We start from the raw sequence: 72,089 nt of genomic DNA, 5'->3' as shown, positions 1-72,089 counted from the left end.
AATCAAAAAAATATCTTTTCCTTATCTCCCTCCAAAATTTTGAAATTTTGGGATTGACTTGGTCAAAAATTTTCAAAGTTAGTTGTTTCTTACAAGTCAAGTCAAAATTTCAAATTTAAAAATCTTATCTTTTTAAAATCTTCTTCAAATATCATATCTTTTTCAATTTTTTTTTATTTTCGAAAATTTTAAAAATTATTTTTCAAAAATCTTTTTCATATCTTTTATATCAAATTTTCGAAAATAAGCTAACAATTAATGTGACTGGTTCAAAAATTTGAATTTTGTTACTTTCTTGTTAAGAAAGGTTCAATCTTTAAATTCTAGAATCTTATCTTGCAGTTTCTTGTTAGTTAAGTCATTTTAAAAATTAAATCTTTTTCAAAATATCTTTTTATTAAAATTTTTATCTTATCTTTCTATCTTATCCTTCTCAAAAATTTTATCTTTTTCAAATTTGATTTCAAACCTTATTCAATCAACTAACTAACTTCTTGTTTGTTTCTTATCTTTTTCAAAACCACCTAACTAATTCTCCCTCTTCTATTTTCGAAAAATATCTCTCTCTTTTCAAAAATTCTTTTTAATTAATTAATTATTTCAAATTTTAAATTCAATTACATTTATCTCTAATTTTCGAAAATCACTAACTCTTTTTCAAAAATTATTTTCGAAATATCCCTTCTCTTTTCTTCTTCTATTTAATTATTTAATTACTAACACTTCTCTCCACCTCTCTTCATCCAAAAATCCGAATCTCCCTCTTCATTCTTCTACCCCTTCTTTTTCTACTAACATAAAGGAATCTCTATACTGTGACATATAGGATTCCTCTTTCTTTTCTTGTTTTCTTCTCTTTCATATGAGCAGGAACAGGGAAAAAGGCACTCTTGTTGAAATAGATCCAGAACCTGAAAGGACTCTGAAGAGGAAATTAAGAGAAGGTAAATTACAACAATCCAGAAACAACCTTTCAGAAATTTTCGAACAAGAGAAGGAGATGGCAGCCGAAAATAATAATAATAATGCAAGGAGAATACTTGTTGACTTCACAAAGGCCACGTCCAAGTTTGATGGAAGAAGCATCTCCATTCCTGCCATTGGAGCCAATAACTTTGAGCTGAAACCTCAGCTAGTTGCCTTGATGCAACAAAACTGCAAGTTTTATGGACTTCCATCTGAAGATCCTTATCAGTTTTTAACTAAGTTCTTGCAGATCTGTGAGACTGTAAAGACGAATGGGGTTGATCCGGAAGTCTACAGACTCATGCTTTTCCCTTTTGCTGTAAGAGACAGAGCTAGAATATGGTTGGATTCACAACCCAAGGATAGCCTGGACTCCTAGGATAAGCTGGTCACTGCCTTCTTGGATAAATTCTTTCCTCCTCAAAAGCTGAGCAAGCTGAGAGTGGATGTTCAAACCTTCAAACAAAAAGATGGTGAATCCCTCTATGAAGCTTGGGAAAGATACAAGCAGCTGACCAAAAGATGTCCATCTGACATGTTTTCAGAATGGACCATATTAGATATATTCTATTATGTCTCTCTGAATTTTCGAAATGTCATTCGACCATTCTGCAGGTGGATCTATTCACCTGAAGAAAACGCCTGAAGAGGCTCAAGAACTCATTGACATGGTTGTAAACAACCAATTCATGTACACTTCTGAGAGGAATTCCGTGAATAATGGGATACCTCAAAAGAAAGGAGTTCTTGAAATTGATACTCTGAATGCCATATTGGCTCAGACAAAGTGTTGACTCAACAGGTCAACATGATCTCTCAAAATCTGAATGGATGGCAACATGCATCCAACAGTACCAGAGAGGCAGCTTCTGAAGAAGCTTATGATCCTGAGAACCCTGCCATGGCAGAGGTTAATTACATGGGTGAACCTTATGGAAACACCTATAACTCTCATGGAGAAATCATCCAAATTTCTCATGGAAGGATCAACAAAAGCCTCAACAAGGCTTTAACAATGGTGGACGCAACAGGCTGGCATAGCAAGCCATATCCATCATCTTCTCAGCAACAGACAGAGAATTCTGAACAAAACACTTCTAATTTAGCCAATGTAGTCTCTGATCTGTCAAAAGCCACTTTCATTTTCATGAGTGAAACAAGATCCTCCATCAGAAATCGGAGGCACAAGTGGGCCAACTGAGTAAGAAAGTCATTGAAACTCCTCCCAGTACTCTCCCAAGCAATACAGAAGAGAATCCAAAGGAGAGTGCAAAGCCTTGACATAGTCAATATGGTCGAATGCACAAGGAGGAGGAGGACGAAAATTCTAGTGAGGAAGACCTCCTGGGACGTTCCTCAAGCAAGAAGGAGTTTCCTATTAAGGATCCAAAGGAATCTGAGGCTCATATAGAGACCATAGAGATTCCATTGAATCTCCTTCTGCCATTCATGAGCTCTGAAGACTATTCATCCTCTGAAGAGGATGAAGATGTAACTGGAGAGCAAGTTGCTCAATATTTAGGAGCTATCATGAAGCTGAATGCCAAGTTATTTTGGTAATGAGACTTGGGAAAGTGAACCTCCCTTGCTCATTAATGAACTGGATACTTGGATTCAGAAAATTCTACCTCAAAAGAAACAAGATCCTGGCAAGTTCTTAATACCTTGTACCATAGGCACTATGATCTTTGAAAAGGCTCTGTGTGATCTGGGGTCAGGGATAAATCTAATGCCACTCTCTGTAATGGAAAAGCTGGGGATCATTGAGGTACAACCTGCCTTGTTCTCACTACAACTGGCAGACAAGTCATTGAGACAAGCTTATGGGTTAGTAGAGGACGTTCTAGTAAAGGTTGAAGGCCTTTACATCCCTGCTGATTTCATAATCTTAGACACTAGGAAGGAAGAGGATGACTGTATCATCCTTGGAAGACCTTTCCTAGCCACAGCAGGAGCTGTGATAGATGTCAACAGAGGGTGAATTAGTCCTTCAATTGAATGGGGACTACCTTGTGTTTAAGGCACATGGCCATCCCTCTGTGGCAGAAGAGAGTAAGCATGAAGAGCTTCTCTCAGTTCAGAGTCAAAAAGAGCCCACACAGTCAAACTCTAAGTTTGGTGTTGTGAGGCCACAACCAAACTCAAAGTTTGGTGTTAAGATCCCATATCCAAACTCTAAGTTTGGTGTGGACAACTATACAACATTGACCTGATCACCTTGTGGCTCCATGAGAGCCACTGTCAAGCTATTGACATTAAAGAAGTGCTTGTTGGGAGGCAACCCAATTTTATTTATCTAATTTCTATTTTATACTATTTTATTGTTGTTTTGTGTTTTATTAGGTACATGATCATGAAGAGTCACGAAAAAATCATAAAAATTAAAAACAGAATCAAAAACAGCAGAAGAAAAAAATTTTCACCCTGGAGGACGCACAGGCTGGCGTTCAACGCCAGTAAGGTGCATCTGGCTGGCGTTCAACGCCAGAACAGAGCACCATTCTGGCGCTGAACGCCAGAAACAAGCAACATTCTGGCGCTGAACGCCAGGAATGTGCCCAGAGAGGAAAAACTGGCGCTGAACGCCAGTAACAAGCATGAAACTGGCGTTCAACGCCAGAAACATGCTTTACATGGGAGTTGAATGCCCAGAATGTGCACCAATGGGCGTTTAAACGCCAGAATGATGCACAAAGGCATTTTACATGCCTATTTGGTGCAGGGATGGAATTCCTTGACACCTCAGGATCTGTGGACCCCACAGGATCACCTCAGGATCTGTGGACCCCACAGGATCCCCACCTACCATATTCCCACCTTCCCTCTTAATCCTAATCACACTCTCCTAATCTAATTTCACTCTTCCCCATGTCACACTTCCCAACAACTTTCACCAATCACCTCAATTCCTCTTCCCAATTACCCCATTCACCACTCACATCCATCCACTCTTCCCCATAAACCCCACCTACCTTCAAAAATTCAAAACCAATTTCCCACCCATTCCCACCCAAAATGGCCGAACTTACCTCCTCCATCTCCCTATAAATACCCTTCCTTTCTACTTCATTTTCACACAACACAAACCCCTTCTTCTTCACCTAAACCGAACCTACCACTCCCCCTTCTCTACCATATTTTCGTCTTCTTCTTCTTCTCTTCTTTCTTCTCTTGCTCGAGGGCGAGCAATATTTTAAGTTTGGTGTGGTAAAAGCATAAGCTTTTTGTTTTTCCATTACCAATTGCACCTAAGGCCAGAGTATCCTCTAGAAAAGGAAAAAGGGAAGACAAAAGCTTCCACCTCCGAGTCATGGGAGATGGAAAGATTCATCTCCAAGAGCCATCAAGACCACTTCTATGATGTTGTGGCAAAGAAAAAGGTGATCCCTGAGGTCCCTTTCAAGCTCAAGAAAAATGAGTATCCGGAGATCCGACATGAAGTCCGAAGAAGAGGTTGGGAAGTCTTAACCAACCCCATGCAACAAGTCGGAATCTTAATGGTTCAAGAGTTCTATGCCAATGCATGGATCACTAGGAACCATGATCTAGGTATGAACCCGAGTCCAAAGAATTATCTCACAATGGTTCGGGGGAAATACTTGGATTTCAGTCCGGAAAATGTAAGGTTGGCATTCCACTTGCCCATAATGCAAGGTGATGAACGCCCCTACACTAGAAGGGTCAACTTTGATCAAAGGTTGGACCAAGTCCTCATGGACATTTGTGTGGAAGGAGCTCAATGGAAGAGAGACTCCAAAGGCAAGCCAGTCCAACTAAGAAGACTGGACCTCAAGCCTATAGCTAGAGGATGGTTGGAGTTCATTCAACGCTCCATCATTCCTACTAGCAACCGATCTGAAGTTACTGTGGATCGGGCCATCATGATTCATGGCATCATGATTGGAGAGGAAGTAGAAGTTCATGAGGTCATCTTCAATGAAATCTACAAAATAGCCGACAAGCCTTCACCCATGGCACGGCTAGCTTTTCCTCACCTTATTTGCCATCTATGTTACTCAGCTGGAGTCATCATAGAAGGAGACATCTTCATTGAAGAGGATAAGCCCATCACCAAGAAGAGGATGGAGCAAGCAAGAGAGACCCCTCACGGTTCTCAAGAGATGCATGAGGAAGCTCATCATCAAGAACTCCCTGAGATGCCTCAAGGAATGCACTTTCCTCCAAACAACTATTGGGAGCAACTCAACACTTCTTTAGAAGGTTTGAGCCACAATGTGGAACAATTAAGGGTGGAACATCATGAGCACTCCATCATTCTCCAAGAAATAAGAAGATCAAAGAGCAATGAGGGAGGAGCAACAAAGGCAAGGAAGGGACATAGAAGAGCTTAAGGACATTGTTGGACCTTCAAGAAGAAGACGCCACTAGAGGTGGATTCATTCCTTGTTCTTTATTTCTTTCTGTTTTTCGGTTTTTAATATTGTGTTCATCTATGTTTTGTGTCTTTATTTCATGATCATTAGTATGTAACCATGCCTTAAAGCTATGAATAAAATCCATTAATCCTTCACCTCTCCTAAATGAAAAATGTTTTAATTCAAAAGAACAAGAAGTACATGAATTTCGAATTTATCCTTGAATTTAATTTAATTATATTGATGTGGTGACAACACTTTTTGTTTTCTGAATGAATGCTTGAACAGTGCATAATTTTGATCTTGTTGTTTATGAATGTTAAAACTATTGGCTCTTGAAAGAATGATGAACAAAGAGAAATGTTATTGATGATCTGAAAAACTATGAAATTGATTCTTGAAGCAAGAAAAAGCAGTGAAAAAGAAGAAGCTTGCGAAAAAAAAAAAAAAAGTGGCGAAAGAAAAAGAAGGAGCAGTAGAAAAAGCCAATAGCCCTTAAAACCAAAAGGCAAGGGTAAAAAGGATCCAAAGCAAAAGAGTGTGCTTAAGAGCTCTGGACACCATTAACTGGGGACTCTAGCAAAGCTGAGTCACAATCTGAAAAGGTTCACCCAGTTATGTGTCTGTGGCATTTATGTATCCGGTGGTAATACTGGAAAACAAAGTGCTTAGGGCCACAGCCAAGACTCAAAAGTAGCTGTGTTCAAGAATCAACATGCTTAACTAGGAAAGTTAATAACACCATCCAAAATTCTAAGTTCCTAGAGAAGCCAATCATTCTAAACTTCAAAGGAAAAAGTGAGATGCCAAAACTGTTCAGAAGCAAAAAGCTACAAGTCCCGCTCATTTAATTATAATTAATATTCATTGATATTTTGGAATTCATAGTATATTCTACTCTTTTTATCCTATTTGATTTTCAGTTGCTTGGGGACAAGCAACAATTTAAGTTTGGTGTTGTGATGAGCGGATAATTTATACGCTTTTTGGCATTGTTTTTAGGTAGTTTTTAGTAAGTTCAAGCTACTTTTAGGGATGTTTTCATTAGTTTTTATGTTAAATTCACATTTCTGGACTTTACTATGAGTTTGTGTGTTTTTCTGTGATTTTAGGTAATTTCTGGCTGAAATTGAGGGACTTGAGCAAAACTCTGAAAAAAAGGCTGACAAAAGGACTGCTGATGCTGTTGGAATCTGACCTCCCTACACTCAAAATGGATTTTCTGGAGCTACAGAATTCCAATTGGCGCGCTCTCAATGGCGTTGGAAAGTAGACATCCAGGGCTTTCTAGCAATATATAATAGTCCATACTTTATTCGGAAATTGATGACGTAACTTGGCGTTGAACGCCAAGTACATGCTGCTGTCTGGAGTTAAACGCCAGAAAAACGTCATGATCCGGAGTTGAACGCCCAAAACACGTTATAACTTGGAGTTCAACTCCAAGAAAAACCTCAGCTCGTGGATTGATCAAGCTCAGCCCAAGCATACACCAAGTGGGCCCCGGAAGTGGATTTATGCATCAATTACTTACTCATGTAAACCCTAGGAGCTAGTTTATTATAAATAGAACATTTAACTAATGTATTAGACATCTTGGGATGCATAGTTCTCAGATCATGGGGGCTGGCCATTCGGCCATGCCTGAACCTTTAACTTATGTACTTTCAACGGTGGAGTTTTTGCACACCATAGATTAAGGGTGTGGAGCTCTATTGTACCTCAAGTATTAATGCAATTCTATTTTCTTTTATTCAATTCTATCTTATTCTTATTCCAAGATATTCATTCGCACCCAAGAACATGATGAATGTGATGATTATGTAACGCTCATCATCATTCTCACCTATGAACGTGCGTGATTGACAACCACTTCCGTTCTACATGCAACCGAGCTTGAATGTGTATCTCTTAGATTCCCTAACAGAATCTTCGTGGTATAAGCTAGATAGATGGCGGCATTCATGAGGATCCGGAAAGTCTCACCTTGTCTGTGGTATTCCGAGTAGGATCCTGGGAATCCAGAAAGTCTAACCTTGTCTGTGGTATTCCGAGTAGGATTCCGGTAATGAATGACTGTGACGTGCTTCAGACTTGCAAGTGCTGGGCGTTAGTGACAGACGTAAAAGAATCAAGGGATTCTATTCCAGCAGGAGCGGGAACCAACCAATGATTAGCCGTGCTGTGACAGAGTGCGTGAGCGTAGTTTTCACTGCAAGGATGGGATGTAGCCTTCGGCCAGGTGATGCCTCTAGACGATTAGCCATGCGAGTGACAGCCGCAGAGGACCATTTTCCCGAGAGGATTCAAAGTAGCCATCGTCGAACGGTGAACCCCTATACACAGCTTGCCATGCAAAGGAGTAAGAAGGATTGAGTTGAAGCAGTAGGAAAGTAGGCGTTCTTGAGCCATACAGTCTCTCCATTCGCTTATCTGAAATTCCCACCAATGAATCTGCATAAGTATTCTATCCCTTTTATTATTTCTTCTTTTTATTAGTATTAATTTTCGAAACCATAAACAAACTTAATCTGCCTAACTGAGATTTACAAGGTGACCATAGCTTGCTTCATACCAACAATCTCTGTGGGATCGACCCTTACTCACGTAAGGTTTATTACTTGGACGACCCAGTACACTTGCTGATTAGTTGAACGGAGTTGTGTTCACTCGTGCCAATTTCAAATTCCATAATTTTACAAGGAGTGCAACTTAAAGAATAAGGATCACAATTTCGTCCACCACAAGTGTAATGTCAAAAATGTCCTGCTTAGAATGGCAAATAGGCCGTGGCTAAAATAGAATGGCATAGGAAGACTTCGGCTTGGAGAGTTGTGTTGGATAATGGGCACTCACACTTCCACCCTTATGCTGTGTGAAAGTGAAAGGAATTAACAATTGAAGCCCTAAGCACTCGGTGACGCAGCCCTGCCGCCGGCAATCACGTCAACTACCGTAGCCCCATCAACCCCGCAGCCCCGTCGCGTGTGAAAGTCCGGCACCATCGCAGGAGCGTGAGGTCGTCTCATCTGTTGGAGCGCGCTCTCACTGTGTTCACCGTGCCTCTGTCACTGCCACCGTGCCCCCGTCACCGTCTCTTGTGTTCGGGCTTCCCTCCCCTACGTGAGGTAGGTCTTTGGTGCACGAAATTATGATCAATACATTTCACAACTCAAATAATCCCCGGTAATGAATCCAAAAACTTGGTGTTCAATACCATGGCATAAACACAACTTCGCACAACTAACCAGCAAGTGCACTGGGTCGTCCAAGTAATAAACCTTACGCGAGTAAGGGTCGATCCCACGGAGATTGTTGGTATGAAGCAAGCTATGGTCACCTTGTAAATCTTAGTCAGGCAGACTCAAATGGGTATAGATGATGAACGAAACATAAAGATAAAGATAGAGATACTTATGCAATTCATTGGTGAGAACTTCAGATAAGCGAATGGAGATGCTTGGTCCCTTCCGTCTCTCTGCTTTCCTACTGTCTTCATCCAATCCTTCTCACTCCTTTCCATGGCAAGCTTATGCAAGGGTTTCACCGTTGTCAGTGGCTACCTCCCATCCTCTCAGTGGAAATGTTCAACGCACCCTGTCACGGCACGGCTATCCATCTGTCGGTTCTCGATCAGCCGGAATAGAATCCAGTGATTCTTTTGCGTCTGTCACTAACGCCCCGCCTTCAGGAGTTTGAAGCACGTCACAGTCATTCAATCATTGAATCCTACTCAGAATACCACAGACAAGGTTAGACCTTCCGGATTCTCTTGAATGCCGCCATCAGTTCTTGCCTATACCACGAAGACTCTGATCTCACGGAATGGCTGGCTCGTTTGTCAGGCGAGCACTCGGTTGTCAGGCGATCAACCATGCATCGTGTATCAGGAATCCAAGAGATATTCACCCATCTAAGGTAGAACGGAGGTGGTTGTCAGTCACACGTTCATAGGTGAGAATGATGATGAGTGTCACGGATCATCACATTCATCAAGTTGAAGAACAAGTGATATCTTGGACAAAGAACAAGCGGAATTGAATAGAAGAACAATAGTAATTGCATTAATACTCGAGGTACAGCAGAGTTCCACACCTTAATCTATGGTGTGTAGAAACTCCACCGTTGAAAATACATAAGAACAAAGGTCTAGGCATGGCCAAATGGCCAGCCTCCCAAAGTGATCAAAAGATCTAAAGAACAAAAGATTCCAAAGATCAGAAGATGATAATACAATAGTAAAAGGTCCTATATATAGAGAACTAGTAGCCTAAGGTGTACAGAGATGAGTAAATGACATAAAAATCCACTTCCGGGCCCACTTGGTGTGTGCTTGGGCTGAGCAATGAAGCATTTTCGTGTAGAGACTCTTCTTGGAGTTAAACGCCAGCTTTTGTGCCAGTTTGGGCGTTTAACTCCCATTTTGGTGCCAGTTCCGGCGTTTAACGCTGGGAATTCTGAGGGTGACCTTGAACGCCGGTTTGGGCCATCAAATCGTGGACAAAGTATGGACTATCATATATTGCTGGAAAGCCCAGGATGTCTACTTTCCAACGCCGTTGAGAGCGCGCCAATTGGGCTTCTGTAGCTCCAGAAAATCCACTTCGAGTGCAGGGAGGTCAGAATCCAACAGCATCTGCAGTCCTTTTCAGTCTCTGAATCAGATTTTTGCTCAGGTCCCTCAATTTCAGCCAGAAAATACCTGAAATCACAGAAAAACACACAAACTCATAGTAAAGTCCAGAAAAGTGAATTTTAACTAAAAACTAATAAAAATATACTAAAAACTAACTAGATCATACTAAAAACATACTAAAAACAATGCCAAAAAGCGTACAAATTATCCGCTCATCACAACACCAAACTTAAATTGTTGCTTGTCCCCAAGCAACTAAAAATCAAATAAGATAAAAAGAAGAGAATATGCAATGAACTCCAAAAACATCTATGAAGATCAGTATTAATTAGATGAGCGGGGCTTTTAGCTTTTTACCTCTGAACAGTTTTGGCAACTCACTTTATCCTTTGAAATTCAGAATGATTGGCTTCTTTAGGAACTCAGAATCCAGATAGTGTTATTGATTCTCCTAGTTAAGTATGATGATTCTTGAACACAGCTACTTATTGAGTCTTGGCTGTGGCCCAAAGCACTCTGTCTTCCAGTATTACCACCGGATACATACATGCCACAGACACATAATTGGGTGAACCTTTTCAGATTGTGACTCAGCTTTGCTAGAGTCCCCAACTAGAGGTGTCCAGGGTTCTTAAGCACACTCTTTTTGCCTTGGATCACAACTTTATTTCTCCCTTTTTTTCCGTTTTTTTTTCTTTCTCTTTTTTTTCGTTTTTTTTTTTTGTATTCACTGCTTTTTCTTGCTTCAAGAATCATTTTGGTGATTTTTCAGATCCTCAGTAACATGTCTCCTTTTTCATCATTCTTTCAAGAGCCAACATTCATGAACCACAAATTCAAAAGACATATGCACTGTTTAAGCATACATTCAGAGAATAAAAGTGTTGCCACCACATCAAAATAATCAAACTGTTATAAAATTCAAAATTCATGCAATTCTTTTTCTTTTTCAATTAAGAACACATTTTTTATTCAAGAAAGGTGATGGATTCATAGGACATTCATAACTTTAAGGCATAGACACTTAAGACACTAATGATCATAAGACACAAACATGGATAAACATAAGCATGAAAATTCGAAAAACAAGAAAATAAAGAACAAGGAGATTAAAGAACGGGTCCACCTTAGTGATGGCGGCTTGTTCTTCCTCTTGAAGATCTTATGGAGTGCTTGAGCTCCTCAATGTCTCTTCCTTGTCTTTGTTGCTCCTCTCTCATGATTCTTTGATCTTCTCTAATTTCATGGAGGAGAATGGAGTGTTCTTGGTGCTCCACCCTTAGTTGTCCCATGTTGGAACTCAGTTCTCCTAGGGAGGTGTTTAGTTGCTCCCAATAGTCTTGTGGAGGAAAGTGCATCCCTTGAGGCATCTCAGGGATCTCATGATGAGAGGGGTCTCTTGTTTGCTCCATCCTTTTCTTAGTGATGGGCTTGAGGTCATGCCTTCTCAGTTGAACTGGCTTCCCTCTTGAGTTTCTCTTCCATTGAGTGCCCTTTTCACAAATGTCTGTGAGGACTTGGTCCAACCTTTGATCAAAGTTGACCCTTTTTGAGTTTGAAAGGGACCTCAGGGATCACCTTTTTCAAGGCCACAACTTCATAGAAGTGGTCTTGATGCACCCTTGAGATGAATCTCTTCATCTCCCATGACTCGGAGGTGGAAGCTTTTGCCTTCCCTTTCCTCTTTCTAGAGGTTTCTCCGGCCTTGGATGCCATAAATGGTTATGGAAAAATGAAAAAGCAACGCTTTTACCACACCAAACTTAAAAGGTTTGCTCGTCCTCGAGCAAAAGAAGAAAGAAAAGAGTAGAAGAAGAAGAAATGAGGAAGAAGGGAATGGCTTTTGTGTTCGGCCAAAGAGGGGGAGAAGTGGTGTTTAGGTTGTGTGAAAATGAAGGAGTGAAGAAAGGTTTATATAGGAGAGGGGGGGCTCATGGTTCGGTCATGTATGGGTGGGTTTGGGAGGGAAAGTGGTTTGAATTTGAAGGGTGAGGTAGGTGGGGTTTTGTGAAGGATGGATGTGAGTGGTGAAGAGAAGATGGGATTTGATAGGTGAAGGGATTTTTTGGGGAAGAGGTATTGAGGTGATTGGTGAATGGGGAAGAAGAGAGAGAGTGGTGGGGTTGGTGGGGATCCTGTGGGGTCCACAGATCCTGAGGTGTCAAGGAAAAGTCATCCCTGCACCAAATGGCATGCAAAATCACGTTTTGAGCCAATTCTGGCGTTAAACGCCGGGCTGGTGCCCATTTCTGGCGTTTAACGCCAGGTTCTTGCCCTTTCCTGGCGTTTAACGCCAGTCTGGTGCCCCTTTCTGGCGTTAAACGCCCAGAATGGTGCCAGACTGGGCGTTAAACACCCATCTGCTAGCCTTACTGGCGTTTAAACGCCAGTAGGTTCTTCCTCCAGGGTGTGCTATTTTTCTTCCTGTTTTTCATACTGTTTTTGCTTCTTCAATTGATTTTGTGACTTCTCATGATCATCAACCTACAAAATAAAATAGAATAACAAAGAAAATATATAAAATATAACATTGGGTTGCCTCCCAACAAGCGCTTCTTTAATGTCATTAGCTTGACAGATGGCTCTCATGGAGCCTCACATTTTCTCAAAGCAATGTTGGAACCTCCCAACACCAAACTTAGAGTTTGAATGTGGGGGTTCAACACCAAACTTAGAGTTTGGTTGTGGCCTCCCAACACCAAACTTAGAGTTTGACTGTGGGAGCTCTGTTTGACTCTGATTTGAGAGAAGCTCTTCATGCTTCCTCTCCATGGTGACAGAGGGATATCCTTGAGCCTTAAACACAAAGGATTCTTCATTCACTTGAATGATCAGTTCACCTCCATCAACATCAATCACAGCCTTTGCTGTGGCTAGGAAGGGTCTGCCAAGGATGATAGATTCATCCATGCATTTCCCAGTCTCTAGGACTATGAAATCAGTAGGGATGTAATGGTCTTCAACTTTTACCAGAACATCCTCTACAAGTCCATAAGCTTGTTTTCTTGAGTTGTCTGCCATCTCTAGGGAGATTCTTGCAGCTTGTACCTCAAAGATCTCTAGTTTCTCCATTACAGAGAGAGGCATGAGGTTTACACTTGACCCTAAGTCACACAGAGCCTTGTTGAAGGTCATGGTGCCTATGGTACAAGGTATGGAGAACTTCCCAAGGTCCTGCCTCTTTTGAGGTAATTTCTGCCTAAACAAGTCATCCAATTCTTTGGTGAGCAAAAGGGGTTCATCCTCCCAAGTCTCATTTCCAAATAACTTGTCATTTAGCTTCATGATTGCTCCAAGGTATTTAGCAACTTGCTCTTCAGTGACATACTCATCCTCTTTAGAGGAAGAATACTCATCAGAGCTCATGAAAGGCAGAAGTAAGTCCAATGGAATCTCTATGGTCTCATTTTGAGCCTCAGATTTCCATGGTTCCTTATTGGGGAACTCAGTGGAGGCTAGTGCACGCCCATTGAGGTCTTCCTCAGTGGCGTTCACTTCCTCTCCTCCCTCTCCAGATTCGGCCATGTTGATGGCCTTGCACTCTCCTTTTGGATTTTCTTCTGTATTGCTTGGAAGAGTACTATGAGGGAGTTCAGTAACTTTCTTGCTCAGCTGTCCCACTTGTGCCTCCAAGTTTCTAATGGAGGACCTTGTTTCAGTCATGAAACTTTGAGTGGTTTTGATTAGATCAGAGACCATAGTTGCTAAGTCAGAGGGGTTCTGCTTAGAATTCTCTGTCTGTTGCTGAGAAGATGATGGAAAAGGCTTGCCATTGCTAAACCTGTTTCTTCCACCATTATTGTTGTTGAAACCTTGTTGAGGTCTCTGTTGATCCTTCCATGAGAAATTTGGATGATTTCTCCATGAAGAATTATAGGTGTTTCCATAGGGTTCTCCTAGGTAATTCACCTCTTCCATTGAAGGGTTCTCAGGATCATAGGCTTCTTCTTCAGATGAAGCATCCTTAGTACTGCTTGGTGCATTTTGCATTCCAGACAGACTTTGAGAAATCAAATTGACTTGTTGAGTCAATATTTTATTCTGAGCCAATATGGCATTCAGAGTATCAATCTCAAGAACTCATTTCTTCTGATTTGTCCCATTGTTCACAGGATTCCTTTCAGAAGTGTACATGAATTGGTTATTTGCAACCATTTCAATTAGTTCTTGAGCTTCTGTAGGCGTCTTCTTCAGATGAAGAGATCCTCGAGCAGAGCTATCCAAAGACATCTTGGATAGTTCAGAGAGACCATCATAGAAAATACCTATGATGCTCCATTCAGAAAGCATGTCAGAAGGACATTTTCTGATCAATTGTTTGTATCTTTCCCAAGCTTCATAGAGGGATTCTCCATCCTTCTGTCTGAAGGTTTGGACTTCCACTCTAAGCTTGCTCAATTTTTAAGGTGGAAAGAACTTTGCCAAGAAGGCATTGACTAGCTTTTCCCATGAGTCCAGGCTTTCTTTAGGTTGTGAGTCCAACCATGTCCTAGCTCTGTCTCTTACAGCAAAAGGGAATAGCATAAGTCTGTAGACCTCAGGGTCAACCCCATTAGTCTTGACAGTGTCACAGATTTGCAAGAACTCAGCCAAAAACTGATGAGGATCTTCCAATGGAAGTCCATGGAACTTGCAATTCTGTTGCATTAGAGAAACTAATTGAGGCTTAAGCTCAAAGTTGTTTGCTCCAATGGCAGGGATAGAGATGCTTCTCCCATAGAAGTCAGGAGTAGGTGCAGTAAAGTCACCCAGCACCTTCCTTGCATTGTTTGCATTGTTGTTGTTTTCGGCTGCCATGTCTTCTTCTTTGAAGATTTCTGTTAGGTCCTCTACAGAGAGTTGTGCCTTAGCTTCTCTTAGCTTTCGCTTCAAGGTCCTTTCAGGTTCAGGATCAGCTTCAACAAGAATGCCTTTGTCTTTGTTCCTGCTCATATGAAAGAGAAGAGAACAAGAAAATATGGAATCCTCTATGTCACAGTATAGAGATTCCTTGAGGTTTCAGAGGAAAAGAAAAAATAGAAGGAAGAAGGAGAAGAATTCGAACTTAGTCAGATAGAGTTCGAATTGTGCATTGAGGAGGAGTGGTACTCCATAAATAGAAGGATGTGAGAAGAGAGGAAGAAATTTTCGAAAATTAATTAAAAAGATTTTAAAAACATTTTGAAAAACTTTAATTTGATTTTCGAAAATCAAGAGTGAGAAAAAGATCAAGTAATTTTTTTGAAAGAGATTTGAAATTAGAAATTAAAAAGATATGATTGAGAATTGTTTTGAAAAAGATGTGATTAAAAAATTTGATTGAAAAGTTATGGTTTTAAAAAGATATGATTGAAAAACAATTTTAAAAAAAAGATTTGATTTTAAAAATTAATGACTTGCCTAACAAGAAAAGATATGATTCAAACATTAAACCTTTCTCAACAGAAAAGGCAACATACTTGAAATGTTCAATCAAATCATTAATTGTTAGCAAGTATCTTTGAAAAAGGAAAGAAATTGATTTTGAAAACATTTGATTGAAAAGATATGATTTGAAAAAGATTTGATTTTGAAAAACTTTGAAAACTTGAAAAAAATTGATTTGAAAACAAAATCCTCCCCCTTGTGCCATCCTGGCGTTTAAACGCCCAGAATGGTGCACATTCTGGCGTTTAACGCCCAATGCACTACCTTTTTGGGCGTTAAACGCCCAACCAGGCACCCTGGCTGGCGTTTAAACGCCAGTCTGTCCTTCTTCACTGGGCGTTTTGAACGCCCAGCTTTTTCTGTGTAATTCCTCTGCTGCATGTTCTGAATCTTCAGTTCCCTGTACTATTGACTTGAAAATAGAACCAAGATCGAATAAATAATGCATGCAAGACACCAAACTTAAAATTAGACACTAGACTCAAACAAGAAACATAAAATATTTTTGGTTTTTTTTATGATTTTGAAAATTTTTTTTGGATTTTTTCGAAAATTATATGGAAATAGAAAATAAAAGTTTCAGAATTCTTAATTTGAATTCCAGGAATCATTGCAATGCTAGTCTAAGACTCCGGTCCAGGAATTAGACATGGCTTCACAGCCATCCAAGCTTTCAAAGAAAGCTTCGGTCCAAAACACTAGACATGGCCAATGGCCAGCCAAGCCTTAGCAGATCATTGCTCCAATAGCAAGATTGATAGAGTCAATAAGCTCTTGTGATGATCAGTTGAAACCTCGGTCCAATAAGATTAGACATGGCTTCTCAGCCAGCCAGATTTCAACAGATCAGCATGAAACTCTAGAATTCATTCTTAAGTACTCTGAAGAAAAATACCTAATCTAAGCAACAAGATGAACCGTCAGTTGTCCATACACGAAACAATCCCCAGCAACGGCGCCAAAAACTTGGTGCACGAAATTGTGATCAATACTTTTCACAACTCAAATAATCCCCGGTAATGAATCCAAAAACTTGGTGTTCAATACCATGGCATAAACACAACTTCGCACAACTAACCAGCAAGTGCACTGGGTCGTCCAAGTAATAAACCTTACGCGAGTAAGGGTCGATCCCACGGAGATTGTTGGTATGAAGCAAGCTATGGTCACCTTGTAAATCTTAGTCAGGCAGACTCAAATGGGTATAGATGATGAACGAAACATAAAGATAAAGATAGAGATACTTATGCAATTCATTGGTGAGAACTTCAGATAAGCGAATGGAGATGCTTGGTCCCTTCCGTCTCTCTGCTTTCCTACTGTCTTCATCCAATCCTTCTCACTCCTTTCCATGGCAAGCTTATGCAAGGGTTTCACCGTTGTCAGTGGCTACCTCCCATCCTCTCAGTGGAAATGTTCAACGCACCCTGTCACGGCACGGCTATCCATCTGTCGGTTCTCGATCAGGCCGGAATAGAATCCAGTGATTCTTTTGCGTCTGTCACTAACGCCCCGCCTTCAGGAGTTTGAAGCACGTCACAGTCATTCAATCATTGAATCCTACTCAGAATACCACAGACAAGGTTAGACCTTCCGGAATCTCTTGAATGCCGCCATCAGTTCTTGCCTATACCACGAAGACTCTGATCTCATGGAATGGCTGGCTCGTTTGTCAGGCGAGCACTCGGTTGTCAGGCGATCAACCATGCATCGTGTATCAGGAATCCAAGAGATATTCACCCAATCTAAGGTAGAACGGAGGTGGTTGTCAGTCACACGTTCATAGGTGAGAATGATGATGAGTGTCACGGATCATCACATTCATCAAGTTGAAGAACAAGTGATATCTTGGACAAAGAACAAGCGGAATTGAATAGAAGAACAATAGTAATTGCATTAATACTCGAGGTACAGCAGAGTTCCACACCTTAATCTATGGTGTGTAGAAACTCCACCGTTGAAAATACATAAGAACAAAGGTCTAGGCATGGCCGAATGGCCAGCCTCCCAAAGTGATCAAAAGATCTAAAGAACAAAAGATTCCAAAGATCAGAAGATGATAATACAATAGTAAAAGGTCCTATATATAGAGAACTAGTAGCCTAAGGTGTACAGAGATGAGTAAATGACATAAAAATCTACTTCCGGGCCCACTTGGTGTGTGCTTGGGCTGAGCAATGAAGCATTTTCGTGTAGAGACTCTTCTTGGAGTTAAACGCCAGCTTTTGTGCCAGTTTGGGCGTTTAACTCCCATTTTGGTGCCAGTTCCGGCGTTTAACGCTGGGAATTCTGAGGGTGACCTTGAACGCCGGTTTGGGCCATCAAATCTTGGACAAAGTATGGACTATCATATATTTCTGGAAAGCCCAGGATGTCTACTTTCCAACGCCGTTGAGAGCGCGCCAATTGGGCTTCTGTAGCTCCAGAAAATCCACTTCGAGTGCAGGGAGGTCAGAATCCAACAGCATCTGCAGTCCTTTTCAGTCTCTGAATCAGATTTTTGCTCAGGTCCCTCAATTTCAGCCAGAAAATACCTGAAATCACAGAAAAACACACAAACTCATAGTAGAGTCCAGAAAAGTGAATTTTAACTAAAAACTAATAAAAATATACTAAAAACTAACTAGATCATACTAAAAACAATGCCAAAAAGCGTACAAATTATCCGCTCATCAGTCTTCTCATTTTTCCCATTTTGTAATTATTTTTTAATTGTGTATTCTAGAAAGAGTATTGCTGTTTTCATTTTTGGGATTATTGGTTCTGAAATTTTTGATTTCATATTCTAGTTACTATTGGTAATGGTGTCTTCGTTACAATGTTCATCACGTTTGTGATGTTATATTCTACCTTATTATATTCTGTGACTAAGAATCAATTAGTTTGGTTAATTACTTAATGTTGAACATGGTTTTTGTTAGCTAGATTTTGAATTGTTTTTGTTGTGAGTTGGAGTCATTTGGTTTGCTTAATCTCATTGTGAGGTCACTCTGTGATTGCCGTTCATCTCTCGTCATATCTCCAGTAGGCTGATGCTTCTTCAGTGGCATCTGTTTTTGTATTTATTTTTTAAGATTCTCCGATTATAGTAGTCTTAGATCCATGAAACTTGATATTGAACATTTTTCTCTGTTAGATACTTTGATGGTTGAGAATTATGACAAGCTAGAATTATCAACAAATTCGAAATTGAGGTAAAGGTTGTAGATTTTGTTTCTATGCCCAATTTGCTGACCTTGCCCAATGGCTTCAAAGATGTATGAAGTCATTACAGTATTTCTTGGTTTGAAGATGCATCAATCGTGTGGTGCTTCTTGTGTGAGTCACAAATTAAAAGTCTAGAACTTATTTCACGTGGAATGTTAAAGTCTTACATAGCTAAGGTACCTGAGTCATGTGACAAACAACACAAGCAACTAATTAGCCAAATATAATAATAAGCTTATTAATTTTGTGAACTATTGTTAAGAGAAAAAAGGAGAACAGAGGTTGGTTCTAAGAAGCACCATTTCCTTGTCATCACAACTGTAATGTGCCTGCAATTTTGGTTTGGCAATGAAACTTAAGTAGCAGGTAAATAATAAACCAATCAAATAAAAGTCATGAAACTTTAGGGATACTATTTTTTTCTTTTTATTTTTCCCCTGTTTAAAATTAAAGTAAGTCTTGTCTTCCAAGTTAATAATATATTAATACTTGTTAGAATTTCATTGACTTTTAAATGACAAAATTGAGAAAAAATATTTTTGACCAACTCAAAATAAAATTCATAAAACTTGGAAGTTTAATTTGGCACTTGTATATAACAACATTGTATTAGAAATAGAATTTGCAACATTTATTAAGAGTTGGCCTAGCTTAACTAACATTTTGAGGCTGAATTGAATATGAAGATTAAGAATCTAATTCCAATGCCTCCTGAATATGTACAATAATGGCTAGTTCAGGAACCAACAAGATTGAGGTGAATATGTAATGTAATTGACCAAACAAAGCTCTAAGACCCACATATTCATGTCTTCCATTGTGTCTAAATCTTAATGGAATGGGAAATTGATCAGTGTAGACACTAGACAATGACTAATGAAATTTTTAACAAAAAGGCTAAGCCTGTGTACTAATTAAGGGCCTCAAAATAAGGTCAACCTTCTTGATGGCTTCTTAAATTTGTTCAATCCATGTTTTGTGTTGGTATATATAGCCTTGACCTCATCTCTTATTATGTTATTGAGAGTGACACATGCTTTTCTATAATGCACCAAAGTTGGCTTCAATTCTTCAAATTCCCATTTTATCATCCTACTTCCATACAAGGTATAAACCTTCTAAACCGAACTTTATCACTTTGACCCACTTGCTGTTTGCAAGTTTGAAACATGTCATTATATCCACGTTATGTGTAGCTTAGTCACTAATTGCTGATCCAGAAATCGAAGTTATGGAAAATGTTGCTGATTGTGGGAATTTGTGTTGATTTTTGATGCATTCATGTACTGAACGAAGGACTTTTACTATTACAAATGAAGTGAAAGTAACTCTAACTTTTACTTTTTTTGTTGAATTAAGTAAAATAGATATAATTTTCCGTTAGTTTGGATTGATGGTGTTTATATATTTTTTTCTTTGTGTTTGATCAGTTACTGAATTTAATAGTATTGGACAGTTATCCGGTATATCGACATGAGTGTGTGGAATATGGTATTCATTGTACCACCAAGTAGGTTGTTTTATTGCATAGCCTAAGGGTGCTGTGATTGTGGAGAGTTTATTAGTATGGAATACCGAGTTATTTTGGGACTTAGTTAGGTAAGGTACTTTGTGATGCGATTTTTGAGGAAGATGATTATTAGGTTAAGTATAGCATGTTTTAATTTGGAGTGTTGGTGGTGTCACGTTCATGGTCTGTTCGTGTTCTTCTTTCTGGACGTAACTGACATTCTGCTTGCTCGATTTGCCACAGTATTGCTGAATGGTTTTGCGAGGTACAGAGTCCCAGGGAAAGTTGGGGCAGCAGAGACAGAGCCAAATTTTTTTAATGTCTTCTTGTAGCAGAACGGTCCACGAATTGGATGCAGAGGATAAAGAAAATTTTAACGTCTCCGAGGATAGCGAGAATTGTGATGCAACGGTATGAGTGGCTTTGGTGTATAATTTTGTAGGTTGTATAGTAATTGTAATTTAGGATTGTTAGTGGTAACCTTAACTAGTCAGCTTGTCTATGTGCAGGAGACGCTGGTGGATACAGGGATGGAGGCAGAGGCAAAGGAGTTGGAGATAGAATCACCGGATGAACGACACGGTGAGCAAAATGGCAGGGCTGAACATGTAATGCTAAGTCATGCATAGATATTAGAGATGGAGTTTGCTAACTCGGATGAGGCGTGTCGTTTCTATGAGCAATACAGTCGAGCAAAGGGTTTTGCCATGCGACAAGGGAAGAAAATGAAGAATAGGAAGGGTGAAATTGTTCGCTACATGTACCTGTGCAATAGAGAAGGATTTAGACATAGAAAATGGCTTCAGATGCAAGATCGGAAGAGGGAGCACAAGGTTGTAACCCGCTGCGGGTGTCAGGCTGAGATGAGGATAAAGCGGAAAGCCGATAGCACCAGTTGGTATGTGTGTCGTTTTGTGGATGAGCATAACCACGACCTTCTTCCAGCAAAGTTTGTGTCATACCTGCCAGCTTACAGGAAAATATCAGATGTTGATGTAGCCCACATCGAAAGTTTGAAGCAAGTTGGGATTTCAATTCCAAAACTTTATGAGTCTATTGCTGCCCAGGCGGGGGGTTTTAACCTAGTTTCATTCACGAAGAGAGATATGTATAATGTGGTTAGGCGGCAACGTGAAATGCACTACGGCGATCTAAATGCCGCATTACGGTATTTCAATTCTTGTGCAAGGGTAGATGAGAACATGTATTGGCGATACCAGGTTGGGGATGAGCAACAAATGTGTGATCTGTTTTGGAGTGACGGGTGTAGTCAACATGATTACAAAATATTTGGTGATGTTTTGGCATTTGATGCGACGTATGGACGAAACAAGTACAATCTGCCGGTGATTGTGTTTTCCAGGGTGAACCACCACAACCAAACATGTGTCTTCGGTGCAGCCATGGTGTCTTCTGAAACACAAGCGGCATATGTGTGGGTGTTGGGAAGGTTTTTGGAGAGCATGGGAGGGAAAGCGCCTAAAGCGGTTATTACTGATGGGGATAGAGCAATGCGGCTTGCCATTCAGGAAGTGTTTCCAGAGGCTCATCACAGGCTTTGTGCATGGCACCGACTGAAAAATGCAACTGTAAATGTGTGTAAGCCTCGCTTCACAACTCTGCTTAGAAATTGCATGCTTGCTGATGTTGAGGTTGAGTAGTTTAAGAGGCAATGGGATGCAATGATGGATGAATGTGGGGTGTGGGAAGTAGAGTGGGTAAAGGATTTATATGCTAAGAATATGTCATAGGCAACGGCGTACATACGTGGATGCTTTTATGCTGGGCTGAGGACAACATCTCGGTGTGAGTCACTGCATGCAAAAATGGGGAGGTTTGTGGAAAAGCGATACGGAATCTTGGAGTTTGTGATGAACTTCCAACGGTGTGTTGATTTCCTAAGGAATAATGAGGAGGAACTTGACTTTAGGTCGTTGTATGGGAGCCCCGTGCTCCAAACTCAGTTTCCAGAGCTAGAGAAGTCTAGTGCATTGAACTACACAAAGGAAATATTTGTGCGTTTTAGAGATGCGCTGAAGAGAAGCATGCGGATTACTATTGTAGAGTGCAACAAATTGGAAGATCGGACGGTTTATGTGACACAGAAGTATCGTAGGCCACAATTCTGGTGGACTGTTGCCCACCATTTTCGAGAGGATTCCTTTTTTGTAGTTGCCTGAGGTTTGAGTCGTTCGGACTACCTTGTGTGCACATACTTGCGGTGTTGGTACAGTTGGACATAGGTTGTCTTCCAAAAAGCATAGTGTTGAAACACTGGTCAAAGACTGCAAAAGTTGAGCTGGAGGGGTCTTCCCTCATGAACGAAGAGGGGGATGTGAATGCAGTATACAAGGTGCGATTGGGTGCTTTCCTGCAGCATTGTAAACGGCTGGCAAGAGTTGCGTGTATGCGAGAGAATGATTTCAAGAGTTATTTGGAGAAGATAGTTGAAGAGACCGCTTTCTTGAAAATGAAGAATGGTGTTGGGACTGCCGGCAGGTGTAGCGTTGATGGTGTAGAAGAAGGAGTGCGCGATCCCGTTGCGGTTCGAAGTAAGGGAACTGGGCGTGGACAAGAGCCTTTTGGGTGTCAGGGAAGAAAGCGGCGCAAGTGCAGCACCTGTGGTGTAGTTGGTCATCGCCGAACTCGTTGCCCGAGCGGTCCACCAAGTCAGCCAACATGTAGCCGACAGAAGATATTGTACCCCATAGTGAATCACAGAGCCATGCTCCGGTACGTACAGTGACTAACCTTTCTAGTAGGAAAAGTTTGTGTTCATGATGTGCTATATGGATGTCAAATATTTTTCTTGGCAAACCAGCTCAATATACTAAGTAGTTTGGTAGTGAATGACTAAATAACCTTCTCGGACTCACTGTGTGGCATACACAAATCTGCAGTATGAGTATTGGTTCAAAATGGTAGATCCCTCTTTGTTAATGGATTGATTGGTGGGTTGATAAACCCCATTTTGAGGGTTTATCTTGTGTTGATTTCAGGGGTTTTATCAATGATTCCACACACTTTCTATATGAAAATACAAGATTTTGTGTTCCTTTCTTAGTTTTGCCCCATGGATGAAAACATGCTTATTTTGCACTAAAATAGATACATTTCTAATCTTCTCTAGATGCCATTCGATGCCGTGACCTATATGTTAAGTGGTTTCAGAATATAGGGCAAGGGATGGACCGGAAGAGAGAAGGAGGACGGGTGCAAAGGAAGGGAGCATGAGAATTGAGCCTTGGAAATCTCAGCATGGGCGCGTGCGCGCGCTTGACGCGTCCGCGTGGATGGAGCAACTAGAAGTTGAAGCCAAGAGCCAAGCCACGAGCCGGCTTACGTAGCGGCTAAGCCATGATCTTCATGGGCGCGCACGCGTACATCACGCCTCCGCGCACATTACAAGATGGTGGCGCGCGCGCGTACCTTGCGCCGATGTTCGAATATGATTTTTTGAGAAGTCACGTGACTTAGGCGTGGGGGTAGTTGGGAATCCCATTTTGGGGAAATGCCTTGGCGGGAAAAGCTTAAGAAGACCAAAGGAGGAAGGGTTAAGGACACTTAGTTCATTTTCTAGATTTTAGATTTTTTTGGGAGGTTAGTTAGTTACACTCTTGGAGAAGGAGAGAGATTCCAAGCTTTCTCTAGGGTTCATCTTCATCCAAATTCTGAACTTTCAATCACTCTTTAGTGAGATCCATTACAATTCTCACTTCACTTTGTTCATGTCATAGATTTTCTTCTCCAATTTCAAGTAGTAGTTGTAATTGCTCAATTCTCATAGATCTAGAATTCAACTTTGTAATTTTGGATTTCATCAATACTTTGAGAATTTGATTTTCATTGTTGCTCTTTGATACTTGTTGTTAGTTCCTTATGTTGCAATACTTTTAATTCTACTTTTCTTCTCATTTTACTATGACTTTCTTTCTTGCTCATCAAATGTTTGATAAAATGTCAACACTAGTTATGGAGTAGAAATTACTCACTTGGCATAGGGTTGGGCCATTAGAAGAAGTTGAATAGTTGTGTCAATTGTTGATTTGGAATTAGGGATTGCTAATTGACTTGGAGTGCACTAAAGCTAGATTCCCATGAGGTGAAGCTAGGACTTGTGACTCAAGTTGATTATCTTCATTTGACTTTCTTCTATACCTAGGGGATAACTAAATGAGGCAAGGCCTAATTGTTGTCATCATTGAATGAACTATAAGGATAGAAATTCTAATGCCAACCCTAAGCCAAGTCTTTTAATGATTGATTGTTTGTTTCCTATTACTTTGCTAAAACCTTCAAAGAATCCTAACAAGGCTTTCTAATCAATAAGATGCACACTTTGGCAATTCCAAGGGAGGACGACTCGGGAGACTTGTACTCTCGGATATAGATTGTAGGATTGTTTGGTACGAAATTTAAGTGTCGATTAGACTATACTCACGATCATATTCATCTTTGGATTCTAATTCGGCATGCTAAATTTCGTTTATCATGGGTCCGTTAATTAAGTAGATGATAAAGATCCATTTCATATGCATGCACTAACACTGACATAAAGTGGGGAATTTGATCCTAATTTCGGTGTGGTTCGTAGGTGGCCGGCGATGAAGACCAAAGCCAGAGAGGTAGCAAGACCGTGCGTGTGATTGCAAGCCCGTTGACCGATAACTAAAGTCCAGCAAGTGGAGTTCATGTTGTTGGGAAGTAAACCGTAGTGGAATGTTTGTCTACTAATTGGCTAATTTCACTTGTAAATTGATCCATATGTCTGTGATTGCAGTAAGTTATGTTCTTGAATAGGATATAATAGCGAAGGGAGAACTTTTCTATGTATTCATTTTTACTATGAAGTTCTCAGTATTCAGCAAAACTTATGACTAGAACTTGTTTGTTTGGCAAAACAGCTTCTCTAAAAAGTTATGTTCTTGATTAGGATAGAATAGCTAATGGAGAACTTTTCTATGTATTCATTTTTTCTAGGATGATATTAGCATTTAGCAAAAGTTATTACCAGAACTTGTTTGTTTTGCAAAACAGTTGCCCTGAAAACCGTGCAATATAAAATTGACAGCTTGATTATGAGTTACGTCCTTATTTTTAGCTTCTTGATGCATTATATTGTTGCAGGATATGTGTAGTTTACAACTAGAGAGTTAATGGGTGAAAGAATACTGAAAGCATAAAACGTTGTTACTAAATTAAAGCTCCTAATGGCTTTAGGTAAATAAAGGAAGAGTTGACATCATTAACTTTTTATTCAGTTAGAATAACTTTCCGTTTCTAACCAGGGAACATTAACCCATCATGCAGAAAACTCATAAAAAACATGTAAAAGTTGATGGGTGAAAGAATACTGAAAGCATGAAACATTGTTAATAAATTAAAGCTCCTAATGGCTTTAGCATGAAACGTTGTTACTAAATTAAAGCTCCTAATGACTTTAGGTAAATAAAGGAAGAGTTGACATCATTAACTTTTTATTCAGTTAGAATAAATTTCCGTTTCTAACAAGGGAACATTAACCCATCATGCAGAAAAATCATAAAAAAACTTATGTAAAAGTTGATATCCAGCAAACATTTCACTAGTTAAATAAAACAAGTCAAAAGATAGACAGTCAATTAGGCAGTGTTGTTGACAATAGCACAATTGGAGATGTCAGGTCACAAAAAAAAAACCAAATATATAGAAGTAGGAGTTTGCGCCAACAAGAGTCTGGTTGTCATAAGACTAGTCGGTAATTACATGTAGTGTCACATGAAATGTTGATAATTGTTCGACAACTGGAATGAATTACATGGGTTCCCTAAGTTAGGCAACAAAAATTAGGCCACCCACTACACACATGTGTGGCCATGTTTTAGTTGCAACAAAAAATCCTTAAATTAGTTTTATAGACCAACCTAAACTGCACTACACCAAATGCAAGCTGGCCATGCTGACATTGTACAAAATATTTACCAAAATGCAACAGTAACTTGTTCCAACATTATACATAGTGACAAGTCACCGAATCAAAAAAATGGAGCATCTATAGCGGTCTGAATGCAGCAAACTGCATGTTTTACATGCTGCCCCTGCTCACCGAATCCTTGTCATTGCAGGATGTGATAACTCGCGAAACAACCTCAGCCTTGCAGTCGATGAACCCATGGCACTGGTTGACATCCGAGTGAACAATGTTTAAGGCAGCCCTCATGCGCACGTGCTCGCTGTTCCCCTGAAACAATTGCAACCAAAGAATGGGTTACTAATACAAAAGCAAGGTTTGCATGTTGCCTTAATTCTCTTTGCAATTATGTTAACATGGCAGTTGGCTACCAGCAACGACTAACAAAAGAAATAAGGTCAGGAGGAGGTTGGTTCACGGACCATGTGGCGGAATAATTTAATAGAGAAGCCCCCATTGTGTTGTAGCCAGGATAAACACCATATTGCAGATTCCGCGCTACATAAAGTTTTGAAATAATTTAATAGTTGATGAAATTGTTAACACCAGGCAAAATTAAAAAAATTCATTTTTTTGAGGCAGTGTGCATGAGTAACCTGTCCCGGTCTTTTGGTAGACCCTGTGGGTAGATGAAGTGTCCCCAATTGCAGGGGTCAAGGTTTGTGTGGCGGAAGTTAATGAGGTTCCTGCTGTGGACGAACATTTTCCCCAAAGCATGACACTACATAAAATAGGAAGAAACAAGTCAACCCATGAATGGCGTCCGGAAGGAATGAAAACTGACGTTACCGAATAAAATAGTAAATGAAGTATAGCTCACGATCTTAGTCATGTTGGACTCCCTTCGCACAATACTCTCCGGAGACTGGTTCACATCCAGGGCATATATTTTCGATGCCTTAACGTCCAGCAGCATAACATACTAGGCGTCTCCGGCTTCCCAAATTGGCACAAACACCTGACCCGGACAAGAAATGAAGGCAAGATAGCACTTCAGCCTCAGTGGGTATATACGCAGAATGCCTTTTTCTAAAAAAAATGGATGACAACCTTATTTTATTAAACAACAAGCTTACATGTTCCAGGTTTTCGGTTTGAGGCATCCAACGTCCCTCGTAACTGTTCTGCAATTGTGAGATGGGAGCATCGGCAAGCACAGCAATAGCAAAGTCATACGGAAAGTACCAAATCCTTGCTGCCTTGTTTCTCATGGCCTTTAGTGATGCTATCATGGCAGATGTATTGATGAGCTGTAACCATGTAAGGAAAAATAGCATTTACGACCACAGTTATTTTTGGATCTACAAAGTGTGTGTCGTGTTATTACGTTAGCTGTGCATGTGTTTCGACAAGTGTGCAAGAAGTAGATGTACTCACATCTGGGTGGGGTGTGTATGGGGGGGCCAAAGAGATGAATACCCCCCTAACGATCTCAAACCCACTGAGCTCGAACAAGACCTCCCTGCAGATGAAGTTGGAAATATTCGAATCGTTAGGGTTAGTATCATGTATAAGTAGAAACAATTGAATTCTCGAAAAATGCAACACCTGAAACTAACGAAAGAGATTCTAGTGACATAAGCATGCAGTGATGTTTAGCTTGTAAACATAGAAAAACATTGGAGAGAATCCAAACCCAATCCGTAACCAAGAAAGAAAAAAAAGGAAACAGCGATTCAAATATTCTGGACTTGATAAACAAATAATAAAATTACACGACGTTGTCAGAATTATTTTAACCAACCTCAGAGCAGCCAAGAAATAAGTCCACCACATTAATTGGACAAATTTGTCAACACAGGAAAATCATAAACTCAGCAGCTCCAGAAGTCAGAAAGTAAGTTTGTTCATTTCGAAATAGCAAACAAAATAGTAAAAAATTACAGAACATCCGCACAACAACAGCACACCAGTACTTAAGTTTAATTAAGTAACTTAACAATCTAAGCACATTTAAGCCAAAGCATTCTCTAAAATCACATAATTAAAAACAGAAACGGTCAGCACTGAACAACAAAGAGCCAAAAATCACATAACATCAGCCAAGAAGACACAAACCAGAGTGCCAGACGGCATAGCTGTAGTGAGCAGATCCATTCAATGAAAAATACAGTTTGATAGCATACTAACTAAAAAAGAAACACGAACGCAGGGCACTAGTTCTGAGGTATGTGACACAATCAGTATTAATCACCAAGTTAAATTACAATCACTTCTTTAGGGTACGACCATATAATTTATCATCAAGAAACTTCAACCAACTTTAAGAACAAGAAAGAATTAGAAGCACGTACAAACCAGTAACAATTTATCGCATTCAATTTTTCATGAATCAGTTGCAGGATTCGCGTTGGGTTAAAGGGAGGGCCCTTGAGCACGACGACACAGTTTGATCGAAAACCAACCCCGGTGAACCAGGCCGCGAAATTACCACCAATGGAGGCCCAATGAAGGACGGGGTTGTGTTTTGGGGAGAAAGTAGGACAGTATGTAGGAGACCGAGGTTTGAATAATGGGCCTCGAGAGGGGGCGATGGCTTAACGGCACTCTGGACTACAACCTTGCTCTTCTTTATTAAACATGCACGCAAAAACGATGCTGTCTCATACAAACTGGTGGTTGTGCAATGGAAGGGGCACTACAAAAAAAATGATATAAAACGGCATTAATAATATGGCGGTTCTATAATATTGCCATAATATTTGAGTATTATGACGTTTATGATTATTGTCGTAATTAATTGGTAGTTAACGGCGTTTTTTTTGGCTTCTGGCGGTTTTAAACGCCATTATCAATTTTTATAAAATGCTCAACCCTAAATTAACCCATCATTACTGTAATGAACTTGAAATGCTGCCAGTGTGAGAGAAATCTTGAAGCTCTCTGCCACTGCGATCTCCTCTGTCACGATCTCTCCTCCGACGACTCCTCTCTCCAGCGACGGTCTCCTCCGGCAACGTCTCCTCCAGCGGCGTCTCCTCCAGCAATGACCTCCTTCTGCGATGTCTTCTCCAGTGACAGTCTCCTTCGGCGACGTCTCCTCTTGCGACTTCTCTTCCAGCGGCTTCTCCTCCAGCGACGAAAAGAGGAAAACACTCTTTGTAATTGTTATATTCTTGTGATTTGCTATAAAATTATACAATTGCTTTGCTTTTCTGGATGAGTTATGATTTGACTACGACAGAATACTCTTAAAATTAACTTTCTAAGAGATTATATTTAGTTTATTGAACTATAGCAATTTCTCATGTTAGTATACTCATCTTTGTCAGGGCTTTGTCCTGTCTGATCCAAAGAATAGGATGTTCCTTTGCAGTTTTCTCATTGTTATGGTTTGTGGTGCTTATTTAGTTGGCAATGCATTCACCATCAAGGAGTATAAACAAGTAAGTACGAATTTCTATTCCAAACTTTTAACTCTGAAATCTGAATTGCTAGACAGAAAGAGAAAAGATTGTTATAGCTTAACTTTTTGTAGGTTCTTGTAGTACAGGAAAAAAGAGGTAGATTCCATGGAATTGGCTACTGGAAGTTACCTTCTGGAGTTGTCGACGCGGTATGCAGTACAGGAGATTTTTGCAGCATGGTTATTGTAACTTTTGTATGGAATTTAATCTTGATATATCGTTGTGACATTGTATTTATGAATTGTATTAACTAATTTAAAAACACAATATGTATGTATGATTTTCACTGAAATTCTAACTCTATTTTCGATATATTAAGCACAAAAGAGGCATATTAATGATTTTCTTAGGAGGAATTCGAATTTTCAGTGATTGAACAAAAATCATTAATCACCATCACCAAGTCCTGTTTTTCTATTTTTCAGGGAAGTGCAGAATTCATTCTTTGGGAAATCAGATTTGTCATTTCTTTGCATCTTGCGCCCTCTTTCTGTTGAGATCAAAAAGCAAGAATTGGAAATTGAAGCAGCTCAGGTACTTTTGTTTGACGATTTCACATCATTCTTCTGTTTATTTTGTTCACCCAACGTAACTTTTCAGCAACTGATACTATGAGTATGAGATGATAGAAGGAGAAATATCCAAAAGATGAACCTAGTGGTGCTAATAAGTTATTTTCTTAATATACAGAAAGAAGAATTAGGATTTGACCACCAGGAGGTAGCCATGCCATTTGTGCCTCCACCAGATAAGGTAAGTTACATGGTTATTTATATTAATTAAGATTTAAGAATGAAAATGTGTTGCTGATTTCAGATTATTAATTGTTTCTAGCTTTTGTCAATGGAGGAGCTGCCGGAGAGATGCCTTACTGACCCTCGTCTTCCAAAGTAAGATTTTGGGGGGTGCAATGTGTTGTTAAAGAATATGTATAAGATTCTATTTAGAGAACATTCATGTATCTAAAGCTAAGGATCTCTGATGACTAAGTTTGTTGCTTCAGAACTTACCGGAACAAAATTGCTACAACTAAATTCACCCCTTGGCCAATAGAGATACGGTTCTGTGAACTTACAACTTCAACTAATCAGACCAAATCTCCTCCCAGGTAATACTTTGCTGGGGGAAAAGAAGGGTAGATCAATTCTTTGCCTTTTTTAATACTTGTTTAAATATTTTATGCAGTTTGAATTTTTGGTTTAGAGCAAAGGGAAAACTTTCAGATGATCAGGCCTTGCATAGGTACATTATCTTGTATCACTTTGGAATACTTAACATTAAGCATAAGATTTCTTGGATTTCATATTTTTTGTTTGTCCATTAGGTGTGTGGTGGCATTTGCTTCTAATTTAATATTTCTTCAAGTAGCTTTGGATCCCCACCGGAAGCAGGGTATGAAGGCAAGCTCTGTTAGTCTTGATCATGCGTAAGTACACAATTAACATTTTTTACATCTCAGGCATACCATACAAGAGTTTTCAATTCTTCAAATTCATTTCTCAAGATGTGGTTTCACCGACCTGTAATAGCTGATGACTGGATACTATATGTGATGAGTTTCACAATGTTCCTCTTTCAAATGAACAATGAACCAATCAATCAATATTTGACTATTGTGACTTTTCCTTCAAATGTGTTCTGCAGATTTTTAGTCCTAGTGCCTATAATGCACGTGGCACTGTCACAGGCCAGATGTTCAATCAGAAACGAGAGGTAAGTGTAATATCATTTGTACATAATCTCCATAAAAAATCACATTCCTAGCACCCAAAATGAATGAACCATCCTTATTAGCATTTTCCCAATGACTTATTCTTCAATATGCCATTGAAATCCAAAACTATAAAAACAAGATTCCTTTGATTCCTTTTAATGTAAATCAGGGCAAGATTCCTTTGATTGGCTGTGGGGGCATTAGCAGGTAAAACTGCACGTTTCTCCTCTATTGCATGTGTATAGTTTGGTTTCTAGCTAGCTACCTACCTACCTGTTATAAGTATTCTTTTTATGATTTAAAATTAGAAATAAATTATACAATAATTTCTCATAAGTTTTGGTATCAATTAGTGGTGAGGATGCATACAAGAAAATAAGATCTGGAGCAACTCTTGTTCAGCTATATACTGCTTTTGCTTATGGGGGACCTGCACTTATTCCACAAATGAAGGTATTAAAAGTTGCACATGTTCAAGATTGGGGTATATGTCTACTAAATTTTTGTCTTTACATTCACAGATTTTGCTACCATTTGGCTTAGATAAGTTTTTTATCACCAGGGAGAGTATTGAATTTATGTGGCATTTCTGAAAATCTTATATGTCTTCTAGTCAAGTGTTCATCATGTATCTTTTGTACTATGTTCTTTCTCTCTAAATGCTTTTCACTGCTGCATCTAACTTTCAAATTTCAATACATATCATTATATCCATTACAAATTATGTATTAATTCTTTCTCATTAAAATCTTCTTTTAAACTCAAAAAAAGAAAAAGTAATAATTAAGCTATTATATTTTTAAACCCCACTTATTGCCAGCTTATTATATTTCTAATAATAAGGCATAAATGTGACATAAGAGTGTTTATTCAATATTAGTCACTACCGAAATACGATTCTTTATTATTGATAGTGTTGCCATTAATAAAACCATTAATTTAATAATTCAATGTGTTTAAAAAAATTCTAATTCTTTCTATGTGGCTATTTATCATTCTCTAGTAGTGAAGACTCTTTCTTCGTGCAACAATCGATTTCAACAAGCTTAGCTACCTGGAGAAATTAAATTAAATTCATAATAATCCATAATAGAATAATGTACACATAATTAATAATGCATCTATTCTATAACTATAATAAGTGACTAATAGAATGTCAAATGATATCATTTCTTATTAGTGATTGATTCAGTCTTATTACATGCCATCCAATCACTTTTCATAATCTTGGTATAACCTCATAACTAAAAAATCTTCCAGAGGTTGATGTGCGGATTGTTGATGATGATGTTACAATCAAACTCTTCCAGAGGAAGAAGATTAACTGTCTGCTTTCAGTCGCCAAGTTTCTGGATGAACTTCAGTTAGAACTTCACCATGTTGCAGGCGGACATGTTGGCAAATATTACAGTTTCTTGTTCAATAGCAAGGTTGGTATTTCTTTTTGACATGAAACTAACAAGGGCAATCATAAATCTTTTGAATCACATTGTTATGCTTCTGTATTTTAACTATGGCCTATTTCACTGAGGCAGATAATAGATGGTTCTTCAGTCTATGCTAGTGTGATCGATGTTATGGACACTCAGTATGCAGCAGCAGTTCCACATACAGGTAGCTATTAGGTTAAGGGGATAATAGTTTCAAGTTTAGGCACTGCACCAAAGTTCAAGTAACTAGTTACATGTACGAAAATAAGAAAAGAGAACTGTCTGTATTGCAAATTATGATCCGTCGAGGTTATTAAGTAACCTTAGCAGTCTCTAACTTCTCAAAGTAATAATTAGTGGATATGATTTGCTTAATTATTTGTATAGGAATTATTACTTTTAATTTTTAATACTAAAAATTAGGGCAATTTACATAAATAAATAAAGTGGGAGAATTATTTACGTAAATGTACAAATCTGTTTGTTGTTACAATTTTGTGCAAAAATGAATATTATGTAAACCGTGGCAACCCACCACGGTTTCAAAACAAACATAAACCGTGGGAGGTCACCACGGATAAGGAAGAAATTATTTTGCATGTAAACCGTGGGAGGTCACCACGGTTTACGTTGGAAGAAGGGTGTTCATAAACCGTGGGGAGTCACCACGGTTTATGTGGACTTAAATAAGGTGGTGAAGATCTATATATATGTGGGTGATTGAAGCATCAGAAGAGATCATTCTCACAATGTGCATTATAATATAAACCATACATGAATACATGAAACACTCTGAATCAGGCACTCTCTACATAGCAAGGTTGCGAGAACCGGACCGGTCAATGAACCGGTGAGGTTACTGGTTCAATGGTTTAATGGTTCCACCGGGGTTCAACCGGGGTTCAACCGATTTAATTAAATATTAAATAAAATTATTAAAAAACCTAAAAATAATTTTAAATATATTAATTTAATAAAAAACCGTTAAAAAAACCGTTAAAAAACCGGCCGGTTTGACCGGTTTAGCGGTTAACCGACCGGTTCGACCGGTTTTTACCGGTTTTTTGCTGGCCGGTTTTTGAGCTTACCCGGACCGGTTAACTGACCGGTTCCCGGTTTTTCCGGTTGAACCGGCCGGTCCGGTCCGGTTCTCAGAACCATGCTACATAGTCAAAAGATAAATATTATTTAACAGTAAGTCTGAAATACATAAACACTAACAATAATGCACATTACATAAAGTAATTAGGATGCTGAATACATAACGTAGCTACCAAGATCAATACATAACGTAACTAACATGATCAACACATAACGTAACTACCATGATGAATACATAAACAAAGAAACAAAGTACTGGACAGGAAGATATAGCATAACTAATCAGAATCCTCAATGGTGTCACTGTCATCGTCATCGAACTGGCCAAGCAAGTGCCCTCCGGTGCCACACAAAGTAGGACGTCTAACCCGCCTAGGTCGCTGATCTGGCGCTGGTGCTGTGGGGTGTGCGGGAGCCGCGCTGAAAGCGGAGGCAGGTGTACCTCCTAAAGCAAACCATGGGTCGGACGGCGAAACTGCTGGCTCGTTCAGGTCAACTGCCAACTGAGCCTGAACATCGTCACTGCCTGGCTGCTACCCACGAAACTGGGCATCCTCCTCAGGCATCTGTGGCCTATAATGGGTCTGATCATCATCCCTAAGCATGTCAGCTATGTCTCGGTAAAACTCGGACTCAGTAACGGGATCAGCAATGTCCACCCCAACAGTTGCGGTCGTAAACTCGGCATAACCAAATGGGCTCACGTTCGCAAACATCTGTGAGCTAGAACCCACGTCGAACGTCGGCTGATCCATGGCTGATGCTGATCCAACTACATCCTCAGCGGCGACGTGACCAGTGCCGCCCCCCTGCTCGGATGGTCCTCCATCAGGCCCACCTCGACGGTCAGGCCGCGCAGGTGGCCGTCTGCCTCTACGTCGAGGAACACGGTAGTCCACTGGATCCCAGCCTCAGCTCCAGGAACGTCCTGCTCCAATCGGTCGGCAAACTCCCTCCACTCGCGATCCGTGGTCCGGGTCCCAATACGGCGACGCCTATCAACTCGTCTGTTATCCGGTCTGTCATAAACATGAACTCTAGGAGGTGCCTGGGACGACCCTCTGTGACGAGCCTCCTCAGTCACACAATCGGCCTCGGATCCTGAAATGCTACATCTGGGGATAGGAACCTGTGCGCCACACGGCACCACCACTCGAGGTAATCTGATGATGGACCAGGGTCGAGGACACGATCGACCCATATGACCGACTGATGCCGGTTCTCCCAATACTGGTGCCACTCCCGATAATATGAAGGAAACCACCGGTCCCCACCCCTACCATCCTTCGCATGTAGCCAATCTATGTTCAGAGCTACATCTGGGAGAGGCTGAACACCGCCGAACTGGGGTAGAACCCTATCCACCTGATGCCACTCTATCGCAGCAAAATATATGAGGCTAGTGACGGCCGTCCACAGCCGTCGGTGCTGATCAACTAGTATCTCGGATGAATAACAGCAGTAACATCAGCAGAAGAGTAAGGCTCCCACACAAACTGCATAGAACACAGTAAGACGTTCATGAGGCAGTGCAATGTAAGAAAAACTAGATCTACCATCAGTAATAAATAAGTCACTCACGTCGTGGACAAGCAACCGATCAAGTGCAAGGCGTGCGGAAACTAATCGCTGTGCCCCTGCATCGTTCCTCGGAACAAACTCCGCCCACCTACAATTTAAATTTACATGATGTCAAAACAAACCATAACACAGTTGCAATTTTTACAATTTATGAACGCATATTTTTAAACCATACCTAGAAGCAAGCGGAAAACCAAACCAGTCAAAACCAGTGGGCCTCAGAGTGGGAAACCTCCAGAAAATCCAAGACTGTAGTAGGTGTAGCGGCCCAGCCAAGTTAACGACGTTCCTGTTTGTACCACGACAAAGACACCTATACAACCAGGCTAGTGCAGCGGATCCCCAACTATATCTGCCCAACTCATCCAATGATGCCAAATAAGGCAACCAGCGAAGGTGTACCCTGTTTGCATTCTTGTCCGCAAACAGCTGAGACGACAAGAGCATCAGGATATAAGCCCGTGCGTATACATGAACTGTCTCATCAGTAGCATCTGTAGGGAGAACACGAAACCTCTCGTGGAACCAGGTGTAGCACACTGTCATCTGCTTCACTTTACTCTGCGGAGGCAACTCCCCGAACAACTCCCGGAACCACACCCATGCTGGTCTACCGTGTTCCATCAGATTCTCAAACTCAGTCAAGCACCCACTAACGGGTGCACCATCAATCGGCAAACCCAGTTGATACGCAACATCCTGAAGAGTAATGGTGCACTCACCAAACGGCATGTGGAACGTGTGGGTCTCCGGACGCCAACGCTCAATAAATGCGCTAAGCAGAGGCTCATCAACCCAGAACCAATGACTGTTTAGCCTAGCAAGATGATACAACCCCGCAGTCTCCAGATAGGGTATAACCCTGTCATGTAAGGGCATATTCTGCTGCCGCCTAACGGCTGTAATAACCCTACTAGGCTGCAAAACGTTCGTAATAAATAAATCCATTAACATACAACGATTACAAACAACAACATACATAATACTGGTGCTAAGATAACTGTGCACATTAAATTCATGGATTCTCTTATCCTCTACTAAATACTGAAGCTAACAAAACTGTGCACTCACAACAACAAATTAACAATTTAAATTCATGAATAAAACCTTGAATAAAATACAATAAGGATAACAACAAATTGTGCAAAAATACTAAAAAACACAGTAAGAAGATAAATAAGCATAACAAATTATGCATTACTTACAAAACCGATAATATCATTAATATTTATGTAAATATATTAATCAGAATCACAAAACAGGTAAACGTAATAAAATAAAAATATTTACTACCAATATTCCTACTAACATATCAATTGCTATATTAGAATTAAATTTAATTACAATAATAATAACAATAACAGTTACTAACCTCTTCGTCGATATTTCCTGCCACGTGAGCGATGCCATTTAGTCGGTACAATCGATCCTCATCCTCCTCCATTGGCCCACCACCCACTTCTCCTCACTACCTCCAATCCTTTTCACAAACTCTCTCTACCACAATGAATTCAACTTTTTTTCCAAAGGTAGCAAATGAATCCGTCCCAGCCTTCAACGGATTACATATATATAGATACACGTAAACCGCGGTGGGTTACCGGGTTTTACGTTCAAAGTTGCACTCTACATAAACCGTGGTGACTCCCCACGGTTTATGAACAAACTTTCTCCAACGTAAACCGTGGTGACCTCCCACGGTTTACATGCAAAACAATGTCTTCCTAATCCGTGGTGACCTCCCACGGTTTATGTTTGTTTTAAAACCGTGGTGGGTTGCCACGGTTTACATAATATTCAATTTTGCACAAAATCGTAACATCAAACAGATTTGCACATTTACGTAAATAATGCTTCCACTTTATTTATTTATGTAAATTGCCCTAAAAATTATATATTATGTTTGATATTTTATTTGAGTTATATAATATTTTGTTTATGGGTTATAATTTTTTGTTATTATGAAATTTTAAACAAAAAATTGTTTGCTTAATGTGGTAAAAATAATAGTTAAAAATGCATTTTTAAACGATAAAAAATGTCTTTTTTATTCAGTAAAAACAGCAGGTCATGAATGCCGTTTTAAACAACATGAAATGCTATTTTAACTCGATAAAAATGTCGGTTTCAAACGTCGCTTTAACCAATTAAAAATGCCATTTTATCCGAAAATAACGGCAGTTTAAACCGCCGTTTTAACCAACAAAAAAATGTCGTTTTATTCGGAAATAACGACGACTTAAACCGCCGTTTTAACCAACATAAAAATGTAATTTTAACCAGAAATAACGGCGGTTTGAACCGCCGTTTTAACCAACCAAAATACCGCCGTTTTATCCGGAAATAACGACGGTTTGAACTGCCGTTTTAACCAACATAATAGTGCCGTTTTAACCGGAAATAACGGCGGTTTGAACCGCCATTTTAACCAACTAAAAAACCGCCATTTTATCCGGAAATAATGGCGGTTCAAACCGCCGTTTTAACATGTTAAAAAACTGCCGTTTTAACCATGGGAATTGTGGCGGTTTTTTAACAACCGCCATAATAACCAAATGGCGCTTTGAATTTCGGCGGTTTTTGTTATCCGCCATTCAAGGTAATAACGGCGGTTCAAACCGCCGTAATAACCCTAAAAAACCGCCGTAATAACCAAATTTTTTTGTAGTGGGGAGGTAGGTTGCAATGGCTTCGCGAAGGAGGGGAAGTGAGGGAGCAAGCCTTCTGCATCTAGATTCTGCAGGTCACGAAGGAGTTCGTTTTGGGGCTCAGGACTGAGTAATTGGGTTAGGGTGCAACATCTTGAAAGCCCAACTTTTGGATTGGGATTCCAAAAAATTATAAAAAAATATTTTTTATCTTTGAAATTCATGTTTACAATAATTTTTTGTTCTCTTGAAATGACTCTTATGTAAATTTTAATCATTTTGTAATGAAAGTGAAATATAAACTTGTAATACATTGAAATATCCTCAAATGAAAAAGATGTTTTAGTGTTTTCTTAAAAATGACACCAAAAAATAATTTTTATTTAAGTTTTAAAAAGAGTACATCTGTCATCTAAATTGAGTACTATAGTCTTGTAAAGGTCAAATTCGAATTTGTCGTTCCTAAAAATTGCACACAATATGAATTTAACGTATACAAATATTTTAAAATAAAGTTTTTTAGATGAAGCTGAAAATGTTATCTTGTTATTTTAAAAGTAACTTGTATGAGTATTTTAATTTTGTCACATTTTAAATTTACAATTTTTAATACAATTAAGTAGATTATATTCTAAAATGGTTTTTTAATTTCTTAGCGTAAATGCTGAAAACAACATGTTTTCGGTATTTTAAAGGCTAACTTTACAATGTTTTAACCTTTTTAATTTTAAATTAAAATTTAAAATTTCTAATAACTAAAATAAATTATTTATTCATATTAAATGTATAATAGCAATATGAAAGTTATTACGTAAAGAATGTTTTGGCATTTTAAATGTAACGCCAATTTGCAAATATTTTAGTTCTCTAATATGAATTATATAGATATTTTAATATTTTAAAATAGAAATAAAAATTTATGTTATCATACAGATAGAAAATATCAAAAATAATAATCTTTGTTCTTAATATCTAATGAATTCTTTCATTTTTTTTAAACAAGTTATCAAAAGGATAAACTTAGCTTTCAACTATTTCATGAATTTGTTACTTATTCTAACAGACCCTTTTATAATTAGTACTACTCTAAACTAAAGAAATACGAACTACATGTTTAAATGAGCCCAATCTGCCAAAAAAAAAATTACACTCCACTAAACCACTATCATTAGCTTCGTTCTACTGTTCCTTGATAATGTGGTCTGAAATTTTGTTAACCCTACCCTTATCCAATGAAAGTTTAGTGGGCTTATTTCGGCCTGTTGCTTCGTTCTTGTTTATATACTGTCCTTTGGGCCAATCGTTGTTGTTGGCCATTTTGGGTGGTTGATTGAAATCTAATCACGGGATTTAAGTTCGGCGAAGTAAGTAAAAAATGAATGTCTGCTAACGGATTACAGTAACCTCTCAGGTGCAGGACACAACTATTGTAAATGTGTGTGATAGTGTTTATTGTAACCGCGGGAGGTGTGTCTAGGGGCTTACTCAAGATTTGGAATCGGATCATCTTCTTTGTGTTGGAAAATATATGTCGCCAGCTTGCACTCATCTCTCGATAATCCCATTCCAAGAGTTGGCCGAAAGTACATATTAAAACTCTGAAAAGAAAAATTCATGCAGGTCAAAGGAAAATTCGTTAGCCTCATTCATTGTAAATGGAATATGCATGCTAGACGTGAAGCATTAACATGGATTATACCATCGGAACAGCCGGGAGGCTTGCATCCACATTGGTGGTTGACCTGCGGCTCTTGATGCTAGCAACTTGGTGGATCATTGGGCGCCGTTTGACCCCAGTTGTGGGGGGTCTCGGCGGTAGGCGGCTGAGGTTCAGAAGAGGCCGCGTAGTCATGGGTGTGATTTCCACATGGTCAAGCCGGGGGAGCGTCTCCGGTTTTCGTGTCGGAGGTGTGGAGCTATACAAACCAGCTAACTGTGTGGTACGTTCAAATTGACTCCACATTGGAAAGCTCCACAGATCCTACATAGAGTTTGTTACGACATACTACGCAAATCATACGAGGCTATGGATTAAAGAGCAATATGAAATATTTTTACCTTCCATATTGGACTACCGGGTCGTTCCCCTGGGATGGCAGCTTCGTTGGGGAACGTCTTTGGAGTGCCAACAGCCCAGTGTGGGGAGGAGGACTGCCCTGAAGATACGATCTGACTCGCGGTGGACATTTTGCCCTATGTCGAAGGCAACCCTTCTATGACAATAACATCATCTTCTGCGGGGGAGTTAGGAACAAAAATGTCCAACAATGAGTTGTCTGGGGACTGTTCCTTACGGATCTCCCTCCCTTTATCTGCTGAGGATTTCACACATTTGGTTGTCCCATGTTCATGAAGCTTCTCACCATGCCCAGATGGGTGTGCTGTCATTTCTGGCACCTTTTTGTTACCACAACTCCCTATGAGATCCAACCCATCACTCCCTTTGTGATCCCTGTTAGGCCTTGGAACCATCACAATCTGATGGTAGTCCTCATAGTGAGTTTGAATCATTTGAAGGATCTGAAGGAGCATGCCCTCCAACAGGTCCGATTTGCTCTCCAACTTTGCTATGCGAGCGTCCACATTGGCCACCTTTAGCTCGATGCCCTGCAGAATGTAGCACACAACTATTCAGAGTTTAACACGTAAGTTAGAAGCCACAAGTAAAGACAAATGCCTTCATGGTCGGGTGTAAAGGGACCTTCCCGCATAAGAAACATGTGTCGCATTTGTATTTAGGTTTTTGCTTTTTAATAAGGTAGCGACACATGCTTGGTAAGCGGGGTCCACAAGAGACAGAAACCAAAACTCAGCGCAGCGGAACACTTCATGGGGTTTCACTCACTGCCACTGCTTGTTGTTAACTCGGCATGAGGATAGTAAACACATACACCTACACAACGTTCAACCCAGGTAGGGTCTCCACACATACCTCAGCCAAATCAACTAGGCGGCCAACTAAGCCTTTCTCCTCATTTGTGACAACATCACCACCACCATCGGCTGGCTCAAACAACTGCTCCAGGGAGACGGTTAAGGTATCAACATGAGGTTAGCATGTGAGACTCTTTCAATCTATCTTAACTCACAAAAATAGACACTACCAACCACGACAACACTCTAAGCATCCACTACAGTAACACCAACAACAAAACACAAATAACAAAAGTGAAGTCACCAAGACAAACCAGCTTAACACTATGCTCCAAGTTTATGCTGTTATCCTGAATGGTACCAAGGACATCATTGGTGTCAACGCGGAGCCCGTCATTGACCCTACAGGAAACAGAAATCAAAATTTTAACTCACAAAGATCCCATTTTACCAATGTGATCAAGATAACGGCAGAGAAACTGATCACCAGCCATGTACGTGGCTTACCTGACACCAGCGGAAGGATCATGAGAATCTATAAAAAACGGGTCGAACGTTTCCATTTCTCAACTCAAAGTGTTTGCGGGGATGATAGTGTTAGGACCGTCTCCAATTTAAAATAAACACAGCTTTGTGTCCATTAAACCTCTAGGGATTTGAGCATAAATGGGATATGATGTGACTGTCACCTATCGATGTCATCAAAAGGGTAAAAGGGATGATAATCACTCCGCTTTTTAATTCCTTTGTATTTTGATGCGTGAAACACCTGTGGGCCTTCGTCCTTCCTGTTTCTACTCAATTCCACAAGAAACGTTAATTCACCAATTAATTGGATCTGACGGCATTGGCTTTAGTTCACTTTGTCCATCTTGGCCTCTGATATCCTGATCAATGGAAGGTAAGACATCAATCAGAGCTATTGTACTACCAATTTTGTTGACACAAGTTTTTCGCCCATTAACACAAATATTCACTAACATCACTCGCCGAACCACCTAAGGGTTACACACACCATAACAGATTCCTCCATGCGTGGCACAAATTTGTAAACATTTAGGGTCATGGAAATTTAAAGGTTTCAACCAATACTCCAACCCATTTCGCTGCTCCTAAACCATTCTTACTAAAGCCAACATACTAACCCCTGTCACAAAGACTGGTAGGCGATTGAAGCCAAGACACATGCCTTTTCCTTAGAACTGTTAACCCTAAAGTCACACAACACATGCTCAGCTTATCCACCGTTATGGAGATGGGCCGTAACTTTGGGCCCATTGGGGATACGACTCAATCCAGAATTCTGGTTTAAAAAAAAAAGTTAAAACCCAAACGTCCTAGGTCCATATGCTACAATTATCGTCCACTAAATGTTCCTCATCTTCACATTTTTGTTCCTTTGGAGAATGAGAATGGATACATCTTTCGATGAACTTCTGCATCTCCTATGGTAGGCAAATCATTCTTATTTGTCATAGAGGGTAGCCTGTCTCTTCCTTGCTCTCTGTTTCAGACCCACGTGCTCGGTCTACATCTATGCTTTCGGGGTCCCTGGTGGATACACATATCGATTTTTAAAGGAGTGACCACAAATTCATTTTGAAATTTCAAAATGATGTTTAAAGGAGACCAGTAAAAAATAGCGCAAGTTTCCTTAACAAGGTTCATCGCAACTAATCCCCCGATGAATAAGACAACATGCAGAAAAAAATAAAAAATATCGTTACAATCGACTATAATCATTCACACGCCCACACGGGATTTCCTTCCTATCTAATTTATTTTTTTTCCCAAAGATCAATAACGTTTTTTATAACAAAACTATAAGCCACATTTCACTACCATCAAAATTAAAGTTTCAAAACATGGAACAACCGAACTAAAATTTTGTGTCAAACCTAAATTTTTTCGATCATAAGTGGCTGGTTTAAATACAAACGTTTTGATTGACAAAACTAGGCTCACAGATACCTACTATAAGAGACACGTCGATGCAAAAGTAACGGTTTACAAGGAGATGTTGCATCCAATTCATTTTGCAAAGTTATGATCCAACTGTGCGCTAAGTATGTCTTTAACACAAATTTATGTTTGGAAATGTTTACATAAAACTGTATAATGTCAAAAAATATAAAACAATAGCTTAGAGTATACAACTTATAATAGCTTTTCAACAAGAATGTACCCCAAGCAAGCAACAAGTTAAACAATATTGTTATATTATCCCATCATTGAAGGGAGCGTATTTAATTAGACGTTATTAATTAACTTAACAATAAATTTAATATTTCTTAACTAAAATAACAGTAACATTTAAAAGTTGTCATTTTTTTTAGCTTTCAAGAAGAAAAAATTTGTTTACTTTAAAAAAAGTTCTTCTTAGTGTTGTACTCTTTTTCTAGTACTCTGAATAATGTTATTCTTAATGGTAATTAAGAATTCAGCGTGTCTGATTTTATTCTTATATGGTATCATAATTTATATCTTAAAAAAAAGGTTAAAACATTATATGGCTAAATTTTAAAATACCAAACCAACTTTTTTAGGCATTTGCCTTAAAAATTAAAATACCATTTCAGAATAAAATCTGCTTAGTCGTATTAGAAATTGTTAATTTAACATTCGACACAGTTAAAATATTCATATAAGTAATTTTTAAAATAACAAAATAACATTTTAAGGTTGATCTAAAAAAATTTGAAATACCATTATAGATTAAATTTATGTTGTTTGATCGTATTAGAACCGAAAAATTCGAATTCAATTTTAACAAAACTAAAAAACTCATTTTAAATTACTAATGTACTCTTTTTAAAAGTAAAATAAAAATAAAATTTTTTAGTTAATTTTAAAAAATACGAAAATATCTTCTAGATATCAAGCTAGTTGACTGTATTAGAAATTAATATTCCAATTTCATTATTAAAAGATTGAAATATACCTAAAATTCATTTTAGGAGAATCAAAATTTTCCAAACTTCAATTTTTAATAGACATAATTTTTTTTTATAATTATAATACATTTTATTATTATTCATATTAATCACGTACATTAATTTCTATTATTATAATAATTACTATTACTTCTATTATTGTTACTTCTTATGACTAGCACATATTTAAACCAAAATGTTTTACACCTTTTAATAAAATTGTTTTAATCAACGAGCAAGTGATTTAAATTTGCATGTTACTCAACATCAATTTCTACTGCCAAAAACGTCAACCCTTTTTCCGCCAGAACCATGTCCAATCTTAGTCACATTGTCCATGCTTTGTCAGAAAGAGTAGAATAGATCTTCATTCTCTACCAATACCATCTACATCATACACCCATTTGAAAATTTAAAAATTTTATCCTTGCACCCTTGCATACGCTACACATTCTTCTTATTCATTCTAATTACTCCTATATAATTGCCATTTTGACGCCAGGGCTGTGGAGGCCACACACAAACCACAAACAAAAAAGAATTCACCCACACGGACCACATGGAACCAACACCAGACTATTATTGTGTCTTTGCCGGTTGGGTGCCTGGGATCTACACTTCCTTCGAAGAGGTTCAAGAACAGATCAATGACTTCCATGCTCCATCTTGGTGTAAGTTTGCATCTCTTGATAATGCCGACAAAGCATGGGGTCCTCTTCTTTGGCGACGGGGACTACGATCATGGTCTAAGCCGCATTAACAATGGCTTGGCGCCAGAGCCAGTTACCCTGGACCATTATCGTGAAAAACAACGTGTCACATTGCGAGCCCTGCATGAACGGTTTCGCCGCGAGGACCAGATCCCCCTTCCTCACTACTTGAGAGGTAAGTTCCAGTCAGACCTAAACTGCTTTACATTCATACTCTAAATCACATTTCCTTGCTGGTAGCGCCTAATACTCCTCCTTTGTTTTCATAGCCAACGACCTAGCCCCCAGTAAACCCTCCAACGCTCACCTTCTCACCTTCAGTATGAGAAAACTGCTTAGTGATGCATGTGACAGGCTTGAAATTCCGGAACCCCTGTACCGACTCATGACAAAAACTTTCCGCGATGGTCGCACATGTTATCGCCACCTTGCCTCACTTGTCCCTCCCCCTATCAACAACCTTTGGTCGAGTCTGGCCGGATAGCATTCGACGTCGATACCATCATAGAAGACGCGGCGAGAATGACACTACGCGCACTATGTCCCCGCCTAGAAGTCGTCGTCGATGACTACAACTACGATATTGTCCAGGCTTTGACGGACAAATATGCTAACCTAGCCAATCACTTTCGCAACAGCGGGCTAAAGGGAAAGATGAACGTCGCACACCCACACGACGACACTGAAGAACCCCCAGAAAAGGTATTAGACCTTGATGCCATCACCAATCGCAGTATGGGTGCATCCAGCTCCGCCATCCCACCCGAATCGGACTAATCTTTCTGGGCACATCCTGCTCCAACTGCATCTCCACCCCCATCTAAGTATAGGTTCCCGCACCTTAAGTCGTTTCTCTTCTATGTTACATGTCGTTCTTCCAGTCCAGTCGTCCCTTCCATATGTTTACCTTCACTACTTCCCTCATGCCAATTTCTGTCTTCAAACTTCTGCTTGTTTCTACCAATGCTTTTATTGTCATGCAATGCTAATCACGCTGTAACAATATTTTCTGATTGTCATGAGTTTTGGCATGGGTTTACGATTTTTATGATATCTCATTCTTAACCATCATCTCTTTTAAAATTTGGTATAACTGGACGAAATAACACCTTAAGTTGTACTAACTGTAACGATTCCTCCCTACTTAAGTGCTATTTACAATATATTAAAGTTTAATCATACCAAAATAACTACCTACTTTACTTCTTTATTTCTTTTAATTTTATTTTAATCATATTTCATGAAGACCACTTATTTGGAATTTTTTTATAGAAATATCCATTACCTATCAACTACAAATTTTAATAAACAAAAATAATTCCGAATTTACATGAATATTAAAAAAAATTTGCAACCACAAAACCATCTTTTTCCTCATCCTATTTTTGCAAATACCATATAATTCACTTTCAGGAAAAATCAATAATTTTTTTTAAAATGTTTTCATGCACAGGATAAATCAATCAAAAGTAAGACTTGCTTCGACTTAATTTACTCACATTTTCCCTTGAAATGTACCTGACAAAATTTAACTTACATTAAAAACACTCATCCATTGTGTGGTGTTATTATGATTTTTTTTCACATAAAATAAAAAATTATCCTTTGCGTACTCATATTAATCATTCTAATTAATTGATCAAGAACGTCACACAATTTTAAGAAAATAAATTTAAATTAAAAGATTATATCACAATAAATAACATATTTCAAACCAATTAATCTTTTTACAAATCAACTTAAACATTTCAAACAAAAAAAAAACATTTAAATTGGTAACAACATATATTAACTTAACTCTGATTTTTAGAAAGGTCAAAATTGTACTAAATAATACCTAACTTTTAACTTTCACGAATTTTTTTCTACAAAAATATTTTCATGAAATAAAACCGCTTTCACAATTTTCGTGAACCATACTTTATTTAAAACAAAACAAAAAAGGAAAACCACATTTTACCCACTCAATACAATTTTTTGAAACACACTCATTCGCAACGGTCCAAACCAGCATTTTTTTTTATAGAATTGAACTGGTCCAAACCATATAATATGGCCCAATCATAGAGGAGAAGCAACCAAAAACGTAACTCGCCCAAAACCTTATCAACTCCACTCAGCTTTGCCATATCACTCCCGCACAGCTTCCAAGCATCAACTTACTATGGGCAAACATGCCAACCGCTTTCTCCCTCAATCCATAACTTTCCAAACCCGTTGAGGACCCACCATGCGTACTACACACTCTCCTTCACGAAAGACCGCATGCCTCCAATCCAGCCCATCCAACTTTTTTAATTTATATCTGTATGGTTGAATAGCGCGAAATATCATGTTCCGCACCACCACAGTGGCATACCTAAACACTTTCCATAAGTATAACACAAGAATCCAATAACAATAGAGATATCTTAATAAAACATTTAATTATATTTATATATATCAGATAATAACAAAATATATTTAATTATATATATTAGATTATAACACAAAACTCAAATAACAAAAAAAATATCCAAGTAAGATTTTCAATTATATAATAAAAGACATCAACTGATTTAACCAAGATTTAATTATATTGACATTGGATTATAATAAAATAAAATATTTATATACTTAATTGTATATATTAGATTATAAGTAAAGATAAAAAATCTAAGATAATAAGTTAAAAAATAATTAAAACCATTTAAATATAAATCTAATGAACTACTTATCTGTTTTATTAATTGTTATAACTCAAATACTATTTTTATATATTTTAATCTACGTCTAATAAAATAAACCAAAAATAAAACAAATAAAAAAATTGTAATTTTCCATTTGTTATGTTTTTGGTGGTCCGTGGTTTGTAGTTGGATTTGGTGCTTGTTTAAAAAGAGAAAGGGAAGTAATGTAATAATGGGCATAGGCCCAAAAGGCCTTGAAAAACCCTAATTCTCTTTAGCAACATAGCTTATTAACTTCGGAAAATCAGCTGCCCCCTTCTCTATTAGAACTTAGGGTTTCAACGCTGCACTCTTTCCGCACGCTTAGGGTCGCCAAGCTTCAAACAAACATGGCTGACAAAGCGGTTACCATCAGAACAAGGAAGTTTATGACTAACAGGCTCCTCTCCAGAAAGCAATTCGTGAGTTCGTTCACCATTCTCACTTTCGCACTGTTTTTATGGCTTTATCATGGACTTTAAGTATATAGATTTTGGAATAATTGGGATCTGATAACGATCGATGAATTGTGCGTTAGATAGGGTTTTATTAATAATAATGTAGCTGAGCCTCGTTTTCTCTTTAATTGTGTGGTTGTAGGTCATTGATGTTCTTCATCCAGGAAGGGCAAATGTTTCTAAGGTACATTCTGCTTGTGAGCTCAAAACTTCAAATTTAATTGATTTTTGTCAGGTAGTTATTAGTTGGACAATTATGGTGTTTAGGGTTTTTAATTTGTTGTGTTTGGAATATGAAGGCTGAGCTTAAGGAGAAGCTTGCTAGGATCTATGATGTTAAGGACCCCAACACCGTGTTTGTGTTCAAGTTCCGCACCCATTTCGGAGGTGGCAAATCAACTGGTTTTGGTTTGATTTATGACACTGTTGAGAATGCTAAGAAGTATGAGCCTAAGTACAGACTTATTAGGGTAAGATAAGTCGATTTTTTGTTCTTCTAATGTGGTTTTTGTTTGTGAGTGTAATTGCTATGGAATGAGAAACACTTCCATCCAATTACGATGTGTCTTTCAGTCCTTGTAAATTGTAAGACTGGTAAGTTAGTGCTTACTAATATTAGTTGTGATTGGATGGCCTTTATGTATAATAATATAGTACTTCTTCAATTCATGTCAACACTGTTCTTTTATTTTTAGATTGGAGTGGCATGGGGTGAAAATATGTTGATCTTTATTGTTGCTCCATAATGTGACTTGAAATTGTATACTGTTATGATCAATGAGCAATAACATTAGAGATGTTCCAAGAAGATTAATTTGAATGCTTGTGCATATTAGAATTCATTAGTTTTCAGATGAAATCATTAGCTCTTTTTAATTACTTCCATAATTTGTTCTGCTGGATTACTTATCCCTTTTGTGTATTAGAATTACGTTAAGATATTTTGCACAAGAACGTACCCTGTATGCAAACAATATCCCACATACTATTTTTGCACTTAAGAATTATTGAACCTGTGAATTCTGTAGCTGAATCTTACCATGCTCATGTCTTGTTATGCATCCATTAGTTCATTTTTGTCTTAGGGAATCAGAACATTTCTTCTTCAAAATCTGTGCTTTGTTTTTGCATAATCCTTCACTATTCCTCTTTGTCATTTGCAGAATGGACTTGATACTAAGGTTGAAAAGTCAAGGAAGCAAATGAAGGAAAGAAAGAACAGGGCAAAGAAGATCCGTGGAGTAAAAAAGGTAAATAGTTGCCAAAAATAAATTCTTTTGTTATTGATAATCGTTCATCCTGTATTGCTCTTGTTTAGTAAAAGTAGTAACCTCAGTCATTTTTAATATTTTCAGACCAAGGCTTCTGATGCTGCCAAGGCTGGAAAGAAGAAATGAGTTTTCAAACATCCCGGTTCTGTTTTTAAGATTCTTGTGGTGTTGGAATTTTGTAATGGCTATTTTATTTTATAGATTCCTAGATTGAAATGTTTCGGTAAATGCCCTTATCTTTTTGGCTCTTAAATTATTAATGTTCAGTTACAACTTAAGATTTAGGAGAACTCAGTTGATAACTTACGGCTGTTTTCAAATGTTTGCTAGACTGTGATTATGAATTCCTATGGTGCTTGAAAATTTGACGGATCAATCACTTATTTTATAGGATTTTTATATGCGGTAAATAAATCATTTATGATCATAAAATGTTGTGATGTTTCAAAAAGAAAATAAACTATTTTTCTTTTGGATAAATATCGCGATGCATTTATTTTTGTGAAGAAGAATGTCAAATTGAAATTAGCTTTTGCGTATGCAAAGTGTGGTTCATATGTGTACGTTAGCAGGTTCTAAAACCTAGTTATTTTTTAAATATAAAAGTTTTACCTACAATGACATCTTTTTTTTTTCTTTTTTGGTCGACCTACTATGACATCTTAGTAGACATATTTTAGTCACTAGTACAGAAGTCTCAGGCACATAGGAGACAAATATTTTAGCCGCTAGTGATCGGGTGGGCTACCTTAATCTGGGCCTAAATTGAGTGAGCTCCATCAGATTATGTTTTTGTATTTCTTATTTTGGTGGCTCGAATATGTTTTTGTTTAGCATAATAGTAAATATTTATAGTTAGTAAAAATAAATTTTAAATAGTTTACTTTGATTTAATTTAATATTTTTAAAAGTAATAAATTAAATTAACAATTTACATTATTAAAGATATACTAAATCATAATTTAAAATTAAATACTATTATTTAAGATATACTAACACTAATATAGAATTAAATCATTATTCAAACTCTTCCCCTCTAAATCAATCATAGCGGCTTATTTGAGGAAATTGTTTTAATTCGATTTTCTTTCTATATACGATATATTAACATTATATGACCCCGTCCCCTAATACTAAGGGTGAAATAAGGTAAGTATAAATCAGGCTTGCAACTTACTATATGCACAATTCTTTTTAGGTGAATTTTATAGTGTTTTTGTTGTGGTGTTTAAATTGCCTAATTTATCTTGTAAAAAATAAAATATTTAAAATAAAAAGTAAATTATTTAAAATTTATTAAATATTATTTATTTTTTAATAATTTAAATACAATATAATAGGCACTATAACATTCATCTTTTTTCTAAGTCTGAATTGCTATTAGACCTGATTTGGCCTAGAGTTTGTTGGATAATTAGACATTTTTTTTAAAAAAAATTTGGAAAAAAGACAAACTAATTCCTAAGTTTTTATTTTGTGGACAATTACGTCCCTGAAAATCTAAAAATACAAAAATGCCCCCTTACTATTTAAAACGCATGACAGATCGGTCCTTCCGTGCAAAATGCTCCCTCAGACGTAACGGAGGCAGGTGATGTGGCGCTTAGTTGGCGTTGACGGGTGACCACCGTAACGGTGTATAGGTGTAAAGGTTGATTGATATTCGGGAAAAATTTGTCTCTGGATGAAAAGACGACGTCGTTTTGCTTATGTGCCCTATGTCTTCAAATGGAACTCAGTCACCATTGTCGTTGTCATTTCTGTTAGAGCTTGAGAGTGGTGGTCTTGTGCAGTGTTCAATGGCCAGCAACGGAGCTTCATCCAGCATACGACGCGTTCCACTGCCGTCAATCGTTAAATGCGTGAAAACTGGAGAGGAGAAAGACAAGATTGCTCCGACGTGTAAATGTGGAGTGTATGCCATATTGTACAAATCAAGGACGACGACGAACCCCAATAGATTGTTCTTTAGATGTCCATTCTTTAAGGTAAGTTGGTGATTTTGTATTTCTTATTTTGGTGGCTCGATTATGTTTTTGTTTAGCATAATAGTTGATATTTATAGTTAGTAAAAATAAATTTTAAATAGTTTACTTTGATTTAATTTAATATTTTTAAAAGTAATAAATTAAATTAATAATTTACATTATTAAAGATATACTAAATCATAATTTAAAATTAAATTAATAATTAAATACTATTATTTAAGATATACTAACACTAATATAGAATTAAATCATTATTCAAACTCTTCCCCTCTAAATCAATCATAGCGGCTTATTTGAGGAAATTGTTTTAATTCGATTTTCTTTCTATATACGATATATTAACATTATATGACCCCGTCCCCTAATACTAAGCGTGAAATAAGGTAAGTATAAATCAGGCTTGCAACTTACTATATGCACAATTTTTTTAGGTGAATTCTATAGTGTTTTTGTTGTGGTGTTTAAATTGCCTAATTTATTTTGTAAAAAATAAAATATTTAAAATAAAAAATAAATTATTTAAAATTTATTAAATATTATTTATTTTTTTAATAATTTAAATACAATGTAATAGGCACTATAATATTTATCTTTTTTTTTAAGTCTGAATTACTACTAGACCTGATTTGGCCTAGAGTTTGTTGGATAATTGGACATTTTTTCTTAAAAAAATTTGGAAAAAGGACAAACTAATTCCTAAGCTTTTATTTTGTGGACAATTACGTCCCTGAAGATCTAAAAATACAAAAAAGCCCCCTTACTATTCAAAACGCATGACAGATCGGTCTTTCCGTGCAAAATGCTCCCTCAGACGTAACGGAGGCAAGTGATGTGACACTTAGTTGGCGTTGACGGGTGACCACCGTAACGGTGTATAGGTGTAAAGGTTGATTGATGTTAGGGACAAATTTGTCCCTGGATGAAAAGACGACGTCGTTTTGCTTATGTGCCCTATGTCTTCAAATGGAACCCAGTCACCATTGTCGTTGTCATTTCTGTTAGAGCTTGAGAGTGGTGGTCTTGTGCAGTGTTCAATGGCCAGCGACGGAGCTTCATCTAGCACACAACGCGTTCCACTGCCGTCAATCGTTAAACGCGTGAAAGCTGGAGAGGAGAAAGACGAGATTGCTCCGACGTGTAAATGTGGAGTGTATGCCATATTGTACAAATCGAGGACGATGACGAACCCCAATAGATTGTTCTTTGGATGTCCATTCTTTAAGGTAAGTTGGTGATTTTGTTTTATTGAGTTTGATTATACAGACTTTGTTTATGGTGTTTTTGTTTTGGAATGATGAACATGCAGTTGAAAAATTTCATTCATTACAAGTTCTTCTTATGGCAATAGGAGCCATGTTTTGGATGATCATGTTTCAACAATAGGAGCCAAAGACAAGTTTATGACTGAGAATGAGGTTGATGATCTGAAAGTGTATCTTAGGAAGAAAGTAGTGGAACAGAGACTAACTGATTTGGAGAAGAACTTGTTGCATCTGGAGAGGAAGAAAAAAGTTAATGTATATTGGGTTATTGTTGTAGTGGTTGGTATAATTTTACTTCCGTTATTGCCAAATTGGCTGAAAAGTGGAAAAGTAGGTCAGAAAAAATGTTGTAATTAGGTATGGGATGAGTTCCCAAGAGGTGTATGTTTTTGAGACAAATGTATTGTATTAAACGATGCTATATCCAGCAAATTGATGAAAAATGTGTATGAAGCTATTGCCCTAAGCAAGTTCATGGCATAATCTGTAGAGATTAATCTCATGGAAGAGATGTTAATATCATCAAAGAAGTCTAAACATGCCTACTGCCAAAATAAGGCATAACTTAAGCCTGTGAGTTATACAATCACATTGTTTCCAAAAAGAGTTGGTTTGTAAATCACATTATTTCCAAAAAAGATATTGATGTCATAACTGATCTCTAAACATGTAGTGTTAACTACTAGGTTTGTTTAGTCCTGGAGTGGGGATGAACTTAAACAGCTGTTGAGTTGCTTTGGGGGCTGATGCCAAAGTTTGTGGAGAGGCTCCTGATGTAATTTGTTGTTGTGGAGAGGGCAGGTGCTATTTAGGCTATGGAGGTAGTACAGATTGAGAGAGTGTTTATTTGCCCCAGATTTTCTCCTTATGGTTTGCTTAGGTCTAAATGGCCTAGGAGCAGGCCGTGATGAAGACTGGGCGGGACTCCTAAATGGTGCTTGCGGAGGCCTTGATGGTGTCGCAGCCACTGCTACTGAGGGTCCAGATTCTTACTCAGACATCGGGGTAGAGTTTGTATTCGAATTACCTTGCAGCAAGGTTGAAAGAATTGTGAATGCATCGAAAATAACAAACAAAAGCCAACAAAGTCTATGAGAGGATACCTCATTAGCAACTGAATGTTCAGTAGAATTCTGTTCAAGATGAGGAGGGTTGGTTGCATCAGGGTTACTCTGCTCCGCAGTCTGAAATGCCATTTAGTGTTTGCAGGCTCGAAAAACACATACAACTTGTCAAACGTAGGGGGTGCTTGAGGTTGAGGAGTTAGATCTAGCAATGCAGAAGACCTAGGATTACTTCTATGTATCTCCAATAAGTAGTCCCTTAATTTTTCATACTGTTCCCTTTCATTGCCTATCATCGTCACTCTTGCCTCCTTGACAGCTCTATACACCATCTTTGGATGCGCAGTAAGGTCAAAGTCTTCTCTCAAAAAATCAAGCTTCATGAGTGGTCATATGCGGGTGTGTTAGCATCCTTCTTTCCACCATTTTGCTGATCCAGTGTTGAACAGCTACATTGCTTCCAAGGTCCCTAGCACAAGTGTGCTCATTTCCATAAGTCTTGACTTGGAAGCATTGTACTTGCCTATTGTAAGACAAGTGGGCAATTCAAGGACACTCTTCATCCTTACACCCAACCCTAATTCTTTCTCTGTCATTCCTGATCCAAACTAACACCCTGCCTTTAGCAATAAAGGTATCATTTACAACCTCTTTGAACCTCCCAATTGTAGCAAATCTTTTTCCAAGCTCAAATCTTCCTTCTCCGAACTATATTGGTCATTGAACTTAGGTCAATGATGTTTGTTTCCCTCATCATCAGAAGAAACGGGTGTATGCAGCTCTTCAGACTCATACTCCCAAACAATATCATTATCATTCGTGTCTAAATCATTGATATAGTCAACAAGTGCTAGCCTTGCTCCTCTAGCTCTATTGGCTCCCTTGTAGGACTAGATTTATTGGGCTGTCTTGCAGGCCCACCTATCTTGGGCTCATGCGTAGGCCCATTCTTTCTTACATTCGACCTTGTTCTCTGAGACACACCTCTTGCTTATTTTTTGGGTTGCTTCTTGAGCTGAGTGGTTCTCTTAGAGTAATTAGGCACTGTTTCCTCTTTTCTTTGCCAGATATAGTCCTACTGACACCATCTTCCCTACTCTCACAGTTACTTTCATAATCGGGAGGTGGAGGTGCATACAACTCATCATCTGCACTCTTGTAACTATCATGCTCAGTCAACAATTGATCCAATTCCTCCACTTCAACATGATCGACATCTTCCTCTACCTCATCATTTTTCTTACCAACACCATCTACAAGCTCCGGGTCATCAATAGGATGATCAAAAAATATATAGAACTCGTCAGTATCTTTGTTTTTCATCTTAGCTTGACGCATCTGGTTGATTCATGCATCTCCCCTCAGTACATCCAGCATTGACTCTATATTCTGGCTCTTTGGATCATACCAGTATGCCTCTTTGTATGCTTGACATCCCAATCCTTTGAACAATGTTATCAAATCACCGAAATTTACGAAATTCAAGTCCATCGGTGAGAATCTCTCCACTTTACCATGTAGGTAAACTAACTCACTAGTAGGGACCCTTGAAAGGTAGCCCGCGTGATAAAAAATAAGAACCACAAAAATATCATCCATCTGCAACATTGTTCGGCACAAAATACTCAAATAGTTCACACTTTACCAAACTTGTCTAGCATGATTAGCACTAAGCATTAGCAAATCAACACCTACCTAGGCCCTAAACCCCACATAACCCATCTTCCATGTCCCTCACTAACTACATTACACAGAAATCCCAACCCACGACATGCATAGTAAATAACGTTCGAAAGCATAAACCCAATGAGTTTCGCAATAAAGGTACTTACCAGTATAGACGACAATATTAATTCCACCAACGAAGCTTCACTGCTACAACCTTACACGAAAACAAAGATCGGGAGAAGATCAATTGTTGTTTTTTTTAGGGAAAAGATCATACATATGTATGCTAGGGAATCAAGTAATTGTGTGGGATTTATATGGGCTTCTTTGGAATTACGTTTAAATGCAAGCACTACAGTCAATGTTCTCAAACGTTGCCGTTTTAAGTTATAGGGAGCTATTTGTCCAACGCTTTTTCTGCAACGGACACACAAAGCTTCTTCAATGATACCGTCTCAACACATAGACACATAAACACATAACACACCAACTAAGCACCATATCACCTGTCTCCGTTACGTCTGGGGGAGCATTTTACATCGAAGGACCGATCCGTCATGCGTTTTGAATAGTAAGGGGCATTTTTGTATTTTTAGATCTTCAGGGACGTATTTTCTCATATATGATAATTGTTTGACATTTTTGTAGATCTGTATTAATCAATATTTATATGCTATCTCACTTTATGAGGATTCTGAGGCTAATGACAAAAAAAGATAGCAAAGCAAAGATAAAATAATATTAAGAGAAAAAGAAGGTATGAGTTCAATGGCTATTTTCATCACCATGGAGATTGATGTCTCAATTTTAACATTGATAAAAAAGGAGGTTAGTGTCCCAAAAATATCTGTAAGGTGTTTACTCATCCTTTTTTATTTAGAAATTGGAATTAATCAATCCCTAACTAATACAATAGTGTCTTGTGTAAATCTCTTGCCAATTTAGGAGTGACAATGAAGTATTTAATGTCTAACACACTAACATAATGTTCAACATGGGTAGAGGTGTTAAGGAGGGTACAAGATGGAAAGATTATGTTATCTCACGGTGTTTGCAGAGAAGGACTGATTTCACATTTTTTATAGTTAGGATGATTTTGTTATTCATCACAATAGATAGGGGTCAAATTCGTATTCACTCTTCTTTTATTTGTGCCATGTGATATGCTACATTTTTTATGCATATTAAGATGTAAGAAAAAATTAATAGAAAAGATTTTTTTCTAAAATTTGTTAGAAATTTATTTGTTATTTGTATCTTTTTGGGTTTTCTTTTTAGGATATGAATTTTTGGTACTGTTTTGATAGTTTATCCTTAAGAAAAAAACTAGAGAGGGAATAACTTTGATTGGAAAAAATTTGACTATTGTCTTTATCCAAACATCAACTAGTTTAGCAGAATTATAAAACATCATACTATAATATCTCAGTTTTGATGATTATTCGAGAAAGTGAGTGGCTTAATTATTGTAAAAGATCCAAATTACTCTTTGACAAGGTTGTTAGCATACAATATCTCAAATTGAGTTTTGGTGATTAACAAGCTCAAATATAATACAATAATTTCATTTATTGTTATCTAACGCCTGCTCAAATGTGTGATGTACTAAAGATTTTTTTTCTTAAGTAATATAAGTAAACTAGATTAAATCTGAACCCAAAAAGGTGTCAAACAACCTTAGAAATTGAATCTGAGAAAACAAATCACCTCAGAAGTACTAGTTCAAGTAATAACATACACCAAAATCAATGTCACTATTCCATGAAAGTGATTACTTCAAAAAGCGTCCGATGAAGCATAGGTTTTGACTCCAACAGTTTAATACAAGCATACTCAATAAACTAAGTCATTTCAAAAATAGCATTTCACTCATCTGTAATAAAGTATAGTACGAAGCTTCTAAAAAAGAAAAAGAAGAAACAACACAAATACAAGCATAAGAAACTTATCATTTATATCTTTTTTAAGGAACAAAGTGATAATGGCTAGAAAATGATTTCCAACGGCTTTAAATGTTTCTAAGACTATATATACAAAACTTTGAAACCTTGATCAGGTGATGAAGAGCAAAAGAAAAATAATGAAGAAAAATGCATTTCTTCTATAATATATTCATCATTCTCTTCATCCCATGAATTCTACTCATGGTAGAAAAAAAAGTATTATATAATCTAAGACATATCATATATCCATATGTTACATTACATTCTAGTAATACTGATAACAGTTCGTGTTTACTAGATAACATCCTTGAACTACAACTCAAAATGGGGATGATTTTTGCTTTAAAGTTATTAGGTTTTCGAGCTTCTCAACATTCCTATGTAAAAACTATAAGTATTGGTACTTTCCATATCTTTTCTTATAAGATGTACAGTAGTGATTTGTACTCTTGAGATGGCTTAACGAAAGAATATCAAAATTTTAAATTGGTGGGTTACTAATCCGAGCCTTTTTAAAAAAGGTTAAATAAATATTTAAAGTCGAATGGATGTTGACTTACTAGTGCTTTGTCACGTCATCTACATCTGCCTCAATAGTGCAATCAACTTGATCCTCATCCTTATCTAGATTAACCAGTTTATAGTTGTCTTCAAAATTTCTCTTTGCTTTCACTATTATAATCTTTCCAATCAATATTTGAGTCAAGTTCTTTAACCTATAAGTAAGGGTGTTCATGGATCGAATCCAATCTGCATAACTATGGTGTTTATCCGAATCCGATACAAAAATTGCGGATATAGTTCCAATCCGCACACTAATCGGATCAGATTGTGAATTTTGTGTTGTTATTCGCATATCCGCGTATCCGCAAAAATAAAGAAATAAATAAGTAAATATTCTTTTTATGTTTTATTTCAACTAATAATGATCATATATGTTGTATTATTTTAATTTATTATTTAAAAAATATGTTTAATACTATTTTAAGAGTAAACGAATTTAAAAGAATAGAAAAAATAAATTTTATTGATATTTTTTTAATAAAAATAAGCTTTTAAAAATAGTTTTGTGTTTTGCGGATATATCCGATATCCAATCCGATTTGCAAATAATCAGATCGAATCGAAACTTAAAAACTGTGGATATTGGATTTGATCCAATCCAATGATTTTAATGCGGATCGGATAAAAAATTTGGCCATATCCAATCCGCATTCACCCCTAGCTATAAGGGAACTATTCAAACTTACATACAACTCAATCACTACAAGAAAATGCTTAATACTGTCGGTTGTTAGCGATGGATTCATTGGCAGATTTAACAATAAATTTTTCGGGTAAAAAAAGTTATCGTCAGATTCGATTCTCCGACGATAAATGTGCTGGAAATATTTGGAAGGAAAAAAGAAAAATTGGTGTGATCTTTACCATTGGATACATCTGCTGGTACTGGTAAAGCTCACTTAATGGAACGCTGGATTTTGTCACGATGGTAAAATTTACTCTAAATTGGAATCACGCTTCCTTCCTCTCATTTCAGAAGACTACTATCTCTCTCTAGACCTCTAGTACTCTCTCTCTCTCTACATCTCTTTCCCCCAAATCACTTTTGGTAGACCCCTTCGCCAGTGCTGGCCACTACCAACAGCCTCCAAAAACTACGCAGATTGGTCGCTTTCACTACCAACTTGGGTCTCATAGTTCGCTTTCCTGTCGCCACCGATTTCATTGTTGTTGTCCTCACTGCTCGTCGGAGCTTCCTCCTATCTCCGTGCAGGTAGGTTGTCCTCTTCGTTCTTTATATTCTATCCTATTTTATATTTATATTTGTTTCAACTTAAACCCTAAGTACAGCCCTATAGGTTGGTCACCGCCACTGCCATTGTGTTGTACATGTTGCCACCACCATGTTGGAGAGAAGTCCTTCCTAGCATCGCTGTCTCTAGGTAACTTGCTCACTAATCAATTTAGAGTAGTTAAACCCTAAATTATAATTTATCTAATTTTAATTTATTATGTGTTAGAAAATATGCAATTAGGATATTTCTATTAAGTTATAACTTGTTAATTTTACTCGTATTTTTTTTTTATAAACGAGCAAGAAATTTTATAGTGTTAGAATTTTGGCATTTGTTAGTTGAATAACATAAACAGAAAAAAGAATAATATTGTTTGTTATACTTTATTATAAAGTAATAGAATATTTCTAATTAGTTTTAGTTTAAAGCATAAGATATATTACAAATTTTTCATGTTTAAATTTGATGAAAGTAAATTGTCTTTTAATGTTATTGATTTTTACATTTCACTTGATTTATTAATTTTCAGGTTTGAATTTTAAGTTTTGATTATTAGTTTTTATATTTTACTAACTTCACTTCTATTTTATGATTTTTTTTAAAGTCGTCTAGCTTTAATCGTGAGTTGTTCGTGTAGTACTCAGGTTGGTTTTCTATCTCTAAACGTGCTATGTTGTTTATATTTTATCTTAGACTTACTTTTTTTATAATAGAATTTAGGATGATAGTGGGAGAAGGTTGTGTAGTGGCACTTTTTTGAAACCTTTATTTGCTGAAAATTTGTAAAGTAATAAGGGGTTGCACACTAGAACAGCGAGAATTTTATGTTTCATTGAATGCAAGTTTGTTCTAATTTATGCCTGTACCTGTTTTCTTTCTGAGAAGTGATAAATTTATTTGGTGGATATTTCTAAATTAAGGAGAAGTTTTGCCAAATTTTTATTTAAATTTTTCAAAACATGTTTGGTTTGTAAGAAAATGATAATTGGATTTGGTGAAAAATTTTAACTATAGAAAAAACTCTATTGAAATTTTCTAAAATTTTAATAAGTTGTATTCTTGGTTGAATTCTAGGTTGTTTGTTGTAAAATGATTCCAAGTCATCATCTATGGATGTATGATAGGGATAACGGTAGATGGAGGGGGGTTGAAACCTAAGTTCTTTGAGGGAGTTGATGAGTTTGTTGTGTATGTCTTCAACATGGAACCGTTTAGGTCTCTACAGGTATCTAAGTGTCCATGTTATAAGTGTCGGCTGATGATGAACCCCAATTTTGTAGTTTATCTTGTGTTAAATTTAGGGAATTTTATCAACTTATCTCATATTTATTCAATGAAATAGCATGGTTTTTGTAATTCTCCCTAATTTGTGCTTAAGAGTGAAAACATGCTTTTTAGCCCTTTAATTTGCCAATTTTAATTGACTTCAATCCTATTCAATGCCTTGATATGTTTGTTGAGTGATTTCAGGCTTATAAGACAAGGATTGGATGGAAGAGGTGAAGAAAAAAGCATGCAAAGTGGAGAATTCATGAGGAAGTGAGGGGGAGCAATTAGATTTCTGAGGCTATTTCATGCAGAATTCAAGATTGGACAAAGGGGGAGCAATTAGATTAGCTTAGGGCCATGCTTTGGGTAACTCTAGAGAGAGAAGCTCCCTCTTCTCTCTAGAATTAGGTTAGAATTAGGTTAATCTCTCTTAGATCTAGGTTTAATTTCTTGTTTTTATCTTGTTTTCTTTAGAATTTCTTGTTCTATTGTCTTGATTTTCCTGTTTCCTCTTGTTAATTTCTCATTTTGGTTACTTTTATGTTCATGCACTCTTGTTAATTTTCATTCTCTTTAATGAAATTTTGAGGTATTTCATATTTAATGTGCTTTCCTTAGTTGTTATTGTTAATTTCTTACATTAGGTAGTAGTAGATTTTATTATTCTTACAATTTTACCATGCTTTATTTTATGCCATCCAAGTGTTTGACAAAATGCTTGGTTGGATGTTGGAGTAGTTTTTGAGCATTCTTGGCTTGGAAAGAGAAATTGGGCAATCTTGAGTCATTAATTCCCAATTTAGATTGGCGATCTAGAGTTGTTAGTTAATATTGTTTCCATTGACTCTAATCTCTTGCTAATTCAATTAGTACGTTGATTAGGACTTATGGATTGAGATTAACTAGTCTTATTTGACTTTCTCTCAATGTGAAGTTAACATTATACCTTCTTCCTATATTGGAGATGACTTAATAGGATTAGCTCTTGTTAATCGTTGTATGATAATTAGTGACTAGGATAGAAAGCCTATATTCTCAATCCTTGCCATGAATGTCTCTCTTTAGTATTTGCTTTCTTTAATTGTTTGATTTATATTCTTGTCATTTATTTTCTTGTCCCCTTATTTTCAAACCACCCCTTGGATACCATAACCAATAATATGCACACCTCACTGCAATTCCTTTGAGAGACAACCCAAGATCTAATACTCTCGGTATTTTTATTGGTTTGCATTTTTGACAAACAAAATTAAACTTTGATTGTGTGTTATTTGTTGGTTTGGAACTATACTTGCAACAAGGTTATTTCTCTTTTACCGAGAAGAAATTCCTAGTCGACGGTAACGCTCTTTCAGCTGACTATGTCGTTAGGACCTTCCGATATAGCATTTCACCTCTACTATAATATGTTCAAGGATGGGTATTGGATGTGGACGAAACACAGAGAAGTGGATGAGCAGGAAATCAACCGGTTTGGATTGAATTCAAATAGGTCTGAGGGTCAGTCAATGAGGGTTTAAGTGCTTAAAGAACTAAACATAGAAGAAATAAATTAGGAGGGTAACCAATAGAGATACATTGAGATGGTATTTGATGCAATTGGTGTTAATTATATGGAAGATGCTGAACAAGAGCCTAGCTCGGAACCTTTGCTCGAGGGGCGCATTCATTTGAAATTGTCTGCTTATGTTACAATGATGAGTTTTAAGTTTGAGTCAAATCATATCCAAGAGTCTTTTGATAAGTAGACCACCCTTTACAATAAATTAGTACTAGCCGGGTCTACTGACATCCCCTGGAGCCATTATGACGCAAAGAAGTTAGCTCCAAAATCAGGTCTGAATTTGATAAAAATTGATTATTATTTGAATGGTTGTATGTTGTATTCCTAGGGACGTAGACTTAACTGCATGTAGATTTTATGATACACCGAGGTTTCAAGTCGAGAGAAAATAGATTGGTAAATGAAGGGTAAAGCGAGTTTCAAACAAAAGGATGCACGACTTGTCCCTAAAACCTAGGCTAAAACAATTATATGGCTCGATAAGTATGGCCTGTCATATAACCTAGCATAATAACAATAAGAGAGAAGATGGTTTTATGACACGCCTGTCAATGGAGGCTTAGAAGCACTTTGATCGGGTCTCCCCATATTTGCGAGAGAGCCTAGAAATGTTAGATTAGCTTTGTGCTCTGACGAGTTTGCACCAAACTCTTGTTAGCTGGTGCGGTAATTTATACCCACAGATTAACCGGCAAATGCACCGGGTCGTACCAAATAATACCTCAAGTGAGTGAGGGTCGATCCCACGAGGATTGATGGACTAAGCAACAATGGTTAAGGGATTGGATTAGTTAGACAAGCAGAAAATAGTGTTTAGATGTTCAAAAAGCATTAAAGAGTAAACAAGAGTTTGAAGAGACAGGTGATTAGGTGAATAAATTGGGAATAAAATATGGAGAAGATAGTTAAGGTTTCAGAGTTATCTATTTTTCTGGATTAACTTTTCTTACTAACTAATTTAATTATGCAGGATTTAATTTATGGCAAACTGTATGTGACTAGACCTTAATTCCTTAGACCTTCCTAGTCTCCTCTAAAATTCATTAACTGCCAATTCCTTTGTCAATTAATTCCAATTAGAGGGTGATAATCAATTTCTAGTTTATATGCCACAAAAACTCTAATTACCCAAGAAATAAAAGGATTATATGTCACGTATCATGTTAAATTCAGATAATTAAAATTTAGGAGAATTTGTTTTCAAGCTGTTGTTCAAGTATAGAGCTTTTCCAAGTTATACAAGAACTCAAATAGAAAGAGGATCATACTTTCGTTCCACCCAAATTCATAAGATAAAGAGCGAAAATAATTCTTAAATTATAAATTCATACATGAATAAAATTAGAAAGAGCAAATGAATCAATCCATACAATAGACAGAGCTCCTAACCTTAACAGTGGATGATTAGTTGCTCATGGTTCAAAAAAAAATAGGATTCTCATAAAATGTACAGAGTTCCAATCTGATGGCATCAGATCCCTTTTTATAACTAATCATAATAAATTTAAAATCTAATATCTAAAATTAAGATAATATCTTTTCCTATTTTTAAATTCAAATTTGAATTTAAATCAAAATTAATTATAACAATCATCAAGTCTTCAATTGATGGATGGGGACCACTTATTTTGTCCATTCTACAGCTTCTAATCTGTGTTTTCTGGGCTAGAAACTGGGTCAAAACAGCCCAGAAATCGCCCCCAGCATTTTTCTGCATTTTCTTCACGTGGCACATGTCACGCGTACGCATCAGTCACGCATACGCGTCGATGGTCTTTTTCCCGAGTCACGCAGACGCGTCGATCATGCGCACGCGTCGCTGTGTAAATCTTCAAATCACGCGTATGTGTCAGTCACGTGCACGGGTCGCCAATGAAAGCTCCAAATCACGCATACGCGTCAGTCACGCGTACGCGTTGCTCCTCGCTGCCATCTCCTTTTGTTCTTGTGCTGCAGAAACTCTATCAAATCCAGCCGAATGCTACCTAAAATAAACAAAATTGCAAAAGACTCAAAGTAGCATCCATATTGGCTAAAAGATAATTAATTCTTTATTAAACTTAACAAATTAGATGCAAATTCACTAGGAAAAGATAGGAAAGATGCACACGCATCACAACACCAAACTTGAATTGTTGCTTTTCCTCAAGCAACCAAAACTAATATAAGCTTAGGATGTGAATTTGCATGAGAATGAGAATTCGATTAAGCTCATGTCTCTTCTTATAGTGGGGTTTACAACTACAATCCTAAATAGTTTTGGCATCTCACTCTCCTTTGAATCAGAAGAATGTTACTGTCATCTGGAATTAGAATCCGGATGATATTATGAATTCTCTGATCTTTTGTAGCTCAATTTAATCCTTGAACACAGCAATTTTTCTTTGGTGCTTTGCATCTTGAGCCTAGCCGTGACTTTAAATATTTTGTCTCAAGCTTTACTTGACACAGAAACACCACAAGCACTTAACTGGGGAACTCTCTTTAAGTTCTAAATATATATTTTTTTAATTTATTATCCCTAGACAGTGGTTCTCAAAGCCTTTGGCGTACTCTGCAATTGATCTCGACTCTAAATGTTTTGTCTCAAGGATTACTTGACACAAGAACACCACAAGCATGTGACTAGGGAAACAACTCTTTGAGCTTTTAATCATGTCTGACCACCCTAGTTATTGATGCTCAGAGCCTTGGACCTTGCTTTTATTTTTCTTTTGCTGTTTTTTTTGCTTCAAGCATTAAACTTTCATTAATTTCAGAGAAATCATAATAATTCTCTAAATTCCTATTCCTTGTACATCAACATTCTTTGATTTAAATTCAAATATGCACTGTTCATGTTATGCATTCAGAATTACAGATAATACCACCACCTTTAAGTAAATAAGACTATTATTAAAATTAAACTCAATTTCTCATGCAAACTTCTGTATTTTTTTATTTGAATTCAAGCTCAGTGGGTAATACATGAGACATCTTTTCAGAATTAAAGCATTTAAGGAAAAACTAAACTAGACCTAGGATTCTTACTAATGAAGGATCATGCAACAGACAAAGCAAAATAGCAAAAAATTGGAACATAACATAGAAAAAAGGGTAGGAATAAAAAATATGAAAGGAACTCAACCACCTTAGTTATCCTAGCGGTCGCTTTATTCTTCAGGTTGTGCTCCTCCGTGAAGATGATTTGCCTCCTGGTGCGCGGAATTGTGGTCATCAATGGCGCCATCAACATGGTACGCTCAATTGTAATCTCAACTCTTTATCACAACTTCGCACAACTAACCAGCAAGTGCACTGGGTCGTCCAAGTAATAAACCTTACGCGAGTAAGGGTCGATCCCACGGAGATTGTTGGTATGAAGCAAGCTATGGTCATCTTGTAAATCTCAGTCAGGCGGATTCAAATGGTTATGGAGGATTAATGATTAAAAGATAAATAAACATAAAATAAAGATAGAGATACTTATATAATTCATTGGTGAGAATTTCAGATAAGCGTATGGAGATGCTTTGTCCCTTCCGTCTCTCTGCTTTCCTACTGTCTTCATCCAATCCTTCTTACTCCTTTCCATGGCAAGCTGTATGTTGGGCATCACCGTTGTCAATGGCTACAGTCCCGTCCTCTCAGTGAAAATGTTAAACGCGCTCTGTCACAGCACGGCTAATCAGCTGTAGGTTCTCGATCATGTCGGAATAGAATCCAATGATTCTTTTGCGTCTGTCACAAACGCCCCACAATCGCGAGTTTGAAGCTTGTCACATTCATTCAATTTTTGAATCCTACTCAGAATACCACAGACAAGGTTTAGACCTTCCGGATTCTCTTGAATGCCGCCATCAATTCTAGCTTATACCACGAAGATTCCGATTAAGGGATCCAAGAGATATCCACTCAATCTAAGGTAGAACGGAGGTGGTTGTCAGGCACACGTTCATAGGTGAGAATGATGATGATTGTCATGGATCATCACATTCATCAAGTTGAGGAACAAGTGATATCTTAGAACAAGAATAAGCCGAATTGAATAGAAGAACAATAGTAATTGCATTGATACTCGAGGTACAGCAGAGCTCCACACCTTAATCTATGGTGTGTAGAAACTCCACCATTGAAAATACATAAGAACAAGGTCTAGGCATGGCCGAATGGCCAGCCTCCCAAAGAGGGTTCAATCATAAAAACATGATCAAAAGATTAAAATACAATAGCAAAAGGTCCTATTTATAGAGAACTAGTAGCTTAAGGTTTACAGAAATGAGTAAATGACATAAAAATCCACTTCCGGACCCACTTGGTGTGTGCTTGGGCTGAGAATTGAAGCTTTCATGTGTAGAGACTTTTCTTGGAGTTAAACGCCAGCTTTTGTGCCAGTTTGGGTGTTTAACTCCCATTCTTGTGCCAGTTCCGGCGTTTAATGCCAGAATTCTTGAGCTGACTTGAAACGCCTATTTGGGCCATCAAATCTCGGGCAAAGTATGGACTATTATAAATTGCTGGAAAGCCCAGGATGTCTACTTTCCAACGCAATTGAGAGCACACCAATTGGGCTTCTGTAGCTCCAGAAAATCTACTTCGAGTGCAGGGAGGTCAGAATCCAACAGCATCTACAGTCCTTTTCAGCCTCTGAATCAGATTTTTGCTCAGGTCCCTCAATTTCAGCCAGAAAATACCTGAAATCACAGAAAAACACACAAACTCATAGTAAAGTCCAGAAAAGTGAATTTTAACTAAAAACTAATAAAAATATAATAAAAACTAACTAAAACATACTAAAAACATACTAAAAACAATGCCAAAAAGCGTATAAATTATCCGCTCATCACCTCCCTTTTGGTGCCATAGGAATAAACAGAAAACCCTTAAGCGAAGCGTCAACACCAAACATAAAGGTTTGCTTGTCCTCAAGCAAAGAAGAACTGAAAATAGAAAGAGACAACTATTATAATGAAAGAAAAAGAAAAGGATAAAAGAACAAGAGAGAATTAGGATTGGGAGAGGGGGAAAGAAAATTAAAACCTAGGCGGTGAACTAGTGGAGTTGTGTGGCGCAGGTGACACGTACGCGTGGGGCGCAAAATTTCCTTAATGACGCGTAAGCGTCAGGCATGTGTCCGCGTGCCCTAGGTTTTGCGCGATTCGCGCGAAGCCAGCCGCGTGCACGCACAACTCTCTGCCCAAACACATATTTACGCCGTTTTTCCAGGTCACGCGTACGCGTCAGTGACGCATACGCGTGGTGTGCCAAAATCACCAATGACGCGCACGCGTCATGGACGCGTACGCGTGAGCTTTTTTGTGCGAAAGGCTTTATTCTGGCGCCACTCTCGCGTAACTCTCTGTGCATTTTTATTTTTTACACACACCCATCTGACGCGTACGCGTCAGCGATGCTTGCGCGTCATGTGCCCTTCTTTTTTTTATACGGTTCCTGTTCTAAAATAGCTGCATGATCAGAGAAACAGTAAAAACTCAATAAAAATCAAATAAAAAAGGAAAACTACTACTATGAAAAATAGCTAAGGATACGAATTTATCGGGTTGCCTCCCGACAAGCGCTTCTTTATCGTCATTAGCTTGACGGTCAACTCCTCTAAGGAGGAGGATCATAGGGGCTCAGCTCTTCACCCCTTACTTTGAACCTCTTTCCTGTGTCTCCATAACATAGCTCAATATGCTCCAGCGAGAGGATTCTGGTTACTGTATAAATCCACTTTGGATTGCTAGTCAACACCACCTTCATTCTTGGGGAGAAACCTTCAGTGGGGATCTTTTTGTTTCTCCATCCTCTGGGTACTTTCTTCTTTTTGGGAACCTCTTCCTTGGTAGATGATGAATTCCCAACACCAAACTTAGGTTTGATGTCAGGAAAAATTTTATTGATTGTTACCAAGGGAGGTTTGAGCTGCAGATTCTGTTGTGTATCATCAGGAGGTTTTTGAAAGGTTGGATCAATAAGCTCAGTTTGCATGCACCTCTCTTCTTCACCTGCTGAATGTACATCTTTGAAAACATGGAAGACTAGTTGCTCATCATGCACTCTAAGCACTAATTCGCCCACTTCTACATCAATCAGAGCTCTTCCAGTGGCTAGGAATGGTCTTCCTAGAATTATAGAGGCATTCTCATCCTCCCCCGTGTCAAGAATCACAAAGTCTGCTGAGAGGAAGAACTTACCCACTTTGACCAAGATATTCTCCACTAATCCGTATGCAGGCTTCATAGATTTGTCTGTCATCTGTAATGCTATCTTTGTGGGTTGTGCCTCTTGGATTTGCAACTTCTTCATCACAGACAAGGACATCAAATTGATGCTTGCTCCCAGATCACATAATACTTTCTCAAAGGTTGTGCTCCCAATGGTACATGGAATTTGAAAGCTCCCTGGATCTGGCATCTTCCCTGGCAAGTTATTCTGAATTACAACACTACATTCCTTAGTCAGGACTACTGTCTCATCTCCCTTTAAACGCTTCTTCTTTGACAACAGCTCCTTCATGAACTTGACATAGATAGGCATTTGCTCCAAAACCTCAGCAAAAGGAATATTGATTTGTAACTTTTTGAAGACTTCCAAGAACTTTGAGAACTGCTTGTCCTTGGTCTCCTTTTGAAGTCTCTGAGGATATGGCATCTTAGGCTTGTACTTAGGAGCCTTTGGCAATGTAGGATGAGTGTCAAGAGAGTCTGGGAATGGATTGTCCGCACGCTTTAGAGGGGCGTGCTCTTCTTCTTCCTTCTTCTCATCTGGAGCTTCTTTTTCAACTGACTCTTCATTGAGCTTGGCCTCAGAGCCAACTACTTTACCACTTCTCAGTTGAATAATCTTGTAATCTTTTTCAACTGGCTCCTCAGCAACTTGTGCTTCCATACTTGCCACTTGTCCACTTATCAAGGTGATAGCCTTGCATTCTTCTCTTGGATTCACCACTATATTACCAGGAAGGCTCTTAGTGGTCCTCTGATCAATTTCATTAACTCTGGTGGCTATTTGACCCATCTGAATCTCTAAATTCTTGATCGATGCTCTGGTTTCCTGCATAAAACTCTTCATCATTTCCCAATTAGAATCTTCTTAGGATTTAGAATTTGCTTGTGGAGGTGTTGTTGTTGATGAGATTGAAATTGGCGGTTATTGTAATTATTCTGTTGGAAGCCGCCCTGAGAATTATTGTTGAAGTTCTGAGGTCTCTGAGGTTGGTCTCTCCACCCAAAATTTGGGTGATTTCTCCACCCTTGGTTGTAGGTCTGAGAATAGGGATCATTATTGGGATTTTTAGGAACACTTCCCATGTAATTGACCTGTTCAGAAGAGGGTTGAGTATAATCATAATTATCATTTTACACAAAATTACCTGTCATGTCATAAGAGACCTCCTGAGGTGGATTTTGGGTGTTGATAGCTGAGACCTGCATGCCACCCATGTGTTGAGTAAGTAGACTTATTTGCTGAGACATAAGCTTGTTCTGAGCAAGAATAGCATTAAGAGCGTCTACTTCCATGACACCCTTTTTCTGAGGAGCCTCAGAGTTCACAGGATTCCTGTTAGATGAGTATAAATATTGGATGCTAGCAACCAATTCAATAAGCTCAATAGTCTTCTCTGGTGTCTTCTTCTTGTGCAATGAACCTCCTGCAAAATTATTTAAGCACATCTTGGACATTTCACCCAAGCCTTCATAAAAGATGTCTAGTTGAGTCCATTTGGAGAACATGTCCGGAGAACGTTGCCTAGTCAGTAGCTTGTATCTCTCCCAAGCTTGATACAGAGTTTCACTATCCTTCTGTCTGAAGGTCTGAACCTCCACCCTAAGCTTAGTTAGCTTCTTTGGTGGGAAAAATTTAGTGAGAAACTCAGTAACCACCTTGTTCCAAGTATCCAAACTCTCCTTGGATTGGGAATCTAGCCATAGCTTTGCTCCATCCCTCAGAGCAAACGGGAAGAGCATGAGTTTGTACACCTCTGGGTTTACACCATTTATCTTCACAGTATCACAGATTTACAGGAAACTAGAAATAACCAGATTTGGGTCTTCATGGGGAAGACCATGATACTGGCAGTTTTGTTGCACCAGGGTGACCAATTGTGGCTTCAACTCAAAGTTGTTCGCATCTATAAGAGGCACCCCAATTCTTTTTCCATACAAATCTGCAGTAGGAGCAGAGAAAGATCCAAGTACTCTCCTTTGTTGTTCATTCCAATTCGGGTTTGCCACATTGGCATTATCAGAATCATTAGGATCCATAGTGGATTCTGCAGCCTTGTAGTATCTTGCTTGTTGTAAACGCCGCCTGAAAGTCCTTTCAGGTTTAGGATCAAAGTCTAAGAGATGTTCTTTGTCTCTGTTCCTGCGCATAAACAAATAGAAGACAAGAAAAAATAGAAATCTCTACGTCAGAGTGCAGAGAAATCCTAGTGAGTTGACCTGTGTAAAGAGATAAAAATATTTTTATTTTTATTTTATTTTTTTATTTTATTTTATTTTAGTTGTTATTTATTTATTTTTTATTTAATTAATAAAAGTAAAATAAAAAAAGGGTACGGTATAAAGGGGAGGGGGAAAGTAAACGAAAAGGAAAAGAAAAGAAAAAAAAACGTAAAGGGAAAAAAAGAAAAAAAATTAATATAAAAAATGAAAAATAAAAATTAATAATAAAATAAAAAAATATAATAATAAAAAATTATCTAATCTAAGCAATCAAACAACGAATAGTTGTTAATCACAGTCAATCCCCGGCAACGGCGCCAAAAACTTGGTGCGGTAATTTATACCGACAGATTAACCGGCAAGTACACCGGGTCATACCAAGTAATACCTCAGGTGAGTGAGGGTCGATCCCACGAGGATTGATGGACTAAGAAACAATGGTTAAGGGATTGGCTTAGTAAAACAAGCAAAATAGTGTTTAGATGTTCAAAAAGCATTAAAGAGTAAAGAAGAGTTGGAAGAGACAGGTGAATAGGTGAATAAATTGGGAATAAAATATGGAGAAGATAGTTAAGGTTTTAGAGTTATCTATTTTTTCAGATTAACTTTTCTTACTAACTAATTTAATTATACAGGATTTAATTTATGGCAAACTGTATTTGACTAGACCCTAATTCCTTAAACCTTCGTAGTCTCCTCTAAAATTCATTAACTGCCAATTCCTTGGTCAATTAATTCCAATTAGAGGGTGATAATCAATTTCTAGTTTATATGCCACAAAAACTCTAATTACCCAAGAAATAAAAAGATTATATGTCACGTATCCTATTAAATTCAGATAATTAAAATTTAGGAGAATTTGTTTTCAAGCTGTTGTTCAAGTATTGAGCTTTTCTAAGTTATACAAGAACTCAAATAGAAAGAGGGTCATACTTTTGTTCCACCCAAATTCATAAGATAAAGAGCGAAAACAATTCTTAAATTATAAATCCATACATGAATAAAATTAGAAAGAGCAAATGAATCAATCCATACAATAGACAGAGCTCCTAACCTTAACAGTGGAGGATTAGTTGCTCATGGTTCAGAGAAAAATAGGATTCTCATAAAATGTACAAGAGTTCCAATATGATGGCATCAGATCCCTTTTTATAACTAATCCTAATAAATTTAAAATCTAATATCTAAAATTAAGATAATATCTTTTCCTATTTTTAAATTCAAATTTGAATTTAAATCAAAATTAATTATAACAATCATCATGTCTTTAATTGATAGATGGGGACCACTTGTTTTGTCCATTTTGCAGCTTCTAATCTGTGTTTTCTGGGCTAGAAACTGGGTCAAAACAGCCCAGAAATCGCCCCCAGCATTTTTCTGCATTTTCTGCACGTGGCACATGTCACGCATACGCGTCAGTCACGCATACGCGTCGATGGTCTTTTTCCCGAGTCACGCGGACGCGTCGATCACGCGCACGCGTCGCTATGCAAATCTTCAAATCACGCATACGCGTCAGTCACGCGTACGCGTCGCCATGGAAAGCTCCAAATCACGCGTACGCGTCAGTCACGCGTACGCGTCGTTCCTCGCTACCATCTCCTTTTGTTCTTGTGCTGCAGAAACTCCATCAAATCCAGCCGAATGCTACCTAAAATAAACAAAAATTGCAAAAGACTCAAAGTAGCATCCATATTGGCTAAAAGATAATTAATTCTTTATTAAACTCAACAAATTAGATGCAAATTCACTAGCAAAAGATAGGAAAGATGCACACGCATCATTAGCCTGTTGTGGTGACTCCTTATAACCTACCTCCCAAAATATGCATGAATGACCCATACATATTCTTAACTCTAATGATACCTGGTCCAAGCAACCCAAAGAGCAAAATAGATGTCCTCTTACAACTCTTTGTAGATGAGTTGATTGAGCTATGGATTCATGGTGTAGTAATGTATGATATTTTAACCAAGACAAATTTCTAATTGCATGTTGCGTTGATGTGGACCATCAATGACTTTCCTGCATATTAGATGTTATCAGGTTGGTCTACTCAGGATAGAATATTGTGTCCCATTTGTATGAAGAATACAAAGTCATTTTGGCTAACAAACGGGGTAAGAATTAGTGGTTTGATTTTCATCGAAGGTTTCTCGATATTAATCATCAATTTCGGCGTAATAAGGACTCGTTTAGGAAGAATAAAACTAAACA

General features: G+C 37.8%; 3 protein-coding genes, 1 non-coding gene and 1 pseudogene across 4 annotated transcripts; 4 read left to right on the top strand and 1 right to left on the bottom strand.

Moving 5' to 3' along the window:
- Window positions 1–14,262: 14,262 nt before the first annotated feature.
- On the top strand, window positions 14,263–14,370 carry LOC130953826 (small nucleolar RNA R71). The gene has a single exon (XR_009075987.1). It is a non-coding gene; the product is annotated as a small nucleolar RNA R71 (small nucleolar RNA).
- A 6,369-nt stretch (window positions 14,371–20,739) lies between these two features.
- On the top strand, window positions 20,740–21,762 carry LOC130949534 (protein FAR1-RELATED SEQUENCE 5-like). Its single transcript, XM_057878222.1, has one exon. It carries the CDS (start codon window positions 20,740–20,742, stop codon window positions 21,760–21,762), a length of 1,023 nt encoding a protein of 340 aa, XP_057734205.1.
- An 8,539-nt stretch (window positions 21,763–30,301) lies between these two features.
- LOC130949533 (transcription factor TIP2-like) lies at window positions 30,302–32,797 on the top strand (annotated as a pseudogene).
- Window positions 32,798–35,139: 2,342 nt separating this feature from the next.
- On the bottom strand, window positions 35,140–36,728 carry LOC130949532 (serine/threonine-protein phosphatase 7 long form homolog). The gene is made up of 4 exons (XM_057878221.1): window positions 36,657–36,728; window positions 35,460–36,202; window positions 35,285–35,372; window positions 35,140–35,199 (listed from the first exon to the last, which is right to left on the bottom strand). Exons 1-4 carry the CDS (start codon window positions 36,726–36,728, stop codon window positions 35,140–35,142), a joined length of 963 nt encoding a protein of 320 aa, XP_057734204.1.
- A 10,615-nt stretch (window positions 36,729–47,343) lies between these two features.
- LOC130947834 (40S ribosomal protein S24-1) lies at window positions 47,344–49,285 on the top strand. The gene is made up of 5 exons (XM_057876555.1): window positions 47,344–47,579; window positions 47,758–47,799; window positions 47,915–48,085; window positions 48,779–48,865; window positions 48,971–49,285. The coding sequence occupies exons 1-5, from the start codon at window positions 47,508–47,510 to the stop codon at window positions 49,010–49,012; spliced, it is 414 nt and encodes a 137-aa protein (XP_057732538.1). The 5' UTR covers window positions 47,344–47,507; the 3' UTR covers window positions 49,013–49,285.
- Window positions 49,286–72,089: the final 22,804 nt, after the last annotated feature.

The sequence above is a fragment of the Arachis stenosperma genome, chromosome 9 (assembly GCF_014773155.1).
Source record: "Arachis stenosperma cultivar V10309 chromosome 9, arast.V10309.gnm1.PFL2, whole genome shotgun sequence".
Classification (NCBI taxonomy): Eukaryota; Viridiplantae; Streptophyta; class Magnoliopsida; order Fabales; family Fabaceae; genus Arachis; species Arachis stenosperma.
Note: the sequence above shows the minus strand (reverse complement) of the source record. Positions and strands in the feature narration are given on the sequence as shown.

Excerpts from the sequence above, each read along its gene's own strand:
- LOC130949534 (XM_057878222.1), top strand. The coding sequence starts at position 20,740 with ATGGAGTTTGCTAACTCGGATGAGGCGTGTCGTTTCTATGAGCAATAC.
- LOC130947834 (XM_057876555.1), top strand. The coding sequence starts at position 47,508 with ATGGCTGACAAAGCGGTTACCATCAGAACAAGGAAGTTTATGACTAAC. Across the intron at positions 47,800-47,914 it reads GAAGGGCAAATGTTTCTAAG|GCTGAGCTTAAGGAGAAGCT; the intron begins GTACATTCTGCT and ends TGGAATATGAAG. Across the intron at positions 48,866-48,970 it reads AGATCCGTGGAGTAAAAAAG|ACCAAGGCTTCTGATGCTGC; the intron begins GTAAATAGTTGC and ends TAATATTTTCAG.
- LOC130949532 (XM_057878221.1), bottom strand. The coding sequence starts at position 36,728 with ATGGAGGAGGATGAGGATCGATTGTACCGACTAAATGGCATCGCTCAC. Across the intron at positions 35,373-35,459 it reads GGTTTTCCGCTTGCTTCTAG|GTGGGCGGAGTTTGTTCCGA; the intron begins GTATGGTTTAAA and ends TTTAAATTGTAG. Across the intron at positions 35,200-35,284 it reads ATCGGTTGCTTGTCCACGAC|TTTGTGTGGGAGCCTTACTC; the intron begins GTGAGTGACTTA and ends TGTTCTATGCAG.